The sequence below is a fragment of the Mytilus trossulus genome, chromosome 6 (genome assembly GCF_036588685.1).
Source record: "Mytilus trossulus isolate FHL-02 chromosome 6, PNRI_Mtr1.1.1.hap1, whole genome shotgun sequence".
NCBI lineage: Eukaryota > Metazoa > Mollusca > Bivalvia > Mytilida > Mytilidae > Mytilus > Mytilus trossulus.
The window spans coordinates 18,632,043-18,701,427 of record NC_086378.1 but is presented as its reverse complement, the minus strand read 5'-3'; the positions used below and the strand labels follow the sequence as shown (position 1 = coordinate 18,701,427).

Genomic DNA, 69,385 nt, shown 5'->3' with positions numbered 1-69,385 from the left:
ATCAATTGAATGTCTAGAAGCAAAACAATTTGACATGTTATGTATTACAATAACTTGAGGCTAAATTTTAAATTCAGTTCAAATTTAAACTTAATTCTATATAGTTTAGATGATCTTAAACCACATTGTATATATGCTTTCGTAGATTGCGGACATAATCTTGGCATTAGAACATACTCACCCCTTCTCGTCCAATGAAAAGTCAGTTTTTTGCCCTCTAATTTTCATAGTACATGGTTTTCCATGCACTATGAAATGCTATACATGAATGACTTTTCATTGTCAGTTAATTATGAAAGTGAACTCTTAAAAGCTGCACTAACGAAGTGTACAATCCCCTAACATTTTCCTTGGGAAAATAGCCTACTGATTAAAGATGAAAGATCAAGATTAAAATAAAAACATTTTGAATTTTGCAAAATTTCATGCATTTTCTCATGGTACACATAATAGGATACACAAACAAAATTGGTAAGGATAAATAAAATGATATTTATTTAATTTGTATACCTTACATTTGAGGGAATTATTTTTCTTTCCTTCACAAAACACAATGCCAGACTGCTGATATATAAAGCAAAGGGTTGTTTTCGGAGAAACGCAATACATTTATATTTATCAAAAAAAGTAAGCATTTAATGTTGAATGGTCTGAATTCAAATTTGCATACAAAGAGTTTTATATCTATAAAAAAAATCAAATTCCAAAAAGGGGATTTATATAGTATTGTGTTGCTTTTTAAAATAAAAAAATGTAAAGATATATGAGTATTAAAATTTACCTGAAGCAGAAATAAAACAATTTATCCTTCACAAATTATGTCCGTGCTATTTCATTTCATTCATTGAAATGATCATTAATTACCTATGTTTTATATTTAGTTCATTATAAAAGTGAACTCGTATTTAGGTTTGAATATTACAATGGGAAAGGATAGTTTTGTAAGGTCACTCAAAAGTGTGAATATGTTCTAAATTGGTCAGACAATACTTGATCATGTTTTATGAAGATTTAAGCCCTCGGCTTCGCCTTGGGCTTAAATCTTCATAAAACATGACCAAGTATTGTCTAACCTATAAATAGATACCTAGCTTACAATCATATAACATCTTCTCATTCTAAAAGGAAAAAAAATGAATCTACAAATTCACCAAGTGCAATTAGTCGAACATTAAATTTGAAAGCACGTGCTACTTTATAAAGGTCTAATATAATAAATAACTGCTTTTTAACATCACGAAAAAATTGTAGTCCTATATTACTATAATATGTTATAATATTGTTTTGAATTAAGATTTAAATTGTAATCTTAATTCATTTGAAAGAGTAATGTTCATTTTAGACCATTTAGCACATATCAATATCGACCAGGCCTAACCCACTAATTATATTAATGCTCGAAATCTATTATATACAGTGTAAGAAACAATATGAATAATATAAAGTGTTATGAGCCACACGCTTACTGAAGAAAATGACAACAACTAGACAATGCTTAATAGCTATAATTATGTTAAAAATTTGAGAAATTAAGATGTCATAGGAGGCCTTATGATGATAATTGTCAATGTCTTAAGCGGCCATTAAGACCTTAGATGATTTCCTGAATAGTCTCTGCCTGCGGTCAGTATAACGATAATTGTTTAATGATATACTTCCATATGTAACCTCGATAATAAATCAATCTATTTATTACTTTTGAGTGTGTTATCAGCAATTTTATCTTGTCCTTATTTGTGTAAACACACATTTTAATTATATCTTTCTTACAGAATTAATGGCTAATTTAGTAACTAGTAAAGCTAAATCGAATCATCATTTATAGCTTAGGAATATTAAATACGTCATGTAGTAAATGCTGAGTTAAAAGGGTGAGTGTAATGTATTTGCCAGTTAAAAGCTATAATTCTGCTGATTTTGCACCATATTCAAGCGCTATTCCCAAAGTTAGTTGAAAATCATAATAAGGCATCGGACATGTAATTATATAATGTATGTGTTGCAAAGTTGTCCCCACATATCTAAGTTGAATTAAGGTAGCGCAAAGTTATGCGACAGGCGCATGTATAAAGGACACATTGAGACTCGAAGAATGGCGCTCTTCAAAACAAACATGGTTCTTGGTTTTGGTCGTCTGTATGATTACATTTTGTTGGTACAATCTCTTAGACTCTTTGGTTCTTTAGTGTTTGAAAGCCCTTATAAAATTATCATTGTACATCTCATCTCGGGACAGTTTGTAGCTTGCTCTGTGGTTTATGGTTTACTAATTGTTACGGTAACATTTACCGATTTGGTCTCTTTGGTGAAAAATTGTCTCGTAGAAAATCATACCACATCTTATATTTATATTTATGCAATTTGTAAACTTGCTAAATAAAAAAAAAACGTTATTTTTATAGACGTATAGACGAAACGTGCATGAGGCGTACACATTAAGCCTGATATCTTTGATGAGTTTTTCTATGGTAATATCCAGTGCATGACTCGATATGTATACATCCGCCATAATGTTATTCTTTAATTGTTTGCTTTTGCACTTTTGCTATAGAGTGTTACACGTATATGTTGTGTACAAGATGTAATTTTGAACCGGGTTTTTGTACAATTTACAAGTTTGACACATACCTTCTTGCAACAGGTGATACAGGTTTATCTTCTAAAATTTACCAGTGTAATATTTTAAATTCAACCTTAGATTTAGTGCTACATGTATTCTTCTTGTCTTCAAACTGGATACCTGAATGGTTAAAGTTTAAATTTTATTTTTATCCTTATACTATATTCATATCCATAGAACGTCTTTTTGTGGTCTTATAATGTTTTTGTATCACTGCTCAGTATGAGACTGTATCATGCAGTTATGAAAATATGACAGAAATATGCGAAAGAAAAGACTATGTGCTTAAATCATCCATTTGATTTTGGCAGGTCATCAAACACTGGTAACTTGTACAGAAATTATGTACAAATTATAATTTGTTGTACACAACATATACAAAATATTTATTTGTGTTTATAGTGATTAAGATTGTAACCGAATGTTGACTGTTGTACTGTTGACAATTTTACCTTTTATGTCTGTTTGTTTGCTACCACATTGTTGTCTTATAACCTTAAATTCTATGCGACTGTCATACAAGTGAGAGGTTGAGCTAGGTTTTAAACTAGGTTTAATCAACCATTGTCTACATGAGGAAATGCTGTTACCAAGGTAAGAATATGACAGTTGTTTTCCATTCGTTTGATGTATTTGAGCTTCTGATTTTGTCATTTGATAAAGGACTTTTTTTTTCAGCATTCCCTGGAGTTCGGTGTATATCTGGTTTTTTTAATTCAACCACAAATTTCAAACTATTATTAAACACGTCACTTTGTTGAAGTGTCCTTTGACTATACAGACAATTATGATAGTGGTTATAAAATGGGCATTATGTTCTCCCTCACGAGTGGAGTGACGAGAAATGTTAGTTTGTGTTCCCGATGTAATTGTTCTTTTATTTATTTTCGCTTGTTTTTTTCATTTTATTTTGGCTTAAATGTAAGTTGTGTTAAGTTTTTTAAAATTTATTGTTGTTTCCAACCCTAGTTGTTGATTGTCATTTTTAAGTGATAGGTAAATGAGGTCGAATAATTGTTGGGAAAAAAACCAGATACCATTGCATCCGACATTTATGCATGCAGCTTACAACACCTTACAAAACAGTTTGTACAGTATATGCCACCCACTAATTATAAGATTTTTATAATTATTAGATGTCAGTACACCTCGAGATTTGTGAGCTGACATAACTGCGCCCTAATTTGATTTTCCACTTGCTTAACTTGTAAGTATAACAAGTTCTGCATGACTTTTATTCAAAATAAAAGAATATCAATCTGAAATTTAGAACCATTTTAATTATAATATCAAATTTTCACTGGTATTAAATGATGTTTTCAAACGATCACACGCTTGTGATTTACGACAGGAAAGTATCATGCATTGCGATTTTGTCGAAAGGTTTAACCATAGGGTACAGATAGATATTGGGTATCACAGACTATTAATCTGCTTACCTGATCGTTAATCTGATTAACACAGGTGCGTTGATGGTCAGAATACGACCCTGACTTGTATGTATCTTCAGTGAATTTATCATATTTTACGACAATAATTTAGACACTAGTACGACAATAGACCGATTGACAGCATATAATCATCGAGGTTATATATGTTGAATATTTAGTTTCGCATAAACAGGTTTATACAACTATCCATTTCTTTGGGGTTTACGGTACTAAATGTCCCGAGCTAATTCAATTTTAGGTCAAACATATAATTATTGATTGAAAGACTAAATACTTTGTACCTCGCTCCGCTATCTTGTATATAATTAAAGCGCAATTGTATTTCACACTTTTTCTAGTGCAATTTTTCAATTTACTAGGTTTCAGAAAAATTTATATACTACACAGCAATTGTGATCCTATAACAAAAAAAAACAACAATATTTAAACCATCGATTACAACCATCATATATAGTGATGGTGAACACAATCCAAGTTGACTATGATTCCATAATTTAATAATTAATGGGGCCTACCATTCTTGATTTGTTTCGTCTTTCATATGTGGGTGTCTATCTTTTTATGATTGCGGCAATCTGGTTTAAGTGAAACATATAATTTATTTACATTTCTAGGAAATGCATTTATTTGCCACATTTAAATTTGAATTAAATTAGTGTCAAAAATATATACTACAATACTAACACTTTCATGAATAAAATAATACTTCACCAGGGTATATAACTTTTCCGCAAACATGTAAAATAATAAAATTTGATAAAACTCTCCAACTTAGTACTTTATTTTGCCTTTTAATTTAAATTTATTATCGCGTCAATGAACAGTCTTTTGTAGAATAAAAGTACAAGCCTGGTATTTTTGATGAGTTTATTTGATAAAAATTCATACTGTTTTTTAAAACAAGAAAAGTAGTTTTACATTTTTTCTGGACTTTTCCGAACTAATACTGAATACATAATAACCCTTTTGCATTAATTTCAGACTGAAACACATATATTAGAAAAAAGAAGTTTTGAGAATGAATCGCTTGTTTTGTCATATGAACTCTAGTGGATAGTCGTCGCACACATACCACATCTCTCTACTTTCATAATGAGCAATATACATCCAGGCTTGTCCCTTAATTTGCCATTTACGAACAATAATATTGTCTTATTCCTGTTATGCATGATATAAAGTTAAGAAAATAAAGTTCCAATATGTTGGATGGTTAGTTTAAACATATTTTATTGTTCAAAATAAATGGATTAGACACAAGTTTTTCAACTTAGTTCCGTCTTCTCCATATCAAAACATTTTAATTCAAAATAATGAATACTTCCCATGAGTGACCTTTTAATTTCTAAATTTCGTGAATGCATGTAAATAATGTAACAGAATGCTCCCAGTAAAATAGGAAAACGGAAAGCTTTGGAGACGATAAACGGGATAGTTTATAAAATGAACCTACAAATATTCTCATCTTTATTGAGTCTTCAATAGTTTGGTAGTTGTGGGGCTGAGTGTTAGCTACTATAACAGAAGAAGACATGGTATTTGGGAGCTGATTGTTAGCGAATATAACAGTAGAAGAGTTGGTAGTTGGGGGCTGATTTTTAGCGACTATAACAGCAAAAGAGTTGGTAGTTGGAGGCTGATTGTTAGCGACTATAACAGTAGAAGAGTTGGTAGTTAGGTCCTGATTGTTAGCGACTATAACAATAGAAGAGTTGGTAGTTGGGGGCTGATTGTTAGCGATTATAACAATAGAAGAGTTGGTAATTTGGGGCTGATTGTTAGCGAATATAACAGCAGAAGAGTTGGTAGTTGGGGGCTGATTGTTAGCCATTATAAAAGTAGAAGAGTTGGTAGTTGGAGGCTGATTGTTAGCGACTATACCAGTAGAAGAGTTGGTACTATAGTTTGGGGCGGATTGTTAGCGACTTTAACAGTAGAAGAGTTGGTAGTTGGAGGCTGATTGTTAGCGACTATAACAGTGGAAGAGTTGGTAGTTAGAGGCTAATTGTTAGCGATTATAATAGTAGAAGAGTTGTTAGTTGGGGGCTGATTGTTAGCGACTTTAACAGTAGAAGAGTTGTTCAATGAGAAGTACAATTATAAAATTGCAAGCGTCTTTTGGATACGAAACTTGCGTCTGTCAACAAAGTTGTAAGCCTGGTATCTTTGAAAATATTATTTTCATAAGGACTTAGTATTTCTGTTGTTATTCAACATATCATGTCATCTTAGGTTTTTATGACTGTACATTTTAATGCAAATTTAATTTTAGATGTGTCTCGTAAATTTAATATTTGTGTGCAATATTTTTAAATTTGTTCTCATTTTCGCATGCTATACCGTATATAAGACATCTGAACATTGAGGTCATTTACAAGAGGGAGGTAGGTGAGCTTTAACCTCGCTAATGCAACAACGTCCTTCAAAAAGATCATACCTATTTGTTTTAGTTTCAGTCGAGTTCAGAATGTTTGCTTCTATAGTCACTTATATCAGTCACTTTTCAATAAATAAAGCGTGAGAAATACTGAAACAAATATTAGTAATATTAGTTTACTGGTGTTAATGAACTCCAAACAGCATAAGGCCGGGTGCTGCGGCAAGATAACCGTCTTTTATTATTCATTTTCTGCCTTGCGAATCCACATTCAATCAAAATGTCATGATAGGGAATAGGACAAAATCGATAAACTTACAGATCTACTCTAGTAACTAAACATATAAGATAGCAGAAACACATGCATATCGTACCAGCCAAACAATTTTCATTATCTTATATATGATGTTGTTAAGATTTCAATTGTTACTCCTCATTAGAATGTTAAAGGATGGTTTTATGCCAGGATCACCACCTTATAATCTTAAGTCCGCATAATGAGCGTATGGTATCAATAGAGATCTGTAAACGATTACGAGAGGTAACGGGTATTTTATGCTAAGAAAATGAAAGAAAACCTAGCTAGATAAAGGCAACTATTGTATACCGCTGATCAATAGTTATGAATCGAACGAGCAAAAACAAATCCTGGTTATAAACAAAACTCGATGGCAGCAAATCAAGTATAAGAGGAAAACAACGGAACAACAGACACACTGAACTTCTACAAAAACAAACGCAAACATATATGGAACGGACTAATTAATAACAACTGCCACATTCGGGACTTTGTGCAGGACATTTTAGGAAAAAAAAGTGGTGAGTTTGACCTGGTTTTATGACTAGCCAAACCTTTCGCTTATAATGCAATGTTTTAAATACCAATTTTAAAGACAAAAGTATATATTCGTGCCAGGAATACAATATAATTAACGCTTAACATAAAAGGAAACGATGTTAACTCTCATTTTAGTGATTATTTTAGAAATCATTATTGAAATTAGAAACTGACCACATTGATGAATTGGAACCTTGATTTGTGTATAAAACAAAATCCTATATATTCAATTCGCAATATCATTTAACTTAATTTTTCAAATAGTTTTTCAAAAAGAAAGTTATGAGAAGGTATGTATATCATAGTATGTCCAATGTATGTTCACTCTTGAATTTGTGATTTTTCATTGTTGACAATGTTTTTATGAACTTTGTAAACTTTTGAAGCTGTTAATTAAGTATCAACATATAAATAACATTGAATTACTATTATTAAATACCAATAGCTTGAATTCCGAATGGAATATAGCTCTTCTATTATCAAAAGATACCCCGTAGTTAAATACAAAAGGGATTCGCACTTCTAATATATAATTAGAAAGTTATTTATGAACTGGTAAATTGACCTTAAGATGGAATCTTTTAAATGTTTATCTCTTAGGTAGAGCTAGCAACAAAAGGTGAAGACAGTTTTGCATTCATTCGACAGTTTCCGGTTTTAGATTTTGTGAAGATTATCGAGGTCTTAGTAAGTTATCGAACTTGAAATCTAGATTAAGGTGACACTTTACCTTTAACTCACACTCGATCAAAGAGTTGTTATAATGAAATCTATCAGAAAACATGATTTATTTTGTTCTCTTTGGGAGGTAAAATCATACACCTACAGGTGTCAGAATGTTAATTGAGAGTTTCGTTAAAAATTTCAGGACAAAGTCATGTGTAGATCTATGGGAAATTAGCATGGATGTTGTGAATTAAATCACCATTTTTTTCTTAACTAATCTTAATCAATTTCGTGATTAAGGCACATTATTGAAAACTGATACAGTAGGGACAATGTTATGTTTCAATTTAATACTTAAATCAATATTTGAACTCATGGGAAACGTTTTTGAAATTTAACAGCTTTTTTTAAATAAACATTTGATTAAATTTGCAAATCAATATATGCGTTTAAATGTACATTGATGATTAATGAGAAGCATGACGATTCAATCTCTGTATAAAAAATAGGAGATACAAATCCGAGTATTTACATTTGGGTTTAGTTTCTTTGTCATATTACGGTTTTGTTTCTAGTTAACATTTGACACTTCCGGATTTCTCATATTTCGAACACCGCTGTTGAGATATGAATACTTATTGTTCGAAATGTGAATTTGGTGCATCAAATTGATTTTAGTATCATAAAATTGAGAATGGAAATGTAAACAGATACGACGGAAGTTGATACAAAACAGCGGTATATTAACATGTGTTTTTAAAAAATAAGGGTTAAATTTTAACCGTACTCGCTTCCTACATCTGTTGCAACATATATACTAAAAATAGAAATAAATGCGTCAAATGATTGACAAGGTGTTGTATAAAACAAAAAGAGGTACTTGATTTTAACAAAAGTATTATGTTGTGCGAATGCAATCTTGTAGAACATACCTTTTCTACTTTTTTCATATATTGTCATTAATTTGATGATGAAAAATAACATTCAAAACATCGTTTTAAGCTGGATGTTGAGTTTTTTTTTTGTTTTTTTTTAAAATGAAATTGAGTAAAAATCCCTGTTATTGTATTAAAATCACAAAAATACTGAACTTAGAGGAAAATCAATTCGGAAAGTCCATAATCACATGGCAAAATCAAATAACAAAACGCATCAAAAACGAATGGACAAGAACTGTCATATTCCTGACTTGGTACAGGAATTTTCAAATGTAGAAAATGGTGGATTAAACCTGGTTCTATAGCGCTAACCCTCTCACTTTAATGACAGTCTCATCAAATCCCGTTATATTTACATTGATGCGTTAAATAAATAGACGCAATAAATAAAATAGTCAAAATATGGGTACATCATTGTTTTCACAAAACTGCAATGAGAATTGCACACGACAATGATCGTTTGTCTTGTTCACGTCGATGTTCGTCTTACTACATCGGACGAGATGAGTGTTTCTATTCCTGATATCAACGAGTATATTACTTCGATCAAACATGTTTCGTATCACCGTGCCGAAGTTTATTCTAAGGAAAGCGTCGTGAAATATTTACTGACAAAGTAGGTATGATCTACCTCTTGGTCTGTTCTCTTTTATTGTCCTGTTTAATCTATTTAGCATCATGGTTATATAAATGATCTATTCTTAAACATCTGAATGGAATTACCGAAATCTCCTATTTTGTTTTTTCAAAAGTGCAAAAAGCAATTAATATAAAAAGATTCGTATGACTAAAAACTAAACTACTGACTATCTAGCGTGTATTCAATATTTTTAAAAGTATAAGTACTGATAACCTGATAGAGAATCGGAAACGCGAACTGATCGCAATGCTGTACTGCCTACATTGTGCTCATATTTCATGAGTACCTTTATGACAAGGCAATATTAGTGGTAATGGATTGTCTGACACGCAGAACTACATCTGTCGATTCCATCTTTAGAATAAAGTGATACGATGAGAATGGAAGGATAAAACATATATTACGATATTAGGTTGCTCGTTCTAACAATGACGTAGGGTCCACTGCTTAGTTATATAATTGGCCAGCAGCAGTCTGCAATAATATTCCAACTTACGAAAGTACTTCAAAACAAAATTTTATTACAGTAGATATTGTAAGACTTCAAAGAATCTTATATACTGTTGCTTCTATGTCTGGTTCATCAAAAGGTTTGAAATTTTGATTGGAGAAATAAATTTTCAAATGTGTAAGACAAGTGTCAATGTAGAACTTAGATAAATTCTATTTTTGAATGGCTAGAGAAGTCATGACACAGCAATTCTCGATAGTTTAACCTTTCCAAACGCCATTATACTCGCCTGACCTTTAGTGCTGTTAATATCGCTGTGATAACTAGGCTTTTAACATGTATGGAGTAATTACAACGCAGACAAAGTATTATTGAACAAAAGTATAAAAAAAAAAAATTTGACAAATTTGTTATGTCAACCTTTAAACAAATTTGTCAACCTGTTTCGAGGAATCAGCTTACTGACTGCTATATCAAAACGAATGTTTCTGCATCATTTGACCAATTATAAACTTGTTACACTGCAAACTCATTCTGAAACAATACTAATGAGGGAACGTTCAATTAGCACTTATAATAAACGGAAGTAAAAAATGCAACTTCCGGTGTAATCCAATCGCGCATGCGTGTTAATAATTTTGAAGAAAACATTAGCAGAAAATATAAGTTTTTTCACGTCAATTTGATATCAATTATTTCTAATAACTTTTCTATCAATAACTTCCAATTATGATTGGAGCTTTAAATGGTTTAATTGATTTTGATGGGGAAAGCATTTCTGTAGAAAAGACGGGGCATAATAACACGTTGACGTGAAGGAAAGTTGACAATGTGTCATTTCGCGTGAGGAGAGTCATAAATAACCTTACTTTGTTAGTTTGAAAGCGATTAATAATTATACGATTGTTTTATTTATAATATCATTTCCTTGAGAGTTAAATGCCAATCAGATTATGAATACATGTATCAAACAGTGCCCGTGATTTATGATAAAATCTTAAAATTGTATTTTTTGCCTGACAGATAACAACCTCTATCAACAAAATCTATGCATTTATCAAAAAAGAGGAATTTTCAAAATGACTACTGAACAAAAGATTGCTTAAACTGAGAAAGTGATATGTTAATTTGATATTTATTCAATAATGCCACATGGTATAACAATTTGATGATACATAGAGTTAAGAGAGAACTTATGATAAATGTGTTAAATGAAGGAATGAAGCTAAAGATTTCTATAAAGGATGTTTAGGAATTTGGAAATCGAACACATTATTTTTAGTACATTTGAGTTACTATTATTGCTTAAATAAAGAACATATTGTTTATTTCATTATTGATCAAAATAATTATTACCTATCAAATGTTTTCCATATTTCTAGTGAACAATCCCAGTAGGCTATTTTTTCTTCCCGTTGTGGCGCCAACAGCGATAATAAGACCTATAGAGGTAACAACACACTGTAATCTTATATTACGAAGTTAATTGTAGATTTTGTGTGTTTTGTTTCATATATTCTGACATTCCCGTTGTTCGCACCATACTTTATACTTTTAACAAGTCTTCCGAGACTACACAGATCCCTATGTTAGAAATAAGCAACTATTATCACTATCTTTCCTGCTAAACCGGTGATATATACCAGCCGGATAGAATATCGGACTTTTTCTTATAGTTTATTTTAAATATCAATAAAACAAATTAGGATAACAGTTAATAACTAATTTTGGTTATAATGATAATAAAACAATAACAATATTCACGATTAACCCTCATTGGCAAGAGAGGTTAAGTCAATATCAAAATATCAAAAGAAACCACATAGACATATTACGATTCATTTTTTATATATCATTTAAAATTATAATTTAAACGGAAACTCTCGTTCAAAATGTTATTCGTATAGGAGAAAATGCCTGTACCAAGTTAGGAATATACCAGTTGTTATTAATTCGTTTGATGTGTGTGGGCTTTTAATTCTGCCATTTGTTTAGGGACTTTCCGTTTTGAATTTTTCACGGAGTTCGCGATCGGTATTTTTGTTATTTTCCTTTTTATGCAAAGTATTGACTGTCTTGATACAAAATGAACTAATATGTAGTCAAATCTCTTCAACCACCTGTATGAGTTGACATTCCCATTTCTGGAATTTATAGATTCAAAGATACGAAAAACATTGTAATATTACCTTAAGAAAGCATTTTACAAAATGCATACTCATTGCATGTGGATTGATATTAAGAAATACAAATCAATTAAATGTAAATTAACAACAATTTACAAAATTCAGAAGTATTAATTTCAAAAGTATATGCTCTTTAAACGTTCACACCCTCTAGATCTAAAGTGGTGATTTTAAAGAGACTAAATGTGCGTATTTTAACAATTTAGATAAATCCCATCACACCTGTTCAGTAGTTCCTTGTGAAATACCTGCCCAATGAGTTTGAAGTTATAATCTAAAACAAAGCGTCATTTTATATGGTTAACATTTAATGCAGGTGTTTGTCAGAAATCTCACTGGCTAAATCAGTAAAAATGTGATTTTATAGCAAGCATACTGTTTCCATTCTTTTTTAGGATAAATATATATTAATGAATTAATTTATTTCATTAGTCCTTTCCTTATAAAAATAAAAGCTAAGTGAATTAAAAAGCAAAATCACAAAAATACTGATCTCCGAGGAAGTAATTCAGAACGGAAGTCAAATAACTAATAAATGACAAGTTCAAAAGCTCAAACATATCAAACGAATAGATGACAACTTTTTTATTCCTGACTTGGTACAGACATTTTTGTTTGTAGAAAATAGTGGATAAAACCTTGTTTTAAAGCTAACTAAACCTCTCACGTGTATGACAATCGCATAACAACTATTATATTGACAACGACGTGTGAACAAAACAAATAGACATGATAGGTAAAATTGTTAAATAGGGGTACAACAGTCAATATTGTTTTATAACCTGCATTTCTAAAAAAAAAAACAAATATATAACAAGGAAATAAGGCATCTATAAATCTGATAGTATTGTCATTGTTTCTTGGTTTATCAAGTGGCTATGATTTTTGGTAAATTAATGATTTTCACGTGGTTCTAATTAGGTCTGTTATATTTTTACTGAAAATCACGTTTTATCCCCTCTCTTGCTTCCGGTTGATATAAGTATTAAATACAACATCGGCAAATAAATTGCTACTTAATATGAATTAATACAAAATTTGAAACTCAACCATCTTTAACATATTCAAAATAAAACATGTTATAGTTTAATAAATGACTTTTAGTTTCTATTTAGAGCTTTTACCTCATTCAACATATTTATCAAAATGTTTGTAGCTGGTGCATTAAAAAGATTATAAGTCTTTCATCTCCACATGTTTTGATCATTAGCACTGCATTTTGAAACTTTACACTTATTATTACGAATTATCAATTGTACGAATTTCCATAAATTTGTTTATATTTGATAAATTATCAAAACAGAAGGAAGAACAAAGGGGTATTGAGTCGTAATCAGAAGGCATGATAATGTCAGTGTCAGTTTTTAGAACAGCATGCAAGCTCTGGCATCATTTGGAATGGAAATAGAAACCTGCTGACAAGACCCTGTCATTATCTTATGTTTCTGTTAGATATTTGTATTATTTTTATACCTTAGAATATTTTTATTTGATTTCCAGAAGCCACACCACCCATGTGCAAGTGCAGATTGTTTGCTCACCTGGCACATAGTGCAAAAAAGTTCAACAAAAATAGCGACCCTTCAGGGTAATTGCAAAACAGGGACGTCCATAAAACTGACAAAACCATACGTAATCAATCAACAGAAAAAGTCAAAGACAATTCGCCGTTTCAGAATCTAATGCATTCTGGGTAATATTTTCAAAAATATACACCAAAACGTCGTGATTGGTTGAAAACGTCCAAAACAATGGAAGTTCAACCAATGACGTTACGTTATTTTCACTTTGGGGTACGAACAATGAAATTACACATGATGCTTTAGATTCTGAAAGGCCCAATTGTTAAATACGTTTTTACCTGACTTGATAGAGGAAATTTCCACAAATTAAATGAAGGGAAGATAGTCAGATTTTCTTATCACTAATCGTCTGTCGTATGTCATCGACGTTATTATTTTAAAAAATCTACTCCTCTGAATCTACTCAATCAAATTTAACCAGACACGGCTTCATCAACCTATGTGTGCAAAAGGTTTGTCGGCTTCTCTAGTTTGCATTGTACATTGTGTACCAATTCGTAATCTTTTTTAATAGTTTACATGATGAAATGTAGACGAAACGCGCGCCTGGCGTACTAAATTATAATCCTGGTACCTTTGATAACTATTCACACCACTGGGTCGATGCCACTGCTGGTGGACGTTTCGTCCCCGAGGAAATCACCAGCCTAGTAGTCAGCACTTTGGTGTTGACATGAATATCAATTATGTGGTCATTTTTATAGATTAACTGTTTACAAAACTTTGATTTTTTCGAAAAAATAAGGATTTTCTTATCCCAGGAATAGATCACCTCAGCCGTATTTGACCCAACTTTTTGGAATTTTGGATCCTCAATGCTCTTAAACTTCGTACTTGTTTGGCTTTATAAATATTTTGATATGAGCGTCACTAATGAGTTTTATGTAGACGAAACGCGCGTCTGGCGTACTAAATTATAATCCTGGTACCTTTGATAAATATCTAGAATTACATTTTTGATGAGCTTTAGCATCCTTAAAATGAATCCAATCCAAAAGCACAGATACACATTCCAGGACCACAGTTACAATTTTAAAACGTCACCATTTGCATACAACAAACAGAACTCTAGACTCTTGACGCTGGTTGCAAGCTGGGTTTAGAGAATGTTATACCTCTGACCAATTCTAAGACTTATGCTATAAAAAAAACTTCGTATAATAAACCCCATGTCCTAACCATGTAAAACATTAACAATCTGAATTTGAAAAAAAAGTAGATTTTGTATGATTGCTGACGAGACAATTATTTACAACAGACCAACATGACAAAGAGATAAATAACTTCGTAAGGCTTTCAACAATGAGAAAACTCTATTTTGTGAGGTTCTTGAAAATACAGCTAAGTTAAAATTAACGAAAATGAACGTTAGACGGATATATATATACAAACTGTTCTGTTACCATATTTTTCAAAAACATTCTTTTTGTGAAGTTGATTAAGATGCAGATCGCCATTTTTTGAAGTCAAAATTGTCAAATAAAGGAAAGACTGGCAAATTAGTCGTCATTTCTAGTTTAGGAATACACGTTTTAAATTTTCGGTAAACTAGAAAATCTGTCATATTAAATGGGTTGGTATTTCGGTTTGAAACATCCTATAGCTGTAATGCTCGTATTAACGCTTTCCGTTATTTAACCAAATTGAAATTATACTGTTATTTTCAACTTTTACTATGATTTCTATTATTAATTGTGGAGATGCAGTTCTTTAGGTCGTTATATTCAAAATGTCTAACATTTTCCTTGAATCGTTGATTCGATAGTCACAACAATTAATTTTAACAATGTGAGGGTGTATTCTTATGAAGATAGCTTCAATTTGCACATGATAATCGAGGGAAAGTGTCAAAATTATATCATTTTATATAATCCAGGAATATACTGTGGATTAGTACGACTATTGCAGTTAAGGTTTATCTAAAATGTGTTAACATGTTCACCAAAGGTCGTGAGAACATATGTATTCTATGAGAAATAGGCAGGTTCTTATTTAAAACATGACAAAGATTGAATACATGTTAATTATCATTCCAGTTATAAATGAACTGGAGTTTAATTTGGCAGGCCAGTTTTATTCTATTGTCTGTAAAATCAAGACAATTAGTAAAACAGTGAAGGGATGTACGCTATATGTATTTCAAGGGTAGTTGCAATTTCACGTGAAAATTAAAATTCTTGTATAATTCACATGGTTATTTTTGTTGAGTAAGACTTCAATGATACCTTGTAGGATGAAATAACAAGATTCAGATTTCGACCATGCACGAACTTTTAACATGTACATATTCTCAGTCTTGCTCGAGTTTATTTAATAACACGAACATTCAAAAATTAAAAATTTACTAAAAATTATCTAACTTCGAAAGGCTGTATTTTTGTATTCATAAAAACTATACTACAAAAATGTAGTGATAGAATGAATATGAATTGTTTAACGTTTGTAGATGAGCAAAAACATTAATGAACATATTGAAATGACCAACTTATCAAATTCACAGTGTGTTAGTAATTTGCAAAATCTAGGGGGGATATATCGTAGTCAAGTTCGTCCGTTTTTTCCTGGAATAGGTTTAATAAATACAAGTAAAAGGCTTTATTAAGAGGGGAAAGTTTCATTTTGGAAGTGTCTGTTTCTAATTGATTTGAACATAGGTAAACCACGGTATCCGCTAAGTTAATGGTACAATTATTTACCTCTAAGTTTATGGTACAATTTGTTTATCTCTTATTTATGGCACAATTTAACTGTAATGCATTAAATGTTTATATTATACAGTAATTCTTATTCCAAGCAAGTAACAAATACCAAACGGTCTGAAATGAGAAAACAAATAAATATTAAAATTATTCTAAATCAATGTATTTGCTGTGTAGCAGGCTAGCAATATACACCGAAGTAAAAAAGTAAAAACACAAAATCACGAACACCGAGGAAAATTAAAAAAGGAAAGTTTCAAATCAAATGGCAAATTCAAAAGTTCAAACACATCAAACGAATGGATAACAACTGTCATATCCCTGACTTGGTACAGGCATTTTCTTATGTAGAAAATGGGGGATTGAACCTGGTTTTATAACTAGCTGAACATCTCACTTGTATAACAGCCGCATCAAATTCCATTATATTGTCAACGATGCTTTAAAGTAACTTTAACGTGCAGACATCAAGACAGTACAACTAAACGATGAAACATTACAAAATGAACCATGACAACAAAATCACAGCAGTCCAAAAAAATTGCATACAAACAAAAAATTGACCAGAAAGCCGGATTGAACTGGAGTTTGGTCTTATTATTATAAAACGGAAAATAAAACTGATTTATTGTACCACTTATTCTGAAAGACTAATCAAAAACCTTATTGTATGAACAAATATGTAACCGTTTTTCAGACATCGAAAACGGTGTTTCTTCCGGAAATGTGCACATATGCAAATAGCTTGGACACTTTAAATGTCCTAACTGAAAAGATAACAAAAATATTGGAATGAATATATACCCCCAGGGATTTGACATTGTCTGTAAACTTTATATGTAAATGTTTTGTCCTTTCACTTTCTACAATTAGAATAGCCAGGCTGGACACTATTACAAATTCATTAATCGTTAATGCTTTGTGGCACCAAATGTAATCATTTTAGGTAGCTAGTAAATTAAACAGATGTCACCTTTACTATATCATTCGAAAGAAAAATTAGCCTTTCTTATCATGTGGATTTCTGGACAGACAAAAGACTCTAAACTTTGATGACCACAGCTTTATTCTGCATTACATCTTCAAGATTGCAGTCGGTCACGACAAATCTCTGATAAACTTTATCTTCAGAAAATAAATCACTAGCATACAGATTTGATCTTTACTCCTTCTTTAGACACAAACATATATCCTGCATATAATAGTTTCTGTATATACTTACTTATATATACATATTTGAACTGTTATAAATGAACACGATTCGAGTTTAAGTATGATATAAGAATAAAGTTTGAACTCAGAATATACCATGGTATAAGGGAATCATAACAATCTTTTAGGACGACAATAAATCTTAACAAACTATAATTTGAGATTTAAATTCAGTCTGTAGAAAAAAATGAACAAAAATGCACAACTGCAATATAGTTTAGAAAAGGAAGAAGTCCATAAAACATAACAAAATCAAACACTCGATTGTATCAACCTACGGCAATTATTCGTGACTATCGAATGATAGTTAAATAAAAGAAAACAAAACCTCAATGAAATAATGATTTTAATATAACATGAGAATAAACTAAAACTGGTTCGAAATGAAGTGAAAAAATATGTGGTACTTTGCTTTGATATGTTAGCATAACTGTCGTTAATGATTTTTTTTATGTCCAGTTAAAGTAGAATCAGGGGGATGTCATAACAATGACAGACTAAAGTTAATCGTTGTCAGCTTTTTACGAATTTCACTTTCTCAAACGTCCGCGGAGTACATTTTTTAGAACCAACCCTGCTTCAGGTATCACCGCTCTGAATGAAGGAAATAAACAAAATATTTAAGTATATTTTATAATAATATATTATGAAATGATGACTGTTATGTGGTATCACTGTATGTCTAAGCCAGGTTTCTGGTCTTTTTATCATGAAATGAATAGATAATGAATGTTTTCCTTCCATTCCAGGTTGCTTTCGAAGGTTCATGAAAGTTTATGACGGAACAAAAACGGTGCAAAGATCTCTCTTTTCTATAGTCTCTTTTCTAACCCTAAGATATCACCAGTAATACATTTTTAAAGATGTCGTATTTGTCAAGAAAGTTGATGAAAACAAGGGAATTGACAGGATTCGAATATATCAAAGGATAAACAACACTATGGCTGACAATAACAAACACAAAAGTAAAATGAGTTAACACAAGCCTGATTTATACCCTGGGATAGCTTGTGTTGGCTGGAAAGGTTGGTAATCAACGTTCTACTTTTAGATTCCAAACTGTTGCTTAAATCATTTCAATAGTTCATTGTAAGTCGAGGCCCTCCATGTGAATGACAATATTAGTAATTATGTGTAGGTATTACAGTGAGGTATCACTAATGTCTGCAATAAGTGTACACACTTAAAAAATGATGAAACTATTTTTACAAATTATGATGATGCCAATAGAACTTAGAAAGTGATGGTTTGAGGTGATCTTATTCAAATGATCTTTTTGGTAGTTATTGAGTTAAGGGTTCATGTCCAAATCTATGAAATACATGTTATCGGAGTATGATTTGTCCAAATTATGTTAATGATTATAATGATAATAAAATAAAGTAGCCGTAAATGCAAAATTAAAAATCTTATATTATACAGACATATATTATTCAAGTTCTTCTAAAGGTAGGTCATAATGATATCAGACAAACGAAATCTATTGTTACAAGTTTATTTTTACGTCCTTATTTCAAAAACTACTATCAACGAAAGTTACTTCTTTCAGAATAGTTAATGATTTTGTAAGGTTCATTAATTTTGCAATGTTTCTAACTGATTAGATTTTCTTCAAAAGATTCCATCATTTGATAATGCATTCTTTTTACCTGACAAGAGAAGAAATTTCTGTTCACACCTTCCTCGTATTACTGGGTGACCTAAACACGAAACTGTTGTCACAATACTTCACCGCTGATCAAATAGATGTCTTTATAACGATATATATAACAACGCCTCAACTGAACAATCGAGTGAAATTTTGACAGTTTCTCTCTTAATTACAAATTGCAGGTAACTTTGCTATAACTCTTTGTTTCACCTGAAGAAAACTTTTGTTGAATATCGACATTGGTGGTCTCGAATAGTCTTTATTTTCTTAAGACTTCTTAACATTTCATGTTAAATATAAATTAAACTGCGTTATGTTGTGAAATCATGAAATTAGCAGTAAACATTATTTATCTTAATTAATAAGAATTAAAAGTACCTTAGACACGCTTAGCACTCATAATGAAAGTTTTGAAAGTTATATGTTACTATATCGTGTGTATATTTTTCTCACATGAAGAATACGTGCTTAGTCAGATATTTTTTTTAAATCTGCAAAATAAAACGATCAATAAATAACATCCAAATGACTTTGCTTCTTTTTTGTTACACACAACTTGAACTTGAAAAGGATATGAAACTCATTCAAAAACTAGCTTTTCCAATTACCATAGGAAAATTCTTTATTTGATTCAAACGAAGAAGATTCCAAGGAGACAATTAAAAACAATAAGTCGAATCAGGCAACACCAAGGCGCAACAGAACAACGAAAAGACAATTACCAGGACTCACATCATGGTTCCCGGCACTACATTCCAGGTATTAGCAAATGTGAAACTCACGGACTATTTCGATCGAGAACCAGTGTACAGAACAATGCACACTATACAGATATCTCAATATAGCATAATCAATCCCCACAACACTTGGGGTTAACTCATATGTTCATCGAGGATCCACAGTTCCTGTGCCACTGCTGGTGGATTATTAGTCCCCGAGGGTATCACTAGCCCAGTAGCCAGTACTTCGGTACTGGCATGAAAATACGGATTTTTTGTGTTATTAAAATTTGCTGTTACAAAATATTAGAAATTATTATAAATTAAGGAATGTATCTCCCTCATGCAAAGCTCTGGTTCCTTTCACTGATTTGGCTATACTTTTTGAACCTTTTGGATTATAGCTCTTCATTTTTTATATAAGCTTTGGATTTCAAATATTTAGGCCACGAGCATCACTGAAGAGACATGTATTGTCGAAATGCGCAGCTGGTGCAAGAAAATTGGTACCGTTAATTTTATTTCACTAGTGACACCCTTATGTAACTCCTATTTAACTACAAATGTACGCTGATGAATTCCATTTGATGATAAAGTATCACAAAATGGTTGATATAGTCTCTTTTCTAACCCTAAGATATCACCAAATTGATAAATTATCGGCTATGCATATTATATAACCCCGTAAGATATAGAACCACTCAATTTGACCCTGTCAAGTACGACATGCAGGAAATTAGTATTTATTAATTTGCTAATCTACTTGAGTAACACTACGGATGCAGCATATGTGGAGCAGGGTATGCTGACCTTTTTAGAGCACCTGAAATCACCTACGGGTTTTGGTTGGATTGGTGTTGCTCAGTTATAATTAGTTTGCTATGCTTTATTTTATTATATGTACTGATGGTAAATTTGCGTTGTATTTTTTTAAATTTTTTTTAACTTTTTTTTTACTTTTATTTTTGCCATGGCATTGTCAGTTTGTATTCGACTTACAAGTTTAAATGTACTTTTGGTATCTTTAACGTTCTTTTATAACAATTTTAATTCTACACATTCGATAGTATACACACATAAATAAAGGCAACAGTAGTATAACGCTGTTCAAAACTCATAAATCCATGGACAAAAAACAAAATCGGGGTAACAAACCAAAACCGAGGGAAACGCATTTAATATAAGAGGAGAACAACGACACAACACCGAAACGCAACACACACAGAAACGGACCAAGCATCGGACGAAACACCACGAGAATAACAAATATAACATGAAAACCAAATACATGACCATTTAAACTAAAATTACACAATTTCAATACTAAAAACTGAAATGATAGCAACACGAACCTATTTCAAACAAAATATGCTGAGATCTCATGTCCTCCTAAAGTTACGCAGTTCCTGATCAACATATGGCACCTGTCGTGTTACTCATTGAACTAAAATATCTGGATCGCGCTCTTGATCATTCGTCTGTTATGTACTACTAGAAAGAAAAAATGTTTGTAGCACATACTTTATTAAGTGATATTTTATCAAACTATATGAAACATCTGTCAATCCAATACGGACTTGTTCCGCCTAACCGCTGGAAAAGTGATGAAAGGTGCAACAACACACCCGGATAATCAAATTTAAATGATGTTTTGTAAACGTGAAGGAACACTATTGTTGTTTGAGATCCTTTATTGAGCAGTTGCATCGTCGACATAATGAGTCTTTCATATAGGCGAAACTCACGCCTGGTGCAAGTAATTTTTAATGTTGACCCATATTGGTCCTGATGACATAGTTCGATGTATCTTATAGTTAGTGTGTGTGTCTCTCATGGGTAGGGAAATGTTGTTATCCCAGGATTTTTCCAAAAATGTCCATATATCTATGTGTAGAACAAAAATACAGATACTAGTTGAAGAATAAAAGGAAAACTTGCTATCTCATTAAACTGGCATGTATACCTTGTTGTCTATATAATGATTATTGCATCTGCACTGGAGTTTTGGAACTAAAGGAAAGTATTTTGAACTTAACTTTCAAACCACTCTAGGGTAGTATTTTTTGTTAGTCTTTTGTGTCATCTATACCGGTAGCACATCTAATACTTACAAGAGGTGTTCATTTGGCTCTGTAGGATAAAACAAAATCGCAGCCATGTCTTCAAGAAAAATTGGTCTTATGTTTGATGCATAACATCATATTAGGAGAGTGTCATCGCTTATGAAACCTAAAATATATTTTGTGAGGAGTCCGTATGTGTCTGCACCATAGCTATAGTTGCGATCTTATCAAGTATACCCTATATTTTAAGTGGAGGATGAACTTCATTGTCGATCAAAGCAGAACATAATTTTAGGCTATTGTAAATATTTGCAACAGGAGCCAAACCTTGTAATGCCTTTGTCTTTTATAAGAGTACTGAAATTTTATTTTTGAAATTTGGAGAGAGAAAAAAACATCTCAAATGCATTATGTTACATCATTTGATTTGATAGTGCTGTTGATGATTTTGAGTTTCAACAAGAACATTCATTAATGCAAATGAGAGAGTGTATTTAAATTTTGATATAATAAAAAAACAAAATGTTACGCAGTTATCAACTATAGAAGAGGGACGAAAGATACCAAAGGGACAGTCAGAATCATAAATCTAAAACAAACTGACAACGTCATGGCTAAAAATGAAAAAGACAAACATATAGAACATCCGATAAAGAATGAATGTAACATAAAAGTATAACAAACATATTGAAATCAAAGGAAAAATCAAACAGGGGAAGTACGTAACAACTGACACAATCAGTTATAATTAATATTAATAAACAAAACGGGCTGAAAACAGTACAGCTTCACCGGATGGTAAATACCAAATATGAGAAGAAGCCATTTAAGCCATTGGCAAAACATTAACAGTTAAACATACTTATACGCAAATGAAAATCTATAAAACTTAATAAGACTTAACACGACTTGAATTGTATTTTGTAGATTGTTTGGAGCAAAATTATTTTTAAGATTAATGTCCTAGTATGAACGTTACAAGATACACAAGTTGGAAGCACTGTATGCGCATTACATATAGTCATCTCTGATGCAGTAGTAGTGAAATACAGGAATTCAAAATTTACCATAAGCTGTACCTAACAAGAAACTAACACCGAAGCTAATTATTACGTTTTAAACATAATCAGCCTCAAAACTAGATTCCACAAAATATAATTGCCAGAAATTGAACAGCAGTGAATCTTATGAATGTATACCGTAATTAAACAGCAATGAAACTTATGAATGCATATCGTTATTTGAAATTAGAAGTTAACTATCTGATTATATTTTGAAAAAGTTTTTGCCCTCCGTGATTCAAAATTTACAAAATGCATCGCATTTCAGTTGTTCAAATTATAACAAATAATAAAATTTGTACTTAAATCAAATAAAATGCAATAAAACATTTAAAATCTGGGGTTTTTTTAACAAGAAAGGTGCATCATTGTTGTCAAACACATTTCATTGCATATTTGAAAACAATAAAACACGAAATGTCAGAATATCAAATGAATGCATACTTCTTGACATGTTTACTCTTAAATAAAAGAGTTCATCTAATAATTCTGTTTGGTAGCTTTATCTCAGTGATAGAGATAGTCACATGTATAGACCTGGACAAAATCATACAGTTGTGAGTCAGATTAAAACAATTTGACACGGACTAATTGTTGATCGTTGTACAGATTAACATTCAATGGTTACAAATAATTAAAGTTTAAATTGTTAAATAAAAAACATGCATCGTTTTTGGTCATTCTTTGTAAACAGGAAAGAAAACATAGCAAGATACAATCGATGAATGCATAACATCTGGGTATGAAAATCTTCATGCAGTTGGTATTTTAAGCAGGCTACTTTTCAAAGATGTTTCTAATCGGAAATTTTAAAAGTGTTACAATACTTCAAATTATTCGCAAATACCCGTTTCATTTTTATATGTATTAAAACATGATATCAACAGTACATAATTTGATGCGTCCGAGCTTTCCTTGGTTAATATTTACAAGGCACTCTCAAAGTCGAATATTTGAAAGCCCATGCTGTATTAGAACCGAATCAGTTGAAGAGCTATATGACTAAAAGGATCTACCAATAATAGCCAAATCCATATAAAGTCACATTTGCTACAAATAATTGTATAAAGTTATATATTTTGAAATACAAAACTTGATTCACTCTATGAATAGTATCGTCTATCATACGTTGAATTATTTCTTCTTTTTGTTATTATTTTTGCCAATATCGTTTGTACTCACAACATGTAAAATTCAAAATAGAAGAGAAATTAAACATAAAAGCCTGGCATGGTGTATTCATGTTAGAATTGATACCGAGTCTATGAGAAAAAGATTCATCAAATCACAAAATAGCAAGGCGCTACTAGAGTTCCTGTTTTAAAATGGGGTACTGAGTTGGTATTAAAACAATGGTTTTTATCACATTGCTAATAACTACCATAAAGTTTGTGGATCACACACATTTATTTAACTTAATACGATTTTATACGATTTTGACACTAACCATTAGAACGTATCTGTAAGTGCAGTACTCTATACAGTCAAAACTGTTGATTTTATGAGGAGTGTGTTTCCATTTTACGTCAAAATAGGTACATGCTGGAATTAGTTTATAACCTGGGTGTATATACTAGGAGGTTGGCATGTAAACTGTTGAATGTAGCATTTGCATGAAACGTAAAAATTGTTATATTTATTATAAAATATGGGTGGTACGGCATTTGTTTTCTCTTAATTCTCTGATTATTATATTGTTATATTCACAAAATAATGTCGGTACTGTTCGAAGAAAATCTGTTTATTAGCAGAACAACGTCTTTATGAAGTTAAGGGTTGAATATTTTTATGTATATATTTTTTTAATTTATATCTACATTAGACAATGCCGGTACCAGGTCAGAAATATGACAGTTGTTATCCATTTGATTGATGTGTTTGAGCTTTTGGTTTCGCCATTTGATTCGGGACTTTCCGTTTTCGGTGATTTTGTGTTTTTACTTTTTTACTTCGGTGTATGTTGCTAGCATGCTACCCAGCAAATACTTTGATTTGTTGTCTTAGTTTACCTAGTATGCTAATACATTTTACAATTAATATACATCACAGAATACTGATTCGTGTTACTTATTACTTTAGAAAAACATTTATGTCGTAAACGGAAATTATTTTATTTTCGTAGTTACATTTTAAAATGGACAAACAAATATTATATAATTAAAAATGTATAATGGTAATATCCTTTAAAGTCGCGTCGATCTTCGTTTCGATAAAATGCTAAAATGCACATTACCTAGTATGCTAATACATTTTACAATTAATATACATCACAGAATACTGATTCGTGTTACTTATTACTTTAGAAAAACATTTATGTCGTAAACGGAAATTATTTTATTTTCGTAGTTACATTTTAAAATGGACAAACAAATATTATATAATTAAAAATGTATAATGGTAATATCCTTTAAAGTCGCGTCGATCTTCGTTTCGATAAAATGCTAAAATGCACATAATTCATTTGTTTCAATACAACGATTTTGATACAGAAAAAAAAGCAATGCACAATTAAAGGATACAGTAGACTTAGATACTCACTGCTAATTCTTTTCAATATGATATCGTACTTGGTAACATAATGTGTTATATTGTACGAAAGTCTTATTGCGATATTGTAACCTTTCTTCGACATTTGCGGTAAAATGTAATCAGTAAGAACTCTTAAACTTTTATTTCACTGATATTACACAAATGAGCAATTTGGATTAGTACGTATCTGATCATATTTTGGCATTTCAGAAACCCGTAGCTTGCTAACAAGGCATATCAACATCATTACTTTTCCCAAATGAATTTCCGGAAGCGGAACCATACTTGGCAACGATAAGATGGCGGCTTGACGATAAAAGTCTGCTAAAGATGACGCAGGCTTTGTGGTAAATGATACATAATTAGACGGTCGATTACATAAATTGAAGATATTCGTTAAAATTTATTTATCATAGATCAAATGTGAACTACTAAAATTTGTATCACTATCTCAGTGAATCTTCAAGTCCAGAATAAGCTTTTCTTTTTTCGTTATCTGATGTGTATGTTTGTAATAAATTACAAGCTATTTTTTCATAATTCTTAGTTTGTTAAAACGCTTTATATCATATTTATTTAAAATAAACAAATTGTCAAATTAATATTATAAACTGCAGTGAAAGCTCTATTTCTGAAATTTAATAAATAATTATTATTTTTCAGTTTATTAATCAAAATATGTGGGGGTTGGGGATGGGGTGGGGTGGAGTGGGTGGGGTATGTGCATCGATGACAATCTTCTCACTTCTAATTCATTTTTTTTTTCTTCTTTTGTTATTTAAAAAACACAGCGAAAACGATCATATTTACTATTTCTTGGTTATAAAAAATATCAAAAAATTAAAATATAAACTATATGATTTCAAATCCATACTTTGAAAATGAATAAGTTTTATTCAAAGATATGCTTCATAGATAAGTTTTAGCTTACACACTAATTTAGTTCAATGTCCTTAATATTTGTAACATGTTGTTATAAAAAACGATTTAACATTCATCAGTAATACTGATCATTGTGTAATATAATATCGTAAAATAATCTTTTTTTATATATAAGTTCAAATCGGTTAAATTTTAAACAAATTATAATATGTTATTTTACCACAGATCAAAAACTTGTGATAAATACCATATGTTACCGCCCCTTTAAAGATACTGGCTGCAAAAAGTACCAATCAGAAAATTCGTTATATAAAGCAATACGATCCAAAACCAGATAATTTGATACACAATAAATATAACACAAAACCTTGTAAAACATATGATGTCCGACGCTTTTATGATTTCATTGGGAAATGGGCAATCGAGAATCATTTGTCGAATTAGGAAGTGGTCAACTCAACTATAGTAAATTATTGTTATCTTTTTTCTGTAGAAAACTAAATGTTAATTTGTTTGTGGTATTAACTTTTATGTAATTTAGGGGGAAATAAAAAGATACTAAATTGATATTAATGCACATAAACTCATCATAGAGACCAGGATTGAAATTGACTAAAAAAATTATTAAAAATTAAGATATGTTTGAGTACATATACCTGATAAGAAATGTAAAGAGGGCAAATTATTTGAAGGTTGCAATTTTTATATTATTCTGAATAAAAGGCAAATACAAAATAAGACTTCAATGATATTAACACAAAAAGTGATTTACATGCATGTATCGTGGTGATATAAAAGACCATCGAGCAAAATGAGTAAAATATATCTTATTGAAATGTGTGGTCTTAGTGCAGATGGGAAATTTGGTTACGTGCATTGATGATAAGCGACGCAATCAGTCATGTATTATGGCATTACATGACAGAGAGTCAATCAATTATTTCAAATTGCAGGTGTTAATCTAAGGTATTATAAAAGTTATGAAATGTTATTGTTTGAAAAAACTCTGCTGAAGTTTTCACTAAAATCATCTCCTTTTTCATATTAAGTAGGATCAAATTCAATTTGGTAGAATCAAAATATTTTTGATCAGTTAATACACTGTTTAATTATCCTAAAATATATAACAGATTAATGAAACTTATGTAGAAAGCTTTTCTTCAATATTATGTATGATGAAGATTAATCCAAAATTCTTTTACTGAAAAGTGAAATCACAAAAATTCTGAACTGGAAGGAAAATTCAAACGGAAAGTCCCTAATTATCAAATGGCAAAATCAAAAGCACACACTTTGTGGTTTCTTACCGAAAAGTTAAGAAATTGAGATAAATGCTGATCATTCTATTTCAATTATACAGTCAAAATAATAATTATACACTTTCAAATTTTAACAATTTATGTATAACCAAAATGGTCTTACTATCGTTATTGCCACCAAAACATACAGTAGTTTGTGACAAAAAAACATTATCAAAAACAAACACAACATAGCAAAGAAATAACAATTCTATGAGAAATGAACCCTAATACTGCTATCCTCCGTTCTTATGACTGTTATGGGGTTCGTGTTGTTTATTCTTTGGGTTTCTATGTTGTGTCATGTGTACTATTGTTTTTTCTGTTTGTCTTTTTCATTTTTAGCCATGGCGTTGTCAGTTTGTTTTAGATTTATGAGTTTGACTGACCCTTTGGTTTCTTTCGTCCCTCTTTTATAAAAGAAACAACATGTGTAACATACTCCATGTATAGGGGTTTAGCATTCCTTTTACTTTTTGTATTAAACTGATAAAATTCAAAGTTAAGAAGAAAGAAAAGTATCATTTTATATCTGAAACACGTGAATCATTTAGTGGTATAGCGTCCACATCTGTGACACAAATGAGGTAACACTTTGTATTGGTCCTTGTTTTTTAATATGCTATGTCATTCATTGAAAACAGTTCAATATAAAAAGAAAACGGAGATACGGGGCTATTAGGAATATTGTCTTTCTACTTTCATTCAACATACTATGTTAGTTACATATGTGTATCGGTGAATAAACTATGGAAACAATCTGTAGACATTTACACGTTTGTTTAGTCTGTGTCACAATGACAGTTCCAGTCGAGGTAAGAGTTTGAACCGCTTTCTCTGGCTATTTTTTTATTTCCGAAAAATTCAACTAGGGTTTAGATTGAATCGCCACGTTTCAAGGATAAACTGCCTTGAATCCCTATCTAATAAAAATTTGGTTCCCAATTTAGCTTTGTTTTATTTCGAATGGAGAATTTTCGTGACGACGAAACTCTTTTTTTTTTTGGTACTGTTTTAGCCAATATCTATCGGGTAATCGAGTCAATCATTAATCTTTTAAATAGTAGTAAGATGTGTTCACTTGAAATGACAAATAGCGATAATCCTTTTTCCGCTTTTTTACAAAAGAAAAGAGTTATAATAAATCTGAAACATATAACCAACATCTGAAGGCCTGTTTATTTCGCCTACTCATTCTAACATATTTAAACAACCATGGGGAATAAAACTCATAAATATAACATTATTGGGGATCTAGATTTCAAAATCACATAAAAAAATATGTTTAACTATCGTAAAACAGACACATTCAATGAAAATGAAGAAGGATGAAAACCGATTAACAACTATATTCATACCCCCACACCTGAAGAAGGTAATTTGTCATGTATTTAGGAGGATGTTAACTTGTGAAATATTATATCGCTACATTTGTAACAAAGATGTCGACGTTTTTAAAGCGATAATTATATCGTTATTGTATCCTGAAGTTCGTTTTTTGATACCAAGCCATAAAAATAATTAACGATTATTTCTAAGATGAATAGATATTTTATAGAATATAAATGAAATGTTAGAAAAGTTAAAACATGATGTACAGAACGTGTAATAAGTATAAGTTTTCCGGTAAATGATTTTGTAAAGTAAGTATTATAAACATATGCAGATAAACATTTCCATTATATATTATAAGTATTTATTAGAACCATGCAATTACTGTCCAGTTAAAGGAACCAAGAGTGTCATTTGCCTAGAATACAATAGTATAAACAGTCAGTTATATAAATTTCGATGAAAAGATATTTGGAATAATACATTTATTAGCCGATTTACACATTTCTCTCTCAAAATGCCTTACTAGTTTATCAAATATGTTTGTGTTTACTTTTGTAACTATTTGATTCCGATTCAATAACCTGGCAATTCTCAAACATTAATGTATGATCCCGATTACAGTGCGCACAATATGTGTAGTATGGTCTTAATAATGCATAAATATAATAAAAGCAAGTTTTGCTACATACTTTAATTATATTTTTTTGATTTTTTTAGCAAATATGTAAACTAATATCAAATTGAAACATGCGGAATGACGGCGTATGAGACAAGTATTCACCACAGTTTAAATGAAGTGCACGGATTAAACAATTATATGCGCAACTTACATGTAACATCCTTCGTCACATTGCTTGATTTGATTTTGATTTTTGGTGTTTAAACGCCACTTTGTTTTAAGCAACGCATTTAGACAATTTCGTGGCGGCATGTTTTTTATGGTGGAGGACGCCAGGACGCCGGAGAAAACCACCAACTTTCGATACTGACAATCCTAGTTAATAAAGAGTTGAGTGCACCCGGAAGAGCGGTGTTCGCACTCAAAACCTCAGTGCTGACTAGCTAGTGATTACAGTAGTAACTACTTCGACCACTCGGCCACCAAGACCCCCGTTTCACTTTGTGTCCGGGTCACTGTGGCACTATAGATTTAAGATCGTTTCTCAAATTAAAAAACAAAATGTTCAAATATCGAATTTTCTGTTGAAGCAGGTAGTGGGTTGGTACACCAATGTAAAAAGGGTATTTGTCATTTGTGTTACTTACTTGAATGAGATAGATACTGAATACCACTACTTTTTTGTATGCAATCATGTTAAAGTTATATCTCTCACAAATTATGTGCATTCCAACATATTATACACGTTATCCATCTGTATATAAAATATATGGACTAGTCTCATTTATGTAATATAAAGGTGTTAAAGAATATACATATAGCTTTATTTTGAGGAATGTAAAAAAAATATTGTAAGTAGCTGTATTGCTCATAATTAATTCGATGATATGCATTTGTATAGTGTAGCTGCCACTTCCATTTGAATATACGACTGAATTCCTCTTGTAACACTATATGTGTCTGAGAGATAACAATAAAGAATTTGAACTTGAACTTGAAAAACTATTGCGAATTATAAATTATTACAAATAATGATAAATATTGTTAAAATTGTTCAGCTTTCATTAAAAGGTTGTTTTTATCGTATGTTACATAACATTTTTATTTTTATTTTAACGGTCATTTAAACTACATTCCACAATTCACTTCCGGGTTAGTGAATAATTCAAAGTTAATTGCATTTTTAGCAAAAAATGTAATTTTAAAATGATTCTTTTCCTGGATATAACTAATATTTAAACAGGTGGGTGCCATAAATCTATTAAATTTTTAATTCTCATGTTTTTTTTAAAACAATACATTGGCTAATTAAAATTGGCAGAAATAAAATTCAAAAGAAAATTTCTTGAATTTTTTATGACAGTAAATGTATCTTCGATCTCTCAATAAAACAACATATTTTTTCTCTCCGTTTTTAAGGTTTATTTAAAAAAAGAGAAAAATAGTAATAGGGTGATACATGTGTTAACAGCAATTAACGTCCAAACGTTTTAAGCGAGAAACAACCACTATATTGAGGGACATAGTATTTTTTAGTCTATATAGTTCGTAATACCATACCGACAACAACTTTTTGAAAACAATTTGAAAGTTTTTAAGAATCCTTCCACAGAAATTAACGAAAAATCGTCTTAATATAAACCTCTTTGTCGTGCGTTATTAATCATAAATTCTGTTTATCTCGCTTTAAAAGTTAATCAGACCTGCAAAGTCTTTTTTTTTTTAAATTGTTTACAGTTTTGTATAAGTTACTTCACACACATGGTACTATATGACTAATACAACGGCTTGAACGTCAACAAATAAATAAATAAATGTTAAAGCATCAAACCAAACTTGTCAAGACAGTTTTCAACAATTAAAAGCAACTTTTGGTTAGTCATCACAACCCAGATGTACATTGCGCTTTAGAAATCTTTCCTTTAGTCTTTAACTTGAATCTGTCCTTTACTCATTTACAGATGTCATTCTAAAAGATATCAAACTAGTAACATAATTATTCTTTAATGATAAGATGATTATCAATGCAATCAATGAATCATTCAGGTAAAATAAAGGTAAACTATAATTCCACGCGTATCATAGCACTATCTATTAATTCAAAGGTTGTGACCTTTGACTTATGGCATTCTTATGTATAGATAAAAATTCCTTGATTGCATGTTCGATTTAAATTCGATAATGATCGAATTCGATATCAGAAGAATTAATTTGATATTATAAAGAATCTTTTATGAGCAATTTGACATTAAGGGGACGTTTTAGATAAGATAGCCACGATAGCTCGTTGATACAAAACCGAACGTGTGTCACGAATGATAAGCTTAAAGTATATCTATATACCATATACTGATTGATGTACAATACTGATTTTAAAATACTGCAACTTACATGAGGTATATAATAAAGTTCCTTACTATTATGGGTCGCGGCTTCTCGTTGTGTCTTTGTGGTTCTTATTCTGCTCCGATGAGTTTCCGAAGAAGTAATAATTTGGCAGATACCGAAGCTATCCAGGAGTGTAACCATCACAAAGATGTGTTTCATTCTTTTATTTTAACACCAGAATGTGCTATGCTCATAATGTTTTTATTCATTATCACAAGATTTTAAGATAATCGAAATAAATTAAAATAATTTAGTATCTTTTGTTTATCTTATCTAAAGGATATTTTTGCGAGATAACACCTCTTTTGATCGATTAAATTTGATAATGTGTTATGGCATCGAGTACTTATCTGTTTTGTTTTAGAGTTACCAAGACTGCATCATATTTGGACGAGATATACTTCTTAAAATAACCATTTCCTTTTGTTTTCTATGTTTCAGTCATGTTACATGTTATGTTTTTTATGTTGTTGCTATTTTCAAATATCATTTTTCTTTTTGCATGGTTTAAAAGCATGTGAAAAATGTTTGCCATCGCTTTTTTTCTAATGTATTTCTATCATAACTAATAACCAAATGTCATATCCGAACGAGGAAATTCTTCAATAATATTGTTAACACATGCACATAAATGAACCGGCCTGTCCTGCTATGCAGCAACATTTCAACCATCGTTTTGCATTCATATGTATTATTGAAAAGCAGGGACTAAAGATACCAGAGGGACATTCAAAATCATAGATCGAATATAAACTGACAACACAATGGCTAAAAAAAGGAAAAGACAAACACAAGCTAGACAAACAATAATACACAAGACACAACATAGAAAACTGAAGAATAAGCAACACGAAACCCACCAAAAACTGGGGATGATCTCAGGGTAAGCATAACCCGTCGTGTTGCTCATGTTATTCAAAAAGAGGGACGAAAGATACAAGAGAGACAGTCGAACTCATGAATTGAAAATAAACTGACAACGCCATGGCTAAAAATGAAGAAGGAAAAAAACCCCAGACAAACAATAATACACATGACGCAACATCGAAAACTAAAGAATAAGCAACACGAACCCCACCAAAAACTAGGGGTGATCTCAGGTGCTCCGGAATGGTAAGCAGATCCGGCTCCACATGTGGCACCCAACGTGTTGCTCATGTAATAACAAATCCGGCAAATAGTCTTATTCGGTATTCAAGTGTGTTTGAAAAGAAATTGTTTACCCTCTTCTTGAATTTGCACAAGTCTTTAACTTGATACGAAACAATGGAACAAGTTACATGATTTAGGCCGTCTTTTACTTTGCGTCTTTTAAGTGACATGCTTAGGTGTAAGAACAGCATTATACAAATATCAACGATCAAACATAAATATTGCTCGATGAGCACATTTAATAAGTTAACTAAAACATCAAAAATTTATTAACTGAGTTGAAACCATTTGCTCCGGCAGGGTAGTAGTTCTTTCTCTCTTAGTGTTACCCGTCGTGTTGCTAACGACAATACAAATCCTGTTATATAAATAAGTCCCATTCGATAATGTATTAAAACAAAGAAATGAGAGGAACAATGGTGATATATTTGGTGTCATCTATTAACAAAAATATTTCATAAACGTCATTTATAATATGATAGTGACTCTATTGAAGAGAATAATTCGCCCCAAGCAACACTTTCGTTCGGGATCTTATTTATTGCTTCCTACAGTTTGTGTAGAAACCGAATTTGATCGATAGCAGAAATCAATTGCCTATGAAAGAAATTGAATGGACCTTATCAGAAAACGTGTTGTGCGGTATAAACTATACTTTGGCACACAGCGATCCCAACGACGAAACAAAAGAATATATTCATAAATTAATAGTTTAATAACTTTATCTTTGAATGAGTAATGAATTAAAACAGTTGCTTATGTGTTACACTCTTCGTACATCAATAATTTAGCATTGATGTCTCCACACTTTGCCTTTCCTATATATAAATATTTTTTACACTCTAAATATTTTCAAATAATTCATAGAAAAACTGCTTTCATTTTAGTGTGCGGACAATATTCCGACAGGTTTTTTTTCTGAAGTAGTTGCAGACATGTGTTGATGTAGTTTCTGACATTTCTGTTCGTATTCATTTCAAAATTTCTTTTTGTCTGCTAAGATATTGCAAGTACATTTTTTTTTATTAACAAAATGTCATTCGGGGCACCTGTATGTCTTTCTTTCGTTTCCCAAGTTGGTTGTTATCTTGTTGATTTTAGCACCTGACGTGTTATTCTCAATATACAATCTTGTACCATCTAATAGATTCAAGGATAGAGTTAATCAAAATGATAAAAATCTAACCATCTTAGATGTTTTGTCTCGTCTTATCATGTAGGATAATTTGCGCGATATCACCTAAATACAAATTCTTTTATGTGATACCTTGTTATGGTGTTTAACCTTTAAGGTTAATTTGACTCATATGTCTATTTGATTTTTTAATTTGCAAATATATACGTATAAACGTTAACTAAAGAAGTTTTAAAGTTTAGTTATAAGATAAAATATATGTGGGGTAAACTTCACCGAGACAGCAACCCTTGACACAAGTTAAAAAATGATTATCCAAACTATTGTTTTGATTTTTTTTAAGCAAAAATTGAATGTTAAACTTTGAAAAATTGTATTCCTGTGAAATTTCTGTTAGCAAATTATGCTTCATTTACACCAAGTCTAAATTCGTTTACCAAATGTTATGCCTTTAACGCCATTATTTTGTGCTGATTTTATAATCATTTGTTTTTAGGAAGGGTCTCTTATTTGATCTTTTTAAGACCACCCTAAATTGTCAAACCTTACCTTTTACCTATTACCTTTTAGAAATGTTCATGGAGACAATTACGACGACGATGTTTCAACCGACTTTGACTTGAGATCTCATTGAGTTTTTGTGTACGCTTGATTCTCGCTACATCGTACGTTTTATATCCCATTTTCGTTTTTCTATGCTCAGTAGGTTTAATGAAAATTCAAAGTATCGTCAAACATTAAGTGACTACCCGTCATTTCAGAAAATCGCTAAATAGTACAGCTATAATGATTATTGATAAGTTCACAAAACAAATCATATAAACTCATATTACCGTAGCGGAGTAAGATGTTACTAAATTCACTGACGGACAATATGAATGTAGTGTATTATCTACTGCGTGTTTGGGATATAAAATCTTTATTAACCAAAAAAAAAATGAATTGCTACATGCAACTTTCACTGAGATTGTTATTGGTAATGAAACTAAGTGTATATTGCACCTCTGAATATATATTTTCTTACATAAAAAGTAGAATGGTAATGGGGAGTGTAGCAAAGGGACAAAAAAACGACCAAACAGCCCAAGGCTACTATTAGGTCTTCGTCACGTAAGAAAATCCCAAACACGGGTTCGGCATTTTTGTTTATGCGCAGTGTCCATTTTTATGAATGAAGGTCGAATTTAGACTACCACTGGAAAATAAGTGTAAATTGGTTATGGACAGAAATTATTTCTCTGAACAGACCATTTACTGACTCTCAAACAGTTGTTGCTTATGTTCATGACCTACAGCGAGCTTGGCACTCTCTATACACTATATGCAATAGATTTAACATTCCCATTCGGATCGTCTGCGTACTTGTACAGCAAACACAGCCAAAGGGACTCCCCATATCGACAAAGGTTTTTTTGCCGGTCGCAGGAAGAAATTTAGTGGCCATATTTCTATTCCCCAGTCAAAGTTTGGGGATTTTTTTTTAATATTAAACAACGTACTGGTCTTCTTAATTCATGTTTCACATTAAATCTTTTAAAATTAACGGTTTCGCTAATATTTAAAAAATACTTTTTATAGATAAGCTTTAAAATCGTAACAATACCAAATCAGAGTACTTGATGGTATATAATTGGCAAAAATGTATAGCACTAGTGTACCTTTTGCTAAAACTTGAATAGTTAGTTAAGAACCTACAATGTTGTTTTTTTTTTGTTGTTGTTGAGAATCTGATACACATGATCAGACCAGAATGTACGTTGACCACAGAAACTTACTATTCAGTACACATACATGGATAGAACACAAAATACATGTAGATGGTACTAGATCAGAACACACATAAATAGCTGACGTGAACATTGTCAACATGAGTAACAAACTTGAACTAGTAAAAACATTTCAAATTTTTAAGTGTTAGTTTTTACCAACATTTTGGAGGGATTAAGTGTTTTTTTTTTGTAGATCTGTTCCATTTTATTAGGCGCCAGACACTACTTTTGTTGCTAATCCATAGTGATAACATTAACAATACAGATAAAAACAATTAGATTTCAATTAATCAAAGAGTGAACAGTCTTTGATGAAGTGTTACACCAATTTTCTGCTTTAGTGCCCTCATTACGAGATGGCTTCGTACATTTCCCATATCTTACGCTATAATATTTGTCTCGCCAGTTCATTTTGGTATACATCTTCCTCTTCTCATTTCTGTTGATGACCTCAGTGATTCTGTAGCATGGTGATCTTTTTAAAAAAAAAAAAGACTTATTCAGAACAAATAATATATGGACCAAAAAAATTCTTAAAGCGCTCTTCAACTTCGTACTTTATTTGGCCTGTTTAACATTTTTTTATTCGAGCGCGTCACTGATGAGTCTTTTGTAGACGAAACGCGCGTCTGGCGTAAAAATAAAATTTTTAGTCTGGTTTCTATGTTGAGTATATTTACATTAAAATTTTAAACATAAAAGTTGAAACGTTGTATATTATTCTTGGGTGGCAAATCATTAGTATTTAATGCATATTTTATTATTGATAATAGTGAGCAATATGGTTTCTTAACGATTTTATATTTATATTACATATGTGAACAGTTTACATTTTTAGTTCTGGTCTTATTTTATTTGCTTTCTACTGACTCCTATCTACAACATTAGTTGCGTTTACTAAGTAGTTGATTGTGTGAATCCAAACGCGGTTTTTAGTTTTTACAAACACAAGCTTTCGCTTAATTTCCCGCCACTTGATTCCATTGTCTTTTTGTGTCTTCAGATTAGAGAACGTAACAATGAAAGGCATGTGGTTTACATTTCGCACTTGGACTACCATTAACTTGGCAATTTCTGTCAAATTAAGACAGGCGCCACGCGACAGTGAACCGATTAATTGCTGATATCGCGTGTAGTGACAGTGGTTTGTCCAATACTGAATATGACGGGAAATTAATTCAAAAAACGTTTTGATCTAATTCTGTTTTAATGTGCAAAAAGAATAATTGATTTATACAATTGTTAAAATTCAATTTGAAGCTGAAATAAGACAATTTGTTTATTTTTGCATTGATAACATAATTTGCTTATTTAAGGAACAATTATTGGCTATTCTTGTTATTACGTTTTTGTCAGATATTCGCAATTCTCTAGTTTATAAATACAAATTTTGGCCGCTACTTTCGTCCTAATGTTTTTACATATTGTTTGAAAAGCCCTTTTTAAATATATTTTATAATCTTTGTTTTTTCATTATTTATTGTTTATAGATAAAGGGAGCCAATGTTTAATATATGGAAAATCAAGAGTAAAAACAGTTCCCGACAAATTTCAAATGGCTAATATCTCGAAATTAAACACCTTTTTCTGTTTTTTTCCTGTTTGTTTTTAATTCCTTCTCAATAGCAGTCATTTAAAAGCTTTTTATTTTGAAAAAGAGTACAGACTATACCAATAAAATTATTAACGAATACCACTTACTATTGGATGGTGATTGTACATGTATAGGGAAGATTATAAAATGTGTAGTTCTTCATAAACCTTACAATAAAATATCAAAACATTTAAACACATTTCGAATTATTCATAATAAAGGCGGCATAAGCATTAATTATTTTTTTCTTATTAATACAGAAAATTTGAGTTTTGACTTGGAAGAGATTTACATCATGTTTTCATTGAAAGGCTTTTGTCATCTATGACTCAAACTTTGAATGAAATTTTACGAAACGAATTTAAATAAACTCAATGAAATCATCAAATTTCAGTATTCATTTACCATGTAATTATCCCTTAATCTCATATCTGAGTTTTAACAATATTGTTTGTTCTTCAATTAAGACACGTGCTGGAATCTTGACGATTTTAAGCGAAGTGACAAATAAATCTTTCGCTATCTAGGTTCATCTGTAATCAATTGTCCGCATGAATGTAACCTGTTAAGTCTTAATCAGGAAATAGTTACAAAATAGGAGATGTGAAACCCAGTATACTGAAGTCAATGGAACTTTAGAAAATCAAGACTAAAGATACCACGAGGACTGTATAATAGCATAAGCGATGACTGAAAGATTTCTCACCTAATGATATTATGCAACCCAGGACTTTCTTTTGCTTGACCACTGCATAGAGGTGAAAAGAATGAATCGAGGCATACATTTAACATACATATATCAATATAAGATAGTGTACGCAAACATATGGGATTAACTTCAAAAGAACTGTGTTTTTTTTCTTTTCGATTTCACTTTTTTTCGATTTATTTTTAGGTTAAAAATCCATAAAGCTTTGAAAACAGAATTATAAACGGGTTCCCATTACATACTAACCATGTCCATTAAAACATATCAAATATATCGCTATAGTTGGTTTGTTTTAGAAATGAAAAACAGTTACTGTCATTAAAATGCAAAATATGTAGTTAAGTTGTAAATAAAGTTGAGACTTCAGCCCATAATGTTTTAAAAGATACACTGAGGTTTAGATATATACATGAATTTAGATATAAAGGATAAGTAAACAAACAAATTAAACGTTTATCTGCTTTATTTGCATTAAAGACATGTTAAGATTCTCTAGTTTTACATTTTTGAAGTACTATTTTTCCGCTGAGACCAATTTCTGTAGCTTTGAAATGTCTTTTTCACGTCTATTTCGTAATAACTTCACATTCGTTGTAAATTTGATGTACATTTCACTCCCTCGTGTGGATTTCCAATAAAGTTGCAATTTGTTTGAGTGTCAAGAAATTAATGACCTCAAGACGATCTAGTGACAAATATAAGATTTTCTATTATAGTTCTAGCCTTCATTGTGTTCTCAACTCATTTCCAAGAAGCACTATCGAAAACGCAATCTGCTCGCGAATCATTCGTTGGCGCCAAAATCTCATTCCAATGTAATTCTGATAGCTCTCGTTTACATTTCATCAACGTGACACTCCGTTGATTGAGAAAGAGAAATTAATCGATATACCTTACTTTCGTATAAGATAAATGGTCAGATGATTAATTCATATACTGACCATTTGAAAGAAAAAAATCATCGTATATAGTCATGTCAAATCATATTAGTCATATAAACTTACGTCTAAAAATACGAAATACATGTTTAATGATTTTATTAGTGGCATACATTCGGACTTGAGGGGGAATTGAAGAAAATGACTTTCAGTTTTATATTATTGGCATACATTTGAATATAGGGTGAATTGAAGAAAATGATAATTTGTGATTTGTTGTATATTATTGGCATACATTTGAATAAAGGGTGAATTGAAGAAAATGATAATTTGTGATTTGTTGTATATTATTGGCATACATTTGAATAAAGGGTGAATTGAAGAAAATGATAATTTGTGATTTGTTGTATATTATTGGCATACATTTGAATAAAGGGTGAATTGAAGAAAATGATAATTTGTGATTTGTTGTATATTATTGGCATACATTTGAATAAAGGGTGAATTGAAGAAAATGATAATTTGTGATTTGTTGTATATTATTGGCATACATTTGAATAAAGGGTGAATTGAAGAAAATGATAATTTGTGATTTGTTGTATATTATTGGCATACATTTGAATAAAGGGTGAATTGAAGAAAATGATAATTTGTGATTTGTTGTATATTATAGGCATACATTCGGCCTTACGGAGAATTAGAGAAAATGATTACTTGTTTTATATTATTGGCACACATTCGAACTTATGGGGAATTAACGAGAATTACTTCTATATACTTAAAATTGAGAACGTATCAAAGAGACAACAACCCGACCATAGAAAAAACAACAGCAGAAGGTCACCAACAGGGTTTTTTTTTTTTTTTTGAGTTTTCGATCAATTGCTATAATGGATTCTTGTTGATCTTCAAATGATTTTTTGAAACACTCCATTTTCTTTGATTTGGTGAAAGACCTGCTGACGATATATATATATGACGTGTCGTTGTGTTCTTCGTGTGTTTTGGTACAAATTGCTACAATCAATAGATTCTTATAAACTTATGTTTATTAATATCAAACATTTTCCTCATTGACAATTTGCCCTGAACAAAAGTTTGTAGCTATCGATATCTTTTTCCGCCCTCAAACACTTTGTAAAATTTTTAATTCATTTATTGCATACAAATAAAACTGAAAAACAAATGATTTCAGCGCAATGCACGGTCAACAAGAAGTTTTTTTTTGTTTTTTGCGAATTCCTCTTTTTAACCTACTTATAAATTTTGAATAAAGCGTCCACGTACATACTTTCAAAACAGCATGCAATGTTGTTTTATATGACATTTTGAACTAGTTTTAGCAGGAATGATCCTAAGATAGTTAATTTCAGCCATTTGCATAACTGAATGACATCGTCTGGCTTGCAATGTTACCGCCGACAAATGATATGATATGTCATACAATGTAGTATACATAAAATCAGGTTGGGTCACTCTTTAGAATTTACTGACGGGTGCAAAATCTGATAAAAAATAGATTTAGCATGAATCATCACAAGAGCGGTCTCCCACCATTCAACAAACTTTACGCTACTTTAAATGAATGCAATGCATTAATGCAAGGTTTGGAATATACATATTAAAAAAAACAATATAGTGTTATTAAGAAGGGATTCAAGTTTTTACCCATACGAAGGTTTAAAGAAGATGGCTTATTTCCACAATTAATTGAGTATCATTTTTAGTTCTAACATTTTAAACAGTCCCTCAGTAGTATTACTAATTTCAGTATCTAAAAACAGGCTTTGCGAGTAGCATTTTGAAGTCTCATAAATAGCGAATTTTGAAAGCAAACGTACAACGTTTTTCGATTCTATTGCATTGTTCTTGCATTATCAGCCAATCTTTTCTCCTATCAGGTTTAATTTTCATCCTTCTTATCAGCATTGGGTTGGTCAGGGAACATTACTATTTGTTCAATTCTCTCACTTATAAGTGCCATCAATAAACATTCATTTGGGACAACTCGATTAGTATGTTTCCCTTGAGAGATGTTTGAGTTTTGATCAAATTATTCTGTTTGCTGATGTGCTAGTCTGTTTACCAATAACCAGATTAGTGTTTTATTAGGATAATTAACCATTACTGACTAGTCTTTGATCTTCACATTTTGTGACTATAACCTTCTGTTTACGGAGCTGTCCTCTTTCTTTACAGAGTGCAATGGCGACTATGTGTTTTACAATTAAAGTAGATCAGTTTTATGATACATGTGATTTAGCACTAAGTTATTTAAAAACACAAAAAGATAGCATGAACCAACAAAAAAACAAACACTTTAGATAATTCTGTCACTTCCAATAAACAAAAATATTTTTTTGGATCTAATAATTTTTATGATTTCATAATCGTAATGTATAATTCTTTGCAGCGACTGAATGTACTCTCTTTTCAAGATCATTGTCGGCACATATATCCCGCTGAGAAAACTGTCTTGTTATTGCGCTATATCTTAATACAGATACATTTGTAAGTAGAGAGAGAGGCAGACGTCAAAGGCGATAAACAGTGCGGTCAATGTTAAAGTCATAAGAAACGAGTGACCGGTGAAAAATAATATTCTTCCAATTCTTAAACCAATGCATACAAACATCATAAACTTAGTCTTCTGTGCTCGAAGTTATCATTATTTTCGTGTAAATTTCGTATAATCGTCAATTTTTTTTCAATCGGTCAGTGTTGTTGTGAAAATATGGCAGGTAATTAAAGTTCGTGTTTGAAGCCGAAGTTTAACGATTGTCACCTGTTTGTCGACAATTGACGAAATATAAACAAAAAAGCATGTAAATTGAGCACGTGTTTAACATGTAAAATCAGATAATAGTTTATTTTAAGGACATCCATGCGTATTGTGGTCACCGGATTTTTACGAGATGGGTCACACTGAGGTCACCTTGCATACGGAAACTATATCGGGGGAATTGCTTGCTGGAAGGAAGCAATTCAAATAAAGTAAACTTCTTCTAAATATGAATAAATTAAAGAATTTTCTCCAGAAAAAAGTATATGTACATAAGTTTTACAATGAAAACTATCCATTGAGTTATAAAAAACATATGCATTATTTTTTTTTTATTTGAGGTTTCTTATGACTTTAATGTTAATTTTTCAAATCAATATACGTTTTACATGTATATATTTTTTCCCGGATTTGGCTACATTTTTCGTGCTTTTCAGTGAAAAAAATAACCCCCTTAAATAATATTGTGCAAGTTAACATCCGATTAGAATATTTCATATTACCGACTTGTGACTGCGGGTTCTACAATTACTCGCCAAGTTATATATTCTGGGGTAGGACATCCCGGTATTTGTCAAATTACGAGCAGCAAAAAAGAGTAAAATCAAATATATGATCAGCATAATTACGGGGGAAATCTACTTCTTTCCGAGTATTTAGTCATGTATAGAAAGCATTTTTACGATATGTTTCCCTCAGAATTGTACTGATTAAAATCTTGTATTAATTATTAAAACATTGTTGTGACGTCATTCTATTGTTTTACCTGTTCTTTATTTCAGTGATTGGACTATCATTTACCTGTAAGAAACCATTATGTCACCTTTAGCTGTCCAATATTTTTAAGAATAGCCCTCCTCTTTCTTAAAAATATTGGACAGCTAAAGGTAGCATAACTGATTCTTACAGGTAGATGATAGTTGAATCACTGAAATAAAAAAAATATCCTATGATTAATTACCCCAATTGTTTTCATCATGTAAACAAAAAATGCAAAACTGCAACCAAAGAACAAATGACAATTAAAAAAAACACATTTTATTAAAGTCATTATCCAATACAATAACTTCAGTCACTCATCAAAATGGATTTTTAACACAAAAGTCATCCAACACTTATATCACAGCCATTTTCTCATGTTTTGGGGTTGTCTCTTTTAAGTTAATTCAATACGTTGATTATGCTCGTTGTAAGTCTTGGTTTTTGGCTTTAATGAATTTCTTTTTTCAAAAGAGTTATCCTCATCCGTCTTAAGGCTATCAAAATTGAACTCTGGTGTTGCTCTTATTCTTCCTAACATCATTTTCAACTACAATTAAAATGAAATAAAAGCAATGAAGTTATTCTTCTTAAATTTGATAGATCATGCTACAATACAAGGGCCATGAACAACCTTAACCTTATCCTGTGTATAAAGTGCGAATCTTGAACTTCTTTCATGAACTAGGGGACTATAAAAGATTTTTTTTATAATTTTCAAGCTTCTTAATTGATTTAGAAGTTATTGTTATTTTAAGTCTGATATCATTGCTTAAATATGACTATAATGCTACACTTCGCTTATGAACGACGATGAATATGGGAAGTAGAATAACAAATCAATCATGTTTCCGATTCGCACTTTTTTGCAGTGATCGTTTTATGAGAGATTTTTTTTCAAAAGAAAATCGAGACAAGAATATTTTTCGGCAACATTTATAAAACACAAGGGACTCAATAAACAAATACACGAAAAAAGACGACATGACCTAGAAGACAGAAAAAAAACAGAAAAAATGGGGGGGGGGGGGGGGGGGGGGGGTATTCAGGTGGTACCGTTTGGGTATTTCTTCATTTGTTCATATTTATTATATATTTCTTATAAAATCGACTGCGGTGAACTCGGTATGGTTCGACAAGAACCTGTTTTCATATCCTATTCTTTTTATTTTCTCATTCACTTAGTAAAAATAAAACCCAAAAAGAAACAAGAAACTAATAGAAGAGGACTACATTTTGAAATATAATATATATAAAACTTACCATTATTAGCTGCTTTGACTTTATCCTCTTTGTAATCCACACTGACTACCGTATCTGAATAGATTCTGAATACACATTTGATATAATCCAAAGTTTGAAACAAGACAATCACTAATACACGCAACGACATCTTTTTCTTCGTTTTTGCATTTAAAATATACTTTCATCACTTTATCCATTTTGAAACACAAACCGTATGTAAAGTATTCACGGAAACTATGAGCAGAAAATGTGAGTAGTCCTTGCGCATGCAAAAATCATGATACGCATACCCTGTGTCTTATTCTTCATGTAGCAATACATGTTGTTTACCTTCAGCTGTACTTTCTTTTTGACTATTAGTTTTAAGTTTAGTTATTGTTTCAAGGGGCCAACATGTAGGATATATTTGTATATAAAGAAAGTTTATTCACAAAACAATTTTCATACTTGATGAAAATAAATCTTTGCTCGCTTTTTCTTTTATTTAACCTTTTATCGACGTGTTATACAATGTTTTAAGTAAGATATAAGCCTCTAACAGTCCATTCTGTAAAATATTAGACAGGTCTTCGGCCTGCGGCCTCAGACTTGTCCAATATTTTACAGAATGGACTGTTATCGGCTTATATCCCTTACATATAAATACGTTGCTCTTGCTAGACCGAGGACAAGAATGTCCAAGCACAGAGAACGTTACCTGTTAAAAAAATATATATTCCGAAGTCAAAAGTCGGTAACATGAAAATGGACTGATAGTTTTCGACGTTTGCTTCATTTTTTGGTCATTTTAATCCGGAGCTGAACATTGTATTATTATAATTATATAGATTTTTTGGATTCATTATTGTACGTCTGGCTAGTATGTTCAGTTATTATGTTCAAAAAGGAGTAGTATGAAATACTTTAAAATTTACAAAGCATGTTGTTTGCATTTCAATATTTTACTCATCGTTTAAGATAACATGGACACGCGCACAAACCCTGTTAATGTCGTTAAATTTACAACATTGAATAACCGAGGACTATATATCTTGTGTTAATTTATTTTTTTTGCAGGACGCAGTACAACTATATATAAGAAGAATCAAGCCATACTTTATATGTCTGAGCAAGTCGTGAAAAATATATATAGACAGATAAGATATATCCACCATGGTGTGTACTGACAACACCATCCATTTTATTTCTTGAATTTCTTTTCATGACCGGATTTCAGTCAATCTGGGAAAGTGCACATTAGAGCTATGGCGTTATCTAAACTTTGATCTCCTTTGACAAATTCACTTCGATTTGCTAGTGTCAAAGACGTTACATAATTCTCGCTGTTTTCACATTCAATCGTATTGATGGCAGAGAAAACAGTAGATAACGTCATCCTCTTGATTGAGTTCAAACCGCCAACGTGACCTTGGGGTGACCTCTTTATTTTGCTCAAAACAAAGTAAATGCTCGTAACATTAATGACAAGAGAAATCTTCTTACATCTAAGAAATTGTATTTTGTAAGCACTTGTTTTACGAGAATCGTGGTTTGATCGCGGTTATTTGTACGTTTGTGATTGCGGAGATCGATGACAACAGATGAAGAGTTGGTTTGCTGTGTTCATTTGTTAGATGTTAACACGATAGTTTGACAGTATTACGATTCATTTTTCATTATATTCTAGAAAACTTGTGGGTTCGTTATATCATATTGATATTTGAAGAAAATTAATGGTACATTCATATTTGGAAAGAAGAAAACAATGGCGGTCTGATTAAATTTGAACTTGATAGATTTCGACCTATTTAATTATTTAACGATTGTAAACATCCTGATTTATTACAAAAATCAAAAAATTGAGAAGAAAGAAGTGGCTCTGGTGTTATATTACCCATACATGTGTTTCTGTTAAATTTATTTTAGCTATATTCGATACTTTCATATAGATCGTGTAAAATTACAATTTATACTGTTTTCAAAATGTCACATACATATTAATAATCTCCGTTAACAATATGCGTTGGGTCAAATTCTTTACTAAAGAATCATTTGTATCTATTGTATAGATTTCAGCTGCTAGCAGCGGAACGGGTAGAAGTGTCACCCGAATCGCTTGTGATGATTTCAATATCCAATAGCTGGTTATATTTCAAATAATTGTTGAAACAGTTTGCATCATTCTTTTTGAAGTCCAGAAATCACGATAAAAAATAAACGACCTTTGGGGTCTTCATTAATTAGAAAAAAATATGACACAAAAAAAAGTTGTTGATGATTAAACAAACAAAATCAAAATAAAGCCAATAGAGATAGGGAAGACAGATCAACCAAAAGTAATCACATCTTTACAATATGAAAAAAATGAATCTACCTGATATAAAACACACAACACACATATTATAAATTCAACATATATAAGCATCAATCTTACGTCAACACCAAGTTTGAATAAACAAATGTATGTTAGCATGCAGTGTTCTTTTTTCTATTTAAAGTTGTCTCACTTTCTGGATAAGTATAAAGGTGTCCGACCACCAATTAATAGTCACTATCTGTTCAACAAAATTTTGCAATTTCACAGCTTTCTAAATATTTTACCTTAAGTTTAACTTCATAGAAACCAGATATATTCTGATTTTTACATGTGTCAGCTTTCTGCATGCCAATTTTCAATATACCTTTAAAATCATATAAGAAAACAAGAGGTGTCCCGAGGAGAGGTACCACTAAAAATAACCCCAGGGTTTCTGGAAATCTTGAATTAGTAGACTATGGAGTGCATTAATCCTCAATGTTGAATGCAAACTCAAAGACAAGTAAATTTTGGCTCAAAATGGTCTGAATATATTTGTCTTTCACCAAAAGTTTCATTTCTACCAATTTGTTGGTTAGTTTAAGTAAACAAGGACATCAAATGCACTATGTTTTGTCCGAGTAGGCCTACTTTCACGTTCTTAATCGGAGGGAGTAATTGGTGGTCTGACACCTGTAAAAGTATTTGAATGATTAGCAAATATCTTTCATGATAAACAATTACTGAAAGCACATTTTCAAGGTTACATTCGATTGTTACTGTTTCTCAACAATTCATATACACACTCTCCTTGTTGATGTTTAAATAACTAGCAGAAAAAAAATTTACCGAGCAAAAAAATAAAGCACAAATCTATAGATTTATATAGCAAATGTTAAGCAGTACAATCAATCAATTGAAACAAAATGCAACAACAATACATTCAGTACATAAAGAGAAAATAAAATCACAAAAATACTGAATTACGAGGGAAATTCAAAAAGGAAAGTCCCTAACTAAATGGCAAAAGCTCAAACACACCAAACGAATGGACAACAACTGTCATATTCCTGACTTGGTAAAGGCATTTCCTTGTGTAGAAAATAGATGATCGAATCTGGTTTTATTTGTTTGGCTTTTTAACTATTTTGATCTGAACGTCACTGATGAGTCTTATGTAGACGAAACGCGCGTCTGGCGTATAAAATTATAATCCTGGTACATTTGATAACTAATTATAGCTAGCTAATAATTCGTGCAATATCTGAAATAGAGGAACTCAACACTTGTTTCATATATGACTATTCTTCTTTCAGATCATAAGTTAGATACATTTATTAATATTTATCACTTACATGTTTGCGACTGACTAATAAGATTGTTTTTAAAAAAAGTAAAATCACCAATATACTTATCTCCGAGGAAAATTTAAAACGAAAAATCCCTAATCAAATGACAAAATCAAAGGCTCACACATTAGTAGGCTCCACCCTTGAATGATCAAAACGATTAGTGTAACATTGGAAGCAGGATTTGTCTACTATTCCAAAGCACCTACGATCGCTCCTGGTTTTGTGTAGGATTCATGTTGCAGAGTCTAAAATTTTCAAAAGTGTGTTTTGTATACTGTCTGCTGGTCATATTAAGTGTTTTCAAGGAAGTTTCAATTTGTCATGGTCTTTCGATCGCTTCTTTTTTGGATACATATATAGACAAGAGCTTTTCTAGTTTCATATTTAGGCATTATATTATCATGACTAACAACAGGTAACACCTCAAATATCGATAAATGTCTGATTTTCCCCTATGACAGTGTTTGTCTTGTTTCTGTTTTATGTGTATTTTATAAGCCTTTTCCCCCTGTTATATATATTAAACAAATAAACCCCAACATGAGACAATTTCCAGATACAATTTAAATAAGGATTTGTATTTAAATTATATACATTATTTGTTGTTTTATACAAAAGAAAGGTTATGAATCCAATTTTAATATCATTCAAAGTGGCAAATTCAACACGGGCATATAATTTTTGGAATTATTATATCATATTTTGCATATAATGTTGGCATTAGGCGCCAGATCTCGGAAGGAAAGCCTTAATTTGGTGATATTATCAATTCCAACAAAATACTGATTGAAGATGGTGAATTTGACTTAATATGAAGGATAGAAGATGTAAATTACGTGTTATTCTATTGACTTTGGCACCTATGGTCTGCGTCTTTGATTAGGTGGCTTTACTTGGTAGTACAGCATGAAACATTAACAACACATTTTCATTTTCCCACTATCCTTATGTTGTCAAAATCACATTAGACGGTGCCATATCTTATACACTATTCTCCAATATGCATACAATCTATCAAAATAATAGCATGTTTTGTGATGTTGTGTATTGTTCAATTAATGTTTTAGAATAAATATTGCATTAATTACAGTTAATAAAACAATTTAGATAAAAATATGACATGGTATGAAGCAAAAGGATTTTTTACTACTCACAATTCGAATTTGTAAAGTTTTTTTGTTTTTTTCATTCTCTATAGTTAGAAAACATTAAGAATTGGATATGTCTAGATATGATTTCAGTGAGAAAATGAGATAAATATGTATACGATAGAATAAAAACTATTTAAAAGACCAAAGCCTATAGCAGCACGTCAAGGTCAGGGAACGCAAATACTTATGTATAACCTTCCTTTTATGAGATAACAACATATGTCTCTTTGTTGGAACTATACATTTTTCCTGGGTATACCATTGCACCTGATGTATTGCCCGGCTTTGACTGTACTGATTTGTCCTTGTTGGTTTATATCTCTTCATCCTTTTACTAAGCTTTGGATTTTCAAATATTTTGGCCTCGAATATCACATAAGAGAAAAATAAAATCACAAAAAATACTAAACTCCGAGGAAAATTCATATTAAAAAGAAAGTCCTACAATCAAATTGCACAACCAAAATCTCGAACACATCAAACGAATTGATAACAGATTTCATATTCCTAATCTGGTACAGGAATTTCCTTGTGAAAAGATATTAGTTGTGGAAATGCGCATATGGTGCAGAAAAAAATGGTACCGTTTATGTTATTATTAAGAAAAGGAGAACAAAATGTTTTAAGTTGTATAAATATATATTTAAAAAAAATATAGATAACATACATAAAGTGTTTGCGTCAGGAACGCGTTTGTCGATTTACCATTATTAAAAAGTCCAAATATTTTAAAGCAAACGAACGTATAACATGGCCATAAAAGACATAATCTTATTAGCCAAATACATTCTACTTTGTGTGGTAAAACTGGAGTAAGAGTTTCTTTATAATTTCTGAATTTTAAAACAAACAATAAAATTAGCAAATATTTCAAAATAAATTACCAGAAGTGACTTCAATGGTCATGCGATTCCCTTAGTTTTCGTTTTTAACCTTAAAATGAACCTTCTTAATTATTTGGTGAGATTGTAACATCGTTAAATTACTGTTGTTTATTTATTGAAATTTATGCGTATTGAGAAACTTCGGACATACTGGGGTATATCAATATGTATATTGTGTAGCCAAAAGATACAGCCAAAGTGATGAACATATTTTCTACTAAGGCGGCCGTACTGTTTTCCAAGAAAGTATTATACGTTTCATAGCATAGTGTATGGCAATATTTATATTTCAATACCTTCTTTTGTCTTTAGGACGGCTGTTTTTTTTTATTATGGTCAAGAAAAACAAATTATGTCTATTTCGATTGTTCACACAATTTTGTCCATATACTAGTATATATAACGGATCTCTATTCAAGCGGGAGGTTAAGATAGCTTTAAAACCAGAATTCACCTACCTTTTTCATCGTACAATGTCTGTACCAAGTCGGGAATATGATTGGAATTTTCCAGTCGTCCCTTGTTCAAATAAAGTGTGGTTTGTATGGTTTTATGGACTTTCCTTGTTTTAATTTACATTGGAGACCGGTATTTTTATTTCTTTTTTGATTAATTTTGTTCTACTAAAACCATTGTTAACTCTATTGGAGTTAATTCAAGCTGCTTTTGTTTTATTTTTATCAAACATAAACAGTTGGATTATGTTACTTGTTCTCTTTAACTTTTGTTTTTTGTATTTTTTTTTTGTTGGAAAACAATAGTAGGATGAAAATACTTACGCATAATATTTGTCTCGATAATATCACCCAAAAGAAATCATGTTCTAATTTTGAATAAAGTTAGAATTCAGAAAGACACTCTAAGGAGTTACAATACATCCATTGTACAAAATTGCAAAACCTTGAAAGTTTAAGTAAAAAGATACATTATTTGGAAGAACAGTGATGCATTAAGAAAATCGAATTGGTCAGCTTTGATTCCAAAAGATCTATCTTATAACAAAACATCTTTAAAATTGTGAACGAGTTTCCAAATACAAGAGTGCTGGTTATTTAGTGTATAAATGAATTGAAATGAAAAGGCTACATCTTCGCAGAATTTGGGTAAATGACAGTAGAAGATATGTTAAAGAAGTATACAGGACCAGCTGAAAAAGAGTTCTACAATCTCATTCTCGGGCATGATATTCATGTGCAAAAATATTTGAACCAAGTCTAGAATATGGCAGTAGTTTTAAAATAGTTCGTTTCTATGTATGTTTGTGTTTGTTTTTTGATACAGTTCAATTTTTCTATTGTTCAACTGTTTTCCGCTTATAGTTGATGTGTTTCCTCTGATTTGTTTTAGCTTAATCGATTGATGATTATTTAACAGCTGAAAACTACTGTAATGAGGGAACAAAGTCTGCTGGTGCGCGGTTGGTCTATATAAACGAACTCATTACATATACCAGGATTAAATTTTGTATTTACGCCAGATGCGCGTTTCGTCTACAAAACACTCGTAATGACGGTCGAATCCAAATAAGTTAAAAAGGCCAATTAAAGTAAAATTAAAGTTGAAGAGCATTGAGGAGTAAAATACCTAATAGGTACCAAAGGTACCAGGAATATAATTTAGTACCCAAAAAAGTTTCCCCAAATACTTATCAGATGCACTCGAGTTTAAAATTCAGTTAGAAGGCAAATCAGTTACAAAGCTTACGAGTATGAAAACCAAAAGTTCGAAAAGTTATGCTGTATCTTTATTCTAACTCAATATTTTTTTTACTATTTCTAATTTGTTAATAAAGCGTCTATAACGTGTGACCGCTTGTACGACAATTGGTTAACATTCACGTTTTAGGAATAATCATAATTTCTTTATTCCTGTCATACATCTGAACTTTTTTATTTTCTAGTTAGACTTGATAGAAAAAAGTATCACAATCAAATACAATCCAGACGCTTTACTGATCATCATTATATAGTTTTTAAATGAGAATATTAGAATATACGCTGACATTTTGCTTTATATATTTAAATTTATTGCAATGATAATTGTTGATGAAATGACTTAAGTAGCTATGTTGGCGTACTAAAGAAATATATCATATGATGTGCTAGCTTAAATATAGAGTACAGACACGTTTTCTTCTCGCAAAATTCAAAGTTATGACTAGCATTTACGGACTTGATTGATAATTTTACTCATAAATCAAAATATCGCAATAAAAGAATGTCTCTATCATGAAAATATTATCCAAGCCCCTGTGATTATCGCTAATTCCACTGATTTCATAAAACTCATTGATTGTTTTAGTCAATGCGACAAGACTACACGAAAAAGACGCACTATTACATTGTGTATAATTATGGCCGTTGTGATGTATTGCCTCGCGGAGTGATACTGACATGTTGTTAGGCTAAGCTGTTCGGAAAAAGAAGTCACCATGTACCAAATTGGAAAAAGGTTAGAGAAAAACGTGGATATTGAAGCGATCATTTAATGGAAAATCAGTAAATTCAGAACATTTTCTTGACACTTCATCGGCAAATTAAGCGCTTGATTGAAAACTATGCGAGAACTACAGTACCATTTACAGCCATGATACATCGACAGTGTAAAAGTTCAAGATTTGAAATGATGATAGAAAGAATTAGACGACTTTAATCTATCTAAGCTGTTGAGATAGAGTGTTATTATATCGTTAGAAACTATGAGATATTGTACAAACTCTCTGTAATAACTTGTTACACTGACATGGGTCATCAGTGATGGATATCTTACCATATACAGTTAGATCTAACGGAGAGATCGCATCAAGAAAATTACAAAAATAGAAATCATCAAACAAACAACCAAATTGCCACTGCAGACAGACCATTTGCAGAAATTATATGTCTACATGCAGTTTGATTTTTCATTTCCATGTATAGTCTTTTTATACACTTTTCCTGGCACTGACATATGTTTGAAAAATCCTTTGTTGATATATCAGTGCTGTGGAATGAATAAATGCATACGAAAAGTAGCAGCACAAACCATGAATGGCAGTTATTCATCTCCATTGAAATGGATAAAACGAGGCAACAGTAGTTTACAGTATTAAAAACTCTTCACATTTATTGACAAATTTAAATATAATTGAATAAAAATGCTTGGTATCACAAGTACGAATGGTGGCAAATATTCAATTCAAATTCATAACAATAACCTTTCATATATTGCATATTTTACGTTCACAAATAACGGGCAAGACATCATAAATAATCATTTTAAAGTTACAATCAATACAGGAATGTTTTCTTCTGATTTTGAAGTTTCAAAAACAACCAGGAATAATAACCAAATTTGTTTAACTGCTAATTTGCATGTACCTCTGTTGTAAAGTTTCTATTATAGTGCATCTTTTTCAAAAGAATCTCATTAATTGTTTTCCAATAATCAAAAGGTGAGATTTTCCGTTTTTAAAATGGAAATAATAATCAAACTTGTTTTCGATAATTTTTACTATTCAAGTTAAATCATAAAAATACTGAACTTCGATAAACATTCAAACCGGAATGTCCCGAATCAAATTGAAAAACTCAAAAGCACAAACACATCGAATTCCATTATATTGACAATGATGTGTGAAGAAAACAAACGTGCACTATAGGTAAACAAGTCAAAAACAGTCAGTAATGTGTTCTAATTACAATCACTGTAAAACAAACAATAATGTAACAAGGTAGTGGTTTATTTGTTTAATACTCATCTAGCCAGCTCGTTGATAATTTTTTAGATCTATCATAATACCTGCTCTTTGTCTTTCAAAATGTTTTAATCTTAATCGTCATAGGGAAACAGCTTAGATTTCAATACAAAATGTTTTAAGATATTATATATGATTGTTGGTTTTCTGGGTGGAAAGGAAGATGAATATAACATATCTCACGTTGCATTAAATTTTGTTCTTTAAATAATAAAACGAACACAGCAGAAGATACAAAAAAAAATATCCAAAATTTCTTTCAATACGTCCTGTTATTTCTTAAGTTAATATTTACAATTGCTTTGATTATATTTTGAAATAGTTACTCATTTCACTTAAATATCTCCTGTATCAAAAACGTTTAATGTACGTTTTCTTTGTTATTTTTTTTTCAAAACTTGCCTTACTTAATCACCCATCTCACTTCTGTTATTTTTAATCTTAGTAAACGATAATGATTTGTTTTACAGTATAATCTTATATCTTAAAAACTTGCATCATATCAAAAATCGTTCTAAGGTCAATAACATTTTTTAATTGCAATAAAATTACATTTTGGTTATGTGGTAATAACTAATTAATATTCTAACAGATTTCTTATATTTGGTTTCATCTTTTGTACATAATTTGAATTAAAAAAATGTGTTAAATTTTATTCAAGACATTTGTCAGCCGATCCATTACTTTTGTTTAACTTTTATTCATCTGTCAAACTGTTGTGAAAGTAAAGTATTCAAAAAGAATATCGAAATCTGTTTGGGGTTTTAACTTGGTAAATTAGAAATAATTTCATTGTTCGCATAATAAAATTGTTATCAGATAATTGTCAAACCAAATAATTATTCACTTCAATCATTTATCAATTTCCTTTTAAATACTGTTGCAGGTTTTGTGTGTAAATAGACAACCGCTCGTGTGTTGAAAATGATCATATCAATTTAAACAATTAATTGCTACACAAGTGAACAGTTGCTGTTCAGAACCTCCCATTCTGCTAGTGATTGGTTTCTTTCTTATCACATTAACCAATGAACTGCTCTCTTACAATAATTTACGGGAACGGGTTAATGGACGACAATTTTTTCTGATAACAATTTAGAATGAGGATATTGTTTTTATTATTGATACATGCTAAATTTGACGGACAGTTAAACAAATAAGAAACATACAATTCAACAGTTTAGTTAAACAAACACTTTGTACATTGCAGGTAGCTTAGTTGCAATATACACTGTCGATGAAATATATACACTTGCTTCAAATATCTAAATTTCTGAAATAATATATTTCGATAAAAATTTATGAAAAATATAAAGCAAAAGTAGTTTTTAAAACTAATTTTTAATATGGAAAATGAAGATAATTCCAGAATGGACGGTTTAGATAATATCCAGAATGGATTAGCTCAACAGCAAAAAATGCAACTTTCGTCCAAAGCAACGGCGTTTTCAATTGCAGCAATTATTGGTGGTGGTAACAATAGCAATTCTGTTGGACATTTACAGTCCCCAAATGATGAACAACATCCCTCAACAATAGCTCCACTCGGTAAGATTTTATTTTGTAGATATTTTTTTCATACATTTGTTCTGTCAAATTGAATTTAAAATATATCTAGTAGTAAAATCTATGATTGAACTCACATGGTGTATTATTCAATATTATCTATGATTAATTTTATTAAAATTTCAATAAATAATACTACTTAGACGCATTTGCAGATGTTAAAAATGGAGAATATGTTTTTTTACTATCATTCATAATTAATATTAATAAAGAACGTGTATGAGATAAAAATTTGTTCGATTTGTTTTTCAGAAAAATTTGTAGAAACATCAACAGCATCCCCTACCCAGCCTTCGTTTGTCCCCATCAGTCCACCACTTACTGATGTGTCGCCGGTCAAACGGGAAGCAGCCCCAGAACTTGACCATAATGAGGTGACCACCACTACATCACCACCATGCAGCAAAGAGTTAGCCAATGTCCATTGTAGACTAGAAACGAAAGATTTATGGGACAAATTCCATGAACTAGGAACAGAAATGATTATTACGAAAACTGGAAGGTATGTAGTCAAACATTAAAACATATTTATTGGAGTTCTTTGTGATATCTTGTGTCCCTCTTTTATAGATTTTGTTTTAAAACACATTCCAAAAATAACCAAAAGCAATTGATACTTAAAACATGTTTTTATTAAAATTCTTGACAACATATATCAGGTGCATAAACTCTCTTCTACAAATTAAAAAACATTCAGGAATATTTATTTACATATAATATTTCATATAATTTCGCTTTCACTAGTTTACAAATTTGTGTTGACATTTTCAGCATCTTTATGTACCAAATATGGAAGTTTATTTCTCTGTGCACTTGTATATAAATTAAGGTAGAATAATAACAATTGTCTACGCTTCACACAATAATTATCAAAGTGAAGTTTTGCGATAAAGACTTAAGATTTTCCTTTAAAGCGAGTGAAATTTGTCAACAAATTCGTACTTTACGACTTCACGCCTTTTTACTTCATTCACTTTTCGTGTGGTAGAATAAGTGAACGCATTAACCAGTGTTAAGTCGAAGGTTCATCGGTGTAGGTTCAAAGATAATTGTTAAATACAAGGTAAAAACAATTACCCTTAGTTATTCGTAACACATGGTATTTAATGCGATCATCTTTTTAAGATGATCTGTTAAGATAAAAACAATTGAGTAATTTTATAATTTACTTAAACTAAATGGAACAGATTGATATCGTTTTTTGTTTTCAAACTATAAATTGAATAAAAGTATCAGACCCGATCATTTAGAAAATTTTGAAAGTATGATAAATGCATCAAAAAAGTTAAATCACAAAAATACTGAACTCCGAGGAAAATTCAGTCGGACAGTCCCTAATCAAATGATAAAACACGTCATTCGAATGGACAACAACCGTTATATTAAATGTCATAATACACTAAATTATCAAAACAAAATTTACGAATTTTGCACACAAAACGCGGATAACTTTCTTTAAAAAATACTGCATCAGTAATGGGTGGCGAAAAAGTATACTTAATTTTCGAAATTGAAAACAAAATTGAAAAGCATATGTAGTATCGTATAAAATACAGCTTAAAACATAGATAAAGCATAATGCACTTGAAAGGAAGACACGATTGCAATAAAATATGTCCAAAAGTATCTTTACACTTGTTATAAACTATATTGAACACTTAATATATTCGTTGAAGAACTATATATGTTTATCAGTAAATATCTTTATAACGCTCATGAAAAGTAAAATCACAAATATGCCAAACTGCCAGGAAAATTCAAAACGGAAAGACCCTAATCAAATGGTAAAATCTAAACAGCTTCAACACATCAAACAAGTGGATAACAACTGTCATATTCCTGTTTTGGTAAAGGCATTTTCTAATATCACACATGTGGATTTGACTGCTGACTATCAACCGAATTCAGGATATCCCATGAAATAGACGTTTTCCATTCTTGACGTAAGTCATTACATTAAGTTAAAGCCCCTCCCCTAAAATAAAAACACAAAAAAATGCGGATTCTAAAAGCATTTAACATTGTTTCAATTATTAATACTTTATTAAAGTACAAGAAAATAAACGTTATGCCATGATATCTCATACTTGGTTTTATTATATTCTTAAATTTTAACAGAACTACGACGTTAAAACACTCAGAAACGTTAGAATTATGTAATTGAAGATGTTTAGTCAAACTGCTTATCATTTCCAGCTATCTGGTTATGTAATTGTTTGTTAGAATAAAAAAAATATGAACAAGGCAAAGCTCGTAAACCAAAAAAGTTACAATAATCATTATCTCTTACTTTGTTCTAAATGCTTGTAAATATATGTCACATATATACACATTCAACTCTTTCAATAAACGTTTAATATCATCATCTAGATCCTCCTAAAAGTCATTTTTAGTTTCGTGTAATTTCTCAAGTATACATATTGCGATTTGGAGGAAATCTCGTGGCAACATTAGTAGTGAAGATTATAAAAATTCTATGCATTAACTCCATGTAGCACAATAAATCCGTTTCTGAAATAAATGTCTGCATAAAACTGTCGATTTTAAATGCATGAAATAATGTTTATTGAAAACAACAACAAAACATATAAAGAAAAACACGAATAAAAAAATACTCGATCTTGCATCGAACGATTGAAAAAAATCCAGCTTTAATGTTCCTCTTTTCAATAGTTCCGTACATATAGATCGGTAACGACTTGTATAATCAAAATAATATTCATAAATTGTATACTAAATCTGTACAATTACATTTCTCTCGTGAACATTAGGGTTTGTTTATATTCAAATGACTGTACTGATTGTGTGATTTTGGATTTGTATTATGCTTGAATATGTTTGGCTTCGAGGGTACTTGTTGTTAGTCACTTCTGAAAGACTCAAAATATGCATTGAATCCTGATTCGAAACAGTTTGATTTAAACAAAAAAATAGTCTCTTTACGTCAAGCGTTTTCTTAAAAAATTCTAGTCCAAAAACACTTTCTTGTTTTACCATTTTTTGCTTATGGAAATGATTTAACTTTCAGTGCTATTTCAAAAATAATTGTGTTGTTCATTAGCCAAATACAAAATCTTTTAAATTTAAGCACTATTTTTTCTTTATATAAATATGAATTATATCAATACTCAGAAAAGTCTCCAAGAACAGATGCAAATGAAATATATATCATCCAAATCATGTTTTCCTCATTTGATATCGTGTGACAACTATAAAAGAGCATCGGCATATATGAATAGCTTCCATCAAGTCCTCGTTATGATATCTGTTCTGATGATTGTTGTTCGTCTTCGTCTTCTCGTCTTTTTTGTGGACATGGTACGGTCTGTCTATCTTCGGCTAGTGTTTTTTACATTTTTGTTTCTGTTTCCTTCCTGTCTTTTCCTTTCCTTTTTTGTTAATCTCATTTATTTCCGTATTATTTTATTTATTTTGTGTATGTTCTTTTTAACTAAACATGAAATGTATTCTATTAGAAAGCTTCGTTTCATATTAGATCTGCATATTAAAACAATTCGCAGCTGATTTGAGATTAGTGATAGTCGTCGATTATGAATCACAGTTTAAATAAGATTCTTAGTTTGAGAGGAAAAAATGTAAACTTCTTTTGTGCGTTCTCGTATATTTTTACAATTAACTCTATTCTTTTCATCTGTTATTGACCAATATATCAAACACATGCTTCAAATTCTTTAGATATGTATAAAGTGTGGTCAGACAACAATTAATTTTCAAATTTTCGAATGGATTTTTGTAAGAACCTAGATAAAAATGTCCAAATTTGTCGGATTTTCCGTCTTCTATTCAAACCAATTATTTCATGAAGGTGTAATTTAACAACCATCTTATTAATTGAAAGCGTTCTGACAATCAGTCTTGTGGTCTTAAATGTATTGAAGTCTGTTACAAACTATAGAGTTTGTTGGTTTGAAGAATTACTCGCCATACAACCCATAGTTAACTCTGTCAGCGGAACTTTGAAATGCCTGACAGTTAATTTACACGTTGGCTATAGGTGATGGACGGATTCTTTCTAATGTGTTGACCTGTTATCTCACCAGCAGACGAGGATGCTCACTTCCGGAACATCAAGAACGAGGCAAAACTATAAAAACCCAAAACCAACAAGAAAACAACATAAAACTCGGGACAGACCGTCTTCCAAATACGTTGAACACAGCATGAATCTTGAATCACTGGTATTCAGTTAATTATTAAACTGATAATTAAATGACAGAGGAAGAATTAAAGAAAACATTTTAAAGAAAGTGGTCATCATGGGTATTATTACTAAGAGTTGTCGCTTTTACTGGCCATTAACCGGACAATGAAACATGTAATTAAACAATACAATAGCCAGTATGGTCAACACTGTCGAATGTTAGCCTTAAGTATCTCTGGTATCAAAAGGCTAAATAACAGACTATACTTTTGAAGGGGTTATTTAAAATGTGATGAATTGAAGATTTGGAATTCTTTAATCACTTTCAATATTAACAAATTTCCAAATGAATATGTCCGATGTAATGCCTCAGGACATTGCGTGTGCAATGAATTGAATATAACGCGTGAAGTCGTTAAACTCAAATCATCAGTTTGAATGTGCTCTGTTTATTGCAATATATTCCGGAATTAATTGTAAATTTCTTAGATGTTGTTACTTGTAATGGATGAATGTTTTGCAGCAATATATTTGTATTATATTTATTTTTTTAAAATATCCGAGACAGTAAAATTGTAATTCAGTGTAAACACTTGTTGAGAATTTGTTTATTGAATAATAACCGTTTTTCATGTTTTTGAAATAGTATGCATTGTAAGACATGAATTAATTAGCGACCGAAAGACAACCCAAATACTTCAATTTAATTAAAATTCGGGTTTTGGTTAAACTGTCCTTGTCAATTTATATTTGAGTAAAAATATAAATGTTGAGCCATGTTCTGAAAATAATTCTAGCTGTGTTGATCAGGGGCCTGTTTATCGAAGCTGTCTTAGGATTAGGACGTGTCCTAAGACCAACTTAGAACACATCTTAGTCCTAAATGAGTTTATCAAACATATCGCAACTTAGGAAAATCCTAGGAATTGTCCTAACTTTAGGATACCAATTTAGGTGTCTTAAGATGGTCTTAGGATGATCCTAACTTTAGGATACACTCGAAGTTCGTCTTTTGTTCATTTTCACGCGTGCTATTTTTAAAGTAGTAGTAAATATAGTTGGAATTCTCCGTAATGATATGAATAATGCACGAGATTTGCATTTGCACTGTTAAAGAATGAAAATGTGACACTTCGAATTCAACTCACTAAAAAATATGTTGTGATTTTTACGTATTATATATCTTGTTTACATTTTAACTTTGTTTGTTATTTTTTTTATTTTTGTGTCATGTTTTGTTTCATACATTTTAAATGTACAATTATTTTACAACAAATATTTATTACCTTTAATTTAAAACTACATATTAGTTATTAGATTCTAATTAACCATATTTGAAATAAAAATATTGATAAAATATGATATCATAATTATTTTTTTTCATATTCGGTTTGTATTTTCTTTTCCGCTAATACTTAGGACATCAGTTAGGACGTCCTAGCTAAGATATTCCTAAGATAGCTTCGATGTGCATGCTGAGACGTGTCGTAAGTCTGTCCTAACTTTATCCTAACTTCAGTCCTAAGAAATTCTTAGGACCGATCTTAGGACATTTTCGATAAACAGGCCCCAGGATCAGAAATATGCCGTTATATTATAAAAAAAACTAAAAGTTTATACTTTAGATACTGTGGCACTTTAAAAAAAAAGTAAAGACTTTTGAAATGACACTAGTGCACCAAAAAAGTGTAAACATTCTTATTAATTTATATATGCATGTGATTGTATCATAAACAATGACTATATCATGTTTCATGCTATTACTGGAAAGTCCAACATAATTTTTTTTACCATTTGAATTTTGAGTTTGAGTTTATTTGAAACCAGAACAAAATTCATAAACAAAAGACTTTCAATTAAAGCTTCATTAAATATTTAAATTATGCATATTAACTGTAATTCGTGGTAGGGCATTTGGGTTTTCCAAGATATTTGTGAGACTTTGACAAAAGAATCTGAATTGACTTATTAATTATTTTTACTGACACCATTTAAAGTGTGAAATCTATTTCATAACATAATATTCAGTAAAAAAAATATATATATATTTTCAGCAAGTTTCTAAAATGGGCATTAAAAAATGATTGTTTAATGTTTTCATTAAAAGCTTACTGTCATGAAATCATCAATATTTCATTTTTAGAACTGATTATATTATTCAATATCAACATTGGAAGTTGCTTTATGGAATTTCCTTTTCAATGATATTGTAAAATCCAACTATTTGCAGACAAGATTGAGATTTTTTGTTACCACTGCATATAACTTGGATCGATTCTAACTCAATATGCAAACGAACGGACAATATATATTGGACTTTGTCAGGAATTAGATCTGACAAGCTGAAATGTTCTCTTCTCGTTCGTTAAATGATATTTAGATAATTTGTGAAGATTTCAATAGAGAGTGTTAGATTCTTAAACAGATTTTGTATTGTACTGTAAATAGTTCGGCACAGTTGTCAGACTGACACTTTATAATGCGTCACGAGATGAATATCCATACGCAAGGCATTTCTGGACTATGTATGCATCTTATCACTTTGTCCCTATCAGTGAATCAATGTGCGAGGTTATTGTGTGGCAGGAATTGTCCTAAAAGCCAAAAAGTGACTTGGGAATATCGGGTAATCCTGAAGAATCAAGAAATTTCAAATTAATCTAATTCCTCCTGAAAACACAAATTGATCTAGTGGTTTATCGTCTCTTTTGATCTATCATTCTAAAGTGCAATTACCATGCCAAGTGCAATGTTAAGAATTTAATGTTTCTCATTTTACTAAAGTTATTTCAAGCTTCTATTCTGTTGCGCTTGCTCGTCATTTGTACCATTTCTTGATAAAAAAAAAAAAAAGCAACATCGTTTATAGATATATTTTACAAATAATATAGCTTTTACAAAATAGTAATTTTCATGATCGTATAAATGTAACTTTACTCTTAGACATGACCATGCTTACATGTTTAATTTGAATGATAATAAATTGTGTATTATCAGAAAATATGACTTATGAAATTGACATATATTTTTGGATTTATAACTTCCTGAAAAAATCGTGAAATAAAAAAAATATGGAAATTTGATTTTGCTGAAATAAAACAAAAAGTATAATAGTTTGAAAATAACAAATTTATAAAGACTCCCAGGTATTGAAAATCAATAATTATGGAATGTTTTACATACTCCAATGATCACTTAAGGGAAGACGAAGTGCACGTCAAGAAATAAATCTTCATTTCATTATCTTTTGTAAACTATTAGCTGGTCACACGCACTTAACACAGGCCACCCTCTTTGACATTTCCCATCATTTTCATTAAAGGGGTTGAACCCAAAATACTTTTGACTTGATGATACCAGGGTTCAAGTCAATAAATCACGATCATGCGCAATGGATGATTTCCACGGGCGGTCTTTTAATAGTCTATGATCAAGATTGTTATTTATCTGTTTGCACTTTAACACTTGTGATTTTTTTTATGCTTTAACACGTTTATTGTATTTAAATAAATTGAAAAAGAAAAAATAATTATGTTTGTATCTGTTGACATAGGCATATTTCCGGTGCAGTATATAAAAGTACCGTTTCAACCTAATGCATACATTGATTCAACCAATTGATTGAATCATTTATATCCCTAAATGGGTGAGTAAATACCACGGGTTTTTGGGGTAGATTTTTTTATTCTCAAAAATATAATATTTACTTTCGTCGAAATGACATCTAATTAAAATGCATTTGAACTTTGTTTTTTTTAAAATAATATTTCTTTAAATTTAGGATTTTTAAATATTTTTGTATGCATTAGTATGCATTTCCCTAAAGCTATAACTTATATATAATAAAATGAATATATATATCTATAAACTGATAGTCTTGAACAATGAAAAAAATTGTCAGTGTTAATTCTTCATAGATATTATCATGTAAGGTTAAAAATCGGCGCACATTATTTCATCGTAAACTCATAATATTTCGTTTTTCAATTGTGCGTAGTGTTACACATTACTTAAATTAACCCGAAAAAACGCAGCTTTAGCCATGATCCGCGCAGACTCCGTTTCAACCGACATGTGGTAAATGTCGATTACCGTTATTGTTATAAATCTATTTCCTCTAAACAATTGTATAAACTATTATTTTGAAATAAGAGTGGTGTCAATGAGCTACAAAATAAACAGAAATGAATATGGCCGATACATTCTGGAGTGTCAGACGGAAACCATGAGAGGCATGGAGCAATATGCTTTTTCTTTTACCGGTGACATGCAGCCATTGACAGATCTAGCTTAGATATGTTTTACCTGTGCACTTAGTGGGCGATATCTTCACTGATAAAACAATGCATATGTAACTGATGCACTTTGTTTTGTTATTCAGTGAATAGTTGTTGTAACACCTGGAACATTAGTTTTGTTAAACAGTTGTCATTTAAGAAGACCATGCATTTTCTTTATCATTTTGGCACATCGACAATTCTGGAACGGCATTTTTATCGCATACTCTGTTATTTGTCCAAACCTAATCATTTTTTAACTATTTGAAATATCATTATACAATGTACGTTGATTCCTATTGGTTACAAATGTTATATACTTTCTTTATTTGCATTTAGCACTGAAAGTTTTCTGTTTCAAGACTTGCAATATTCCTTTTTGTCCATTGTCAATTTTCGTTTCGGAATTATTATTTTTCACTATTTATTACTTCAATGTATTATGATGTGCAGAAGGTTAGTTCCAGAAGACAAAATGCATCAAATATTTAAAAACTGACTAAAAGGGAGTGTAGAATATTAAAGAGAACCATCTTCACCTTTTTTTTCCAAACTATATAAAATTGAAATGAAAAATAAATAATCATTGGATTTCATTATTTTCTAGTATTTCATATGAAAAAATATTTAATGCTACATGTATATGCACTGCATTAGTAAGATGGAAATAATTTATTCCTCTATGAATTTGTGAAAGATATAGAAAATAGACACTGATTTGATCGAACAAATAAAAGTGCAAAAATCGGAACTAAAAGATTCACAATGTTTTCTTTATTGTGATCACCAAATTATAAAAGTCTAGCAAAATAAACAACATTATTAGGTTAAAACACAATCTATATTTGAAATTTCAATTTTTCTTAATTTTTAGTCATCAGTCTTCAATCTTTAATTTTAGACGCATGTTTCCGACATTACGAGTATCCTTTACTGGTATTGACCCTGAGACTAGATACATGGTTCTGATGGACATTGTTCCAGTAGATAACAAACGATATAGATATGCTTATCACCGGTCCTCATGGCTCGTGGCTGGCAAAGCAGACCCACCACTACCAACAAGACTTTATATGCACCCAGACTCGCCATACACTGGGGAACAACTAACAAAGCAAACAGTCTCTTTTGAAAAACTGAAGCTCACCAATAATATGCTAGATAAAAATAACCAGGTATTATAATTTATCAGATAACTTTTTTTTTAATTTCCATTACCTTTTCATCTTTTTAATCATATTTTGCACAAGTTTACAATGTTGTAATTCAACTTTGAACTTTTAACATAGCACATAAGTTAAGAAAAACCTGTATACATATCTTTGCATTTAATTCGGTTTTTAAAGCTCATATATTAACGTTCGTTGTCCTCGCATCATGTTTTAATTAGTATTTCCGCAAATGTTATGATGTAAAATTACTGTTCTTGCCTCATAAAACATTTCATCTGTGAAGTTGCACTATAAGAATATTTATCGTCTTGAAACGCAACATGATTGAAAATTGAGAACTATTTCACCCATTAACAAGAAATTCACTCCATATTCACACGTTCAGTAAACAAATTAAACATATATTACTGCAATTCTGTTAATTATTAGCAACTGTAGTGATTTGACTAATTTCAGATTATTCTCAATTCCATGCATAAATACCAACCAAGAATTCACATCGTGAAGAAAAAGGACACCGGTTCAAACCAAACATCCGTGTCAAGTTTAGACGCGGAGGAATTCAAGACGTTCATATTTCCGGAAAGTACATTTATTGCTGTAACAGCATATCAGAATCAACTGGTAATAAATTTATCGTATATTAAACTTGCATCTTTCAAAATGTCAGTTTCACATGTCGAGTACCAGTGTTATTAATGACGAAGTACTTTAACAATTATAACCGCTATAAGTATACCAGTGCAGGAACAACAATTTAGTTGAACAAACAGCGGGGAAAGTTTACACCTCGAAATATTATATATAAGTAGGGATGCATAAACATGCTTTGATATTTGGACTTTTTTCCAACAGTAATTATTCAGCAATACTTACTATATCATTAGCTTACACATACAAAAGTCATTAAAGAAAACGAAATTGTATACAATAAAAAATATTGCAAAATGTAGTATGTTTTTATAATGCTTCTTGTTCATGATATATTAATAATTATTGACTGTTCTTAAAAAGGCTTTTTGTGTTTGTACAAAAAACACAACTTGGTATGCAACAAACTTGTGTTTTCTTTTCAAAAGAATTTCCTCAAAGTTTTTTTCCGTAATATTTAAAATCAAATGATAGCTTTATTTTTTAACTATACACGTCCTTAACATGTTTTGTATATGACATTTATCAGTTTCGTGTTAATCATGAAGAATGATGATAATTGTAAATGTATCTTTCAGATAACAAAATTAAAAATCGACAGCAACCCATTTGCAAAAGGTTTCAGGGATTCAACACGACTTACAGAATTTGAAAGGTAACTATAAAGACACATTGTTTTATATATAATTTTTATTTGTATTTTATACTTTTGCATATATATGAGGGATTTAGAATTTTGCTTACCAACTATGTTTCCGATATGGAGTACAGTTTGTACTTTTAAAATTACCGTTAATAAAAAAAAATCCTGTATGCTTACTGACATTTTCATGCAAACATTATTTTGTAATTTTTAAAACTCTGTTATATTAAGACCTGCATGGGATAAAGCAAGCCCTATCGTTGAAATGGTTGTTTTTTCTTTCTATATGTACTACAAGTATAAATACTAACAAAAAAGAGCCTTTTAGAGAACAAACAACCCATACAAAGAACCGAAAATAAATCTTTTCCGGAAATCACTGACAAGTCATATAAGAAATTTATTATACCAAGATAAGCCAATACCTTGTTCGTGTAATGTAAATTAGAAATAAGGACACATGGTATCGATTGTTAATTCCAAAAGAAACAAATATCCCTCTTTTGTATGATATATATTTTTTTAAATTAGGGAAACAAACACAAGGATGATCTTAATGTTATTTACAGTTTTCAAACGTGTTTTGCTACATGTATGAAATCTTTAGCATTTACTTTTTTAGCTCTGCCTTCAGTTCCGAATGTCCAACGTATCCATGTTTGTACAGAGAAAGCATGGAGAGTTTATTACAACAGCACACCTACGCTAGGTCTCCATTGAGATCGTACTCAGAGTCAGAGATAGAGGAACAACTCAAGCAGCACAGAGAATATATGGCGAAGGGTGGGTACATTAGAATATATGGCGAAGGGTGGGTACATGAGAATATATGGCGAAGGGTGGGTACATTAGAATATATGGCGAAGGGCGGGTACAATAGAATATATGGCGAAGGGTGGGTACAATTTTCACATTTCAATGTACAGACAATAGATATATCAAGAAGATGTAGTATGAGTGTTAATGAAACAATTTCCCTTTGAAGTTGGAATTTGTAAAATTAAACAATTCTAGATCGAAATACGGCCTTCAACACAGAGCCTTGGCTCACACCGAACAGCAAGCTGTAAAGGGCTCCCAAAATAAAGGTCATCATTTGGACCGGATAAACTGTCTTTATAAGAGGTATGACCTTTGATTAAAGTTCAAAATGCATAGGTTTTACTATAATTACACAAGAAGAGGGTGATCTATTAAGAAACCTTTTTTGTATGTTTGACTTTGTTTTTGTTTACGTTATTTGAGATAAGGAAATAGGACAAAAAAACATCCATGTAACAATTATAGATCGCGTGATAACTAAAATCACCATGTCACTATTTCAAAAGTTTTGTTATAACATTGTCAATTTTCGCCAAACCTCGGACACATGATCTATTATAAATGTACCAGCATTTATTAAGTCATATTGAAAACCAATAAAAAAAAATGTCTTCTTTAAAACATTTTAACAAAATCTAACCATTTCTTTCAGAAGATGGTTTAGGTGGAGATAAACAAAGCGGCGTCCCTCATTCACCATGGCCAATATGGCGTCCGATACCATCATCCATGATGGGGTCGTCTGCTTACCTTCCGAATGACAGATCGTTATACACATTGTATGGAGGACTGTTTGGCATGGCTGCTGCTAATTCTAACTTTGTTTTTCCAACCGTAGCTTTACATCCCTTACTAGGATCAAGTAACCTACGACTCAGGGACACAGTTCCTTCTAGTGCTTCATACTCAACCTCAGACAATAGCGGACTCCATTATAATCCATCCTCAATGTACAGGTATCATCCATACCTGACACCGGAAAAAATAGCACAAAAAGCTGCAGAAAGTGCAGCGGAAGGATGTCGACAATAATCAACTGTGATAATTAATGTAAAAAGACCATGTCTTTCTGTGAAAGCTTCAAACAGTTCATCTAGTCATGATACATAGACAGGTTATAAACAGATCCCGGTGAAAGATAAACCGGAAGTCTAAAATTTCAGGTACAAATCAACAAATCATTCTTATTCGCGGCTTACTTTGTTTGTTACATAATTTCAAATTATAGGGCAAAATTGCTAATGGATTGCATTCCGATATACCAAAGTGCTTGTATAAGATACAACCTTTTTGGATAAAAGATTGACATATAATGTTAGATTTTATCTTTTTCTTCAATTGAAACTCTAGGAAATAAATTATTTCTTTTTATCCAAGAACAGAATGAAAGTTTTGAATAAACTTGTTTTGTCTGTGAAAGAATACAATTGTACGTATTTAAAACAAATGGTAATTTACTTTGAATGGAAGTTGTAACCTATATTTTATGGACTTATTTCTTTCATTAGGAAATATATAATATTTTTGTAATTGTCTTGTTTCTTGTTTATATAATATATAAGTTGTAAGTTATTGTGTCTAACACGTTAAATTATTCTGTGTGTTTCAACAGTGCTATTTTAACAATATGTATATTTGTGTTGTATACAATTTGTTTTGTTTGAAATAAATAACATTTTAAGTAAACATCTGCACTTTTTTTCCATCTGAGTTTGAATTTTGATTTTGATTTAGACGTTAAATCAAATACGTGTGATGTATTCTGAACATGATGATGTCTCTTCAACAACCATGAGGGCCTTCCGGTTGGCTGTGGACGAATACGCAGTCACCTCTGATTTTGAACTGAAGCTCAAGTTCATACAAAAGTAATGTTATTAAAAATGAAAATATTTGTAAGAGGGAAACTTGGTGGACCGTTATTAAACTCTGCTAACATTTACAAAGTACCTATACCAAGACATGGAAAAAATAATCAAAAACAAATTGATCCAATAACCAAAATGATTGAAATCCATATCTTTAGGAACTTGCGTCACATTATGATAACAATAACAGAGATCAGTATTTTAATAACTCTGATCCAATAATGAACATTCGTGGTACCAAAATTGGCCATTGCATATAGACTTATTTAAAGTATTTTAAAACTTGATATTAATTTTATAAGTTTTTTTACCTTAGCTAAACATATTGAATAAAGAATGATGTACAAAAGTGTACATGGAATGCAGTTGGTTAGTGACATATATATCGTAGTCAGAGTCCTATCCTTATTTGCTCGATTCTAATAGTTCTGGAGGTTCTGATTTTATTACTAGTACTTGTCTTGATTTAACTTTAGCTTATGTTATTTCGATAGATTGTTTACGCCTCCATAAAACAAGAAGGAAATGTGGTTTGATGTCCACAAGACAACTGGTCCGAGAACACAATTAATTCGTAGTGCATTTCTTTTAGAACATAAA

The 69,385-nt window shown here is 30.9% G+C and overlaps 1 protein-coding gene across 2 annotated transcripts; it reads left to right on the top strand.

The window, feature by feature from the left end:
- Nucleotides 1–54,741: 54,741 nt before the first annotated feature.
- On the top strand, nucleotides 54,742–67,974 carry LOC134720898 (T-box transcription factor TBX20-like). Of its 2 annotated transcripts, none has more exons than XM_063583458.1 (7): nucleotides 54,742–55,172; nucleotides 55,443–55,692; nucleotides 64,531–64,804; nucleotides 65,258–65,425; nucleotides 66,031–66,107; nucleotides 66,718–66,878; nucleotides 67,573–67,974. In XM_063583458.1, the coding sequence occupies exons 1-7, from the start codon at nucleotides 54,971–54,973 to the stop codon at nucleotides 67,947–67,949; spliced, it is 1,509 nt and encodes a 502-aa protein (XP_063439528.1). In that variant the 5' UTR covers nucleotides 54,742–54,970; the 3' UTR covers nucleotides 67,950–67,974. The 2 variants fall into 2 exon arrangements, with proteins under 2 accessions (XP_063439528.1, XP_063439526.1); XM_063583456.1 differs by having other exon boundaries at nucleotides 67,570–67,974.
- Nucleotides 67,975–69,385: the final 1,411 nt, after the last annotated feature.

Coding starts and splice junctions, on each gene's coding strand:
- LOC134720898 (XM_063583456.1), top strand. CDS start 54,971: ATGGAAAATGAAGATAATTCCAGAATGGACGGTTTAGATAATATCCAG. Junction 55,173..55,442: donor CTCAACAATAGCTCCACTCG/GTAAGATTTTAT, acceptor TTTGTTTTTCAG/AAAAATTTGTAGAAACATCA. Junction 65,426..66,030: donor CAGCATATCAGAATCAACTG/GTAATAAATTTA, acceptor TGTATCTTTCAG/ATAACAAAATTAAAAATCGA.